Source organism: Uloborus diversus, chromosome 5, assembly GCF_026930045.1.
Source record: "Uloborus diversus isolate 005 chromosome 5, Udiv.v.3.1, whole genome shotgun sequence".
NCBI classification, from domain to species: Eukaryota; Metazoa; Arthropoda; class Arachnida; order Araneae; family Uloboridae; genus Uloborus; species Uloborus diversus.
Genome location: NC_072735.1, coordinates 116,855,049 through 116,927,137, shown reverse-complemented (window position 1 = coordinate 116,927,137; position 72,089 = coordinate 116,855,049).

Here is a 72,089-nt window from a genome sequence, read left to right as displayed (position 1 = left end):
TTTTGAAATATTTGGAGAGAAAGAAATTTTGTTTCTTTTTCCAACAGTAAGCAATAATACAATACACAATATCGTTGTTTCATGAAAATCACTTTGACGACCCGTTTTCTGCAAAAGACGAACGTAAAACTTTCTCGCAGCCAAGTGTTATACTTGTTGCAACTTAATCGGTTAACAAGTATGCAAATATTTTTTCTGGTTTTCAGATTCACATAGAAGGAATTAATTATTCTAAATTTTTGAACCATATATCAACTCAGCACTTTTTAAAAATATACTAACGATTCTTAAATTGCAAAAATAAAGTCCTAAGAGTTGTTGAAAATTGTTTTGTCATGTTTTAAATATCGTGGGTCATTTTTTAATTTGCAAGCATTTTTTTTTTTTACAAGACGCTGTTTTGCCTAGAAAGTTCTGTAATCATAATATTTTGAATTTAGGTTGTATTAAAAGGATGTGCAAGCGCAGAATCAGCATAATGGTATTTTTTTTATCGAGGATGGAAGCCTTATTGAAGCCTAATGATGAATCTCGAGAATTTTAGAACACAATATTTATTACAGAAATGGAGAAAAAATTTTCATAAAGCAAAACTGATTTTTTCTGATAGTGAAAGGAAAACGATGTGGTGCTTATCAAAAGAAGTGCTGAAAATATCAGTCACCATCTCTTATAAGCAAAAAAATAAATAAATAAAATAAAATAAAATCAATGTCTTTGATTGCTCTAACAATTACTTGAGAACAGAAATAAGGAAGTAGTCTATATTTATAGAGCATCCAAATACAATTTAAGAAAAAAAAATTAAAAAAAATGAAAAAAAGTTTCTGTTTTACATAGGATTTGTGTTATGTTTCTCTATTTGTAGTCTGAGAATTTCTAAAAAAGTATCCGGGGTTTTTTAATTATACTGGATTTCACTTTAGCAATTAAAGTGCTTTATATTGAATCGGGTGCATATTTATACCTATACTACATTTCTTACTATCGTGACGAAATTGTATCAAGAAATTTAACATTAATACTTTACAACATTTATAAAGCAGTGTGACAATACGTATCTTATACCATTTGAGAATTTCTAGCTTGATGTTAAAGGTAGCCTAGCAACCTTTTTCATTTATAATATCAACAGTTTTAGCATTGTTTCCTAAACCATAAAATATGTAGTAAACACCCTGTTTAAATTTATACTTTAAACAAAAATATTATTTCAAGATTAGTCTTAGTTTTATTCTTTGTTTTAGTATATAACGCCTTTTAAAAGGTGCTGTTTTAATTAAACTGTGTATAATTAAAATTTTGTTTCATGCTGTTATAATGCTTCCAATATGTGGTTGACGAGAGTTTGCTTTAATTAAAATTTTATTTACGCTTCTTAAGAACTGTATTTAATTTAAAATGAAAACGACGCATTGTAACATACTTTAAACAAAGTATAAGAAAGTTTAAATACTATTAAATTACGTTGCAAACGTCTGTTGTGATGTACACACATTCAATTATAATTAAAAAAAGTTCTAAGATGGTTTTGAATTGGACGTGAGAAGTAAAAGGTTAAGATTTGTTTTATAATAATGAAACTTCATTGTCGTACTGACGGTTTTGTAGAATTAAAATTAAATCTTTAATCCTTTTCAAAGAAATTCTTACACACTATCAAAATCACATTTTTTTTTGAACAATCACGATTGCTTATTGTTCTCACTTCACCGTCCTTGGCGTTTGGTTCCTTTTTCAGCTTGAACCAGAGGCCTCTGCTGCACCACCGCCTACCGGCCTCTGGTCCTGAGCACCGTCCCCCGGAATCCGCTGCTACTGGTCGGTGGTGTCCATGTCCTACACACACGCACGCTCATACACATGCACACTCTCACACACACGACTACGTGCATACACACAGTCTACGCACACACACAAGCATACGCACAAGCGCCTTCACACACCACTATACACACGAAACAGCCCAGGAGGAGGGGCAGGTTTAGGGGACAGGAGCCGTTTCTAGAAACAATAACTCCAATGAGTAGGGTCGTGTCGCAACTCATGGTAGCAAAAAACATAATTTGAATTCAAAGTTTCAAAATTCAAATTATTATTATTTTTTTTTTGAGCAAGGATTGAAAGGAAGTCATGTGTTTGTGAACCTTCCTGATGACACTTTTATAAGTTTTACGGGTGCTTTTTTTGCATAAGATCTCTAAGAATATCGATATATATATATATATATATATATATATATATATATATATATATATATATATATATATATATATATATATATATATATATATATATATATATATATATATATATATATATCGATATATATATATATATATATATATATATATATATATATATATATATATATATATATATATATATATATATAGGATGCTACTCAGCTGAAAAGTTTACTTTCCTTTCGGTTTGGTTTCCTCTCGGTACAAGAGGTAAAAGAATATTTTATTTTCCTTCAATTTCTCTTGTAGAGATTACTGTACTATCTTGCCATAAGTTTAGAAATTAAAAGACTGCCCATCATTAGACTACTTTCCTCGGAAAAGTCAAAGAAAGAAATAAAAAAAGGTAAAAGGAGGCATGATGCATCGTAAAAATATTGCAATAAACTAAAAAAATCTATAATTATCTATATTTTAATGAACATTATTTTGTTTCTTTTTTTTTTTTTTTTTTTTGAAAGCGGTAAAAGATTTTTTTCAGAGGAAAATATATATTATCTGCTTTGTTTAAAAGGTGTTACTACTTTTTGTCCGTTTATTTATTCTTTACGTATCTATTTCATCAGGTAAACGAGGCATATTTTGTTTCTATAAATCAGCTTAAAATATTAAAAAAGGATATTTGACATAATTTGCAATATTAGTTAATTAAGAGAATACTGATTAGCTAGAAAGTCGATGTTGGTACATAGGAAAGTAGGCACGTTCAGTTCTGGACGGAACTTCTTGTTCCTTCCTTCTTTGACTTTTACTAAGAAACTTGGCTAACAAGCAGAGATCATGAGGAAATTTTCGTTAATAAGGTACTAGTTTTTTTTTCTTTTGAAAAATGAAATCGGAAACCAGAATAAAATTTCGAGAACTACCTTTACAGACAAATTTTCTCTAAAAAAACTTTATATCAAAGAACAAATCTTCAATGGAAAACCCCTTCAAAGGCCTGAATTTTGAAATATTTACTGAAAGAAAGCAAAACGTGAACTTTGTCTTGGAAATAACATTTTTTGCACTTTGCGTACTTCGAAAACTTAGAAAGATAATTTTTTTGGGGGGGAAAACGAATTATCTTTGAATTCTTGAGGTATGCAAGTTTTCTGCACTTTTGTGTTTGAAGGTCTGCAAAGAGAAATAGGATTTTGGGGAGAGTTGTAATGAGACATTAAGTGAATACAAAATGTTTCAGACTTTTAAATTCAGGTCACGGGACATAATTTTATTTTCCATTTTCGGAACACATGATGTCGTGTTGAACATAATAAAGCTTGTTTAATTTTTCAAAACGTATTTGCTTGAATTTATCATGAACAAACTTTTGTTTGGCTATTTATTTTAGGAGTTATTTCGTGCTAAATTTTTCTACTTGATGAATCGCGGTGTCACTCGTCAAAGTTTTTGAAACGTTTTGAGCACTAACCCACATATTCTAAAGCAAAAATGAAAGGTTTTGAAGATAAAGAAAAGTATTATCTTACTAATATTATATATGCGAAAGTTTGTCTGTATGGATGTATGGATGTTTGTTACTCTTTCACGCAAAAACTACTGAACGGATTTTGATGAAACTTTACAATAATATATTGGGTGAGTGTAAAAGTTCGTGCGGAGTTGCAATAGACGCCGTTAGAACGGGCGTAACGTGTTGTCATTAATACCACTATCTACGTAAGTCAGATCGTTGGAAAGGTGATATGTGCAGCTTTCATTCCAATCAAAATAATTTGTGCAGATACAAACTGCTTCGAGAATTATTACTTTTAAAATGAGTGTTGATAAAGTGTATTTACGGCATGTTATGCATTACGAGTTTCGGAAGGGAATAAACGTTGCAGCAGCCGTAAAAAACATTCAAGACGTTTATCAAGATCAAGCACCAGCTAAACGAACTGTGGAAAAATGGTTCGCAAAATTTCGTTGCGGAGATTTTAAGCTGGAAGACGAGCCACGCTCGGGTCGACCTTCCGACATTGATGACGACGTTTTGCGTTCTTTAGTTCAGAATACTCCGCGAGTTTCAACAGAGGAAGTTGCTACAGCACTTAACGTTGACCGATCAACCGCTTTTCGGCGTTTAAAAAAAATTGGATTTGATTTAAAGCTCGATATATGGGTGCCTCATTTGTTGACCGAGAGCAACAAAATTCAGCGAATTTCTGCTGCCGTATCTTTACTCGAGCGGCTCAAAAACGAGCCGTTTTTGGATCGATTAGTGACGGGCGATGAAAAATGGGTCCTGTACAACAACGTTCAGCGCAAACGCACATGGAAACAGGCAGGTGAACATGGTGACTCAATGGCAAAGGCCAGTTTGCACCCGATGAAGGTTATGCTCTGTGTTTGGTGGGATTGCAAGGGTATAATTTATTTTGAGTTTCTCACCACCGGCCAAACGATTGATTCGGACAAGTACTGTCGTCAATTAACTAATCTGAACCGAGAAATCAAACAGAAACGTCCGAGTTTGTCAAATCGCAAAGGCGTAGTCTTTCATCAAGATAACGCTAGACCACACGTTTCAAGACAGACGCTACGCAAACTGAACAGCCTGAAATGGGATGTCCTAACTCATCCACCATATTCTTCTGATATCGCACCATCGGATTATCACTTATTCCGGTCATTACAAAATCATTTAAATGGAAAAAAAACTTGACTCTTTGAATGCCTTACAAAACGTCGTGTCTTCGTTCTTTGAATCTAAACCACGCAGTTTTTATGATCGGGGCATCCATATGCTGCCAGAACGTTGGAAGAAGATTATAGACAACGATGGAGAATATATCATTGATTGAATAAAGAGTTTTGCTTGCCTAATCACTGTATGACTTTCGTTCACAAACTCCGCACGAACTTTTGCACTCACCCAATAGCTTATGCATCAGAATAACACATAGGGTAATTTTCGTTCCGTTATGGGGGGCAAAACCCCCTTAGGGGGGGGAAATAAAACACAATTTTCATATGAATGCTCTAATATTGGGATGAAAAAATACTTGCATATATTTACATTATATGTCCATCGAAAGCTCTGATTTTTCTGCTGAAGATGGCACCTGTTCGAAATTTCTAAGTAGAATAAAAAACGAGTTATGAGCTTTTTAGATCCATGTTCGAAGGCTTTCCTCAACTCAATACAGTATTTAGTGTGTCATCTCAACTCCCTGTCGATAGCGACAATTGTTGTATTGTTGACTTTCTTTGCTTTTCGTGATTGTTCAAGGCTTTTCTCAAGTCAAATCTTGAAGTAAGATTTTTGCACAAAATTGGCAAATAATACATGATTTGGCTGGTGATTTTCCAATTAAACGGAACTTTAATGTAATTAATGGTTTTTTATTATTATTTTTGCTGATTGAACACTTACTCATTACCCAAACAACCAGCAGATCGCCAAAATTTTTGCAGAAAGATTTCCGTAGCTGATGCATTTGGCAGTTTTTTCAACGTTGCTGTTTTTGAAGCCGAAAGACTACGTCATAATGTTTCTCTGCTTTCACCATGTAAACAAAATATCGCCAATCAAAGAATTTTCAAAAGACTTTTTTTACTGTATTAAATAATCCAGCAAGTAAATTAGGCACATCCATAAACAGCACAAAAACTTCCATTAATTTTCCTTTTTGCACAATTTTAAACAATCACCAAATTTTATTACTTATTTTGGTAACATTTCGGATGAAACTGTTTAGCGCCATTTTATGGTGACCAAAAATATCTCAGCATCTGGCGACGATATCTCTGTAACGAAAATTAATATCATATCGTTTTACAAAGTAAGGAAAGAATGGGGGGAGCATCATCGAAGGTACCCCGAAACGACTTTCGCAAATTCGGTAAAATCGCACCAAGAGCCACAATGATTGAAATTTCCCGAAAACAACTAAAGCAAGTATAAGGGGATTACGAGCGCAGCTACTTTTTTTTAATCACTTCGTACTTCATTAGCCATACAGAGAAGGTTTTAGACTCCATGTTAAAAAAAAAGTATCAACAGAATAATCTTTTTAAACATGAGAAGACTAATTTCATGTTTTTTAAATTTGTATATGCTTAAATATAGTGCTTTCGTTTCTAAATCAATACTACTTCGTTCTTTATACTTATTGCTATTTTAGTTTTATGAGTAAGGGTTTTTAACCACGTCAAAAAGATGTGTTTTAAATTCTTTCACTTAAAACAGAAAACAAAAGCAAGTAACGATTTTTTCTAATAATTATTACTGACCCAGGCAACGCCGGGGTATTTTTGCTAGTAATTAATAAAACCTTGTATGTGATGAATCGTGGTGTCAATCGTAACAGTTTATAAAAAGGTTTGAGTGTTTATTCACCTTATCTAAAACAATAACGAAATTTTTTAACAGTAATAAAAGTACTGTAGCTAATTATAACTTCTATTTGATGAATCGGAGTATAACCCTCTAAAGTTTATAAAAGGTTTTGAGCATTCACTTATATATTTGAAAACAAAAATGAAACATCTAAAACTGAACTAAAAGTATAGCAAATATAAAAGTAATTATATTAGCAAATATAAAAGCTTATGTTTGATGGAACGCGGTGTCACTACTCAAAGTTTATGAAAAGTTTTGAGCATTCACCCAGCTATTCTAAAGCAAAAATGGAGCGTCTTAAAGAGAAATAAGAGTATTACAGCTAATAAAAACTTTTGCTTCGATTTTTCGCGGCATTATTCGTCAGTTAAATATGCATTCAACGATATATTCTAAAGCAAAAAAAAAAAAAAAGAAAGAAACATTTTAAACAGAAATGAAAGAATTGTATCTTACTCAATCAATTTTTTTTTTTAAATTTGTACATTTTATCATAAGGTTTGTTCATAAACGTTTTAAACTTAGCTATTTAATTATTGAAACACTGGGTTCAAGTTTTTAACAAACATAAAAGCAAAACAAACACAAAATGTGTAGCAAAAAATGAATTAAAAAAATATATTTTCTAAGGGTTATTGATTCCTTGAAAATAGTGAACTTCGCGTCTTCCACTTAATAACTAACCGAGTAAATGATACTGCTGTTTTTCCCGTAATTAATAATCTCGAGAAGTTTAAATTAATTTATTTTTCATTCAATACTCAGTTGGAAATTATTCAAAAAGCAGTTCCTCCAATAGAAATATTTCGTGTCTCTCTTTTAATCGGATATTGATACTACCCTTCACATACAAAATAACAGGGGAGTTAAACTTTATTCAGATCTGGCTCATGCAACTAAATAGTAAAGAAAGAAGAAGTAATCATGAAAACTTATTTATATTACTTGATTAAAATAATCAAATGATAAACAAAAAAAAATCACTTCGAAATTTTCATGAATTTCTCTCGCCTTTCACATATACTGCAAAAAAATTCCGAAACGTTTCTGATTATTTCCATGGAACGTTGTGGGATTTCACGAGTTGTCACCTATTTTCCCGTAAAATAAAGTATCTTTGCAAAAAAAGTTTCTGAATTGCTTCAAGTTCATATGTTTTTATTATTTTTAGCTACCAGGTTAAAGATTAACTGAGCGTATTTTTACAGTGTAGATTACTAATAAAATAAAAGAAAAAAGAAAAAAAAAGGTTTCTAATGTGACGGTCGTTTTGTAGAGAACTTTAGCAACATTTTCACAATATTTATTTAAATTGTAATTATGTACAGTAGATACTTTTGCTTCATCTCATTAAGTAAAAACAAAAAAAGGTATTAAAAAACATTAATGCAGTACAAGTGGTAAATAGAGTTTTACTGTTTGACCATGGATTGTATGCAATTTGGCAATCTGCCAAGTAAAGACGATTCCATCTGAATGAGTCTAGCAGGGGAGAAGGGAAAATAACGACGGAGTTTTGATGCACGCGTTTTAAAATGTTACTAGTGCCTTATTCATTCATTGCATTCTCAAAAGTAAAATAAGAGAAACAAAAATAGTTACCATGGAAACAACAAAAAGAAAATAAAATAATTTCATTTCGTTCAGGAACGTAAAAGCAAAATGGTAAGCTGAAAATTTTGTTGTGAAAAAATAAATGAATTAATTTTTGCCGTGAGAATACAGATCGAATATACTTTGGATTTAAAAAATGTTGCTGTGAGCTAATTTTCATTTTTACAAACCTAAGGCTACATAATAGATAGTCAAAAGTGCACATCTGAAACAAACCAACTAACATCCTTATAAACTAATAGATACGTCCATTTCCGCCTATAAACCGGATATTAGCCTTTCCATGTAATCGATGGTCATACACTATGCGCAAAAACGTAGAAAATGTGACATTTTGAGGTGGATCTTTGTAAATTTAAATGCAGAGTCAACTGCTTCCCAACACGCGAAAATTTACGTGTGAAATAGGTGCTGTTTATTAATTCGAGATAAAAATGACAATCATTTGAACTGCCAAAGTTAGTACATTTATCTGTGAAGAAAAGCCCTTTATAAAAATGTATAAAAGGCATTGAATACAGCATATTATTCCTGAAGAGCTTAGCTAAGGTTTCAATTGAAAATAATGTTTTGTTTTTCAGTTCTACACTAATTATTACTCCTTAAGCTTCGAATAAATTAAAGGTAAAACTAACTAAATACATGAATGCAACTGTAGCATTTATGCGCAATATTTTAATTCTTATATTATGACTTAAGTTTGCAATTGCAAGTAGTATCAAATAAGAAAATAAGAAAATTTCAAACTTTAATGCCAAAAATAAATAAGTAAATAAATAAGAATAAAAGATACATTAATAACTAAAAAAAATAAATAAAAAAAAACGAAAGAAGCATCGTTTTTTATTCTTAGTTGTTTAAAGAAAACCAAACTCTTATCTTATTTCAAATCTTACGCCTAAAAAAAAATATATCTTGAATTCATCACTTTTTTTTCCCGCAATCATGTCTTAAAGAGCAAAGAAAAAAAATTTTTTTCTTTAATTTAATTTAAAAAGAGTATTATAATTGATTTCTTCTCTGCATTACTTTTAATTACTACTCTTCCTTTTTATTTAATTATTACAAAGCTTTCATATTTCTTGGAAATAATTGTAAGTAAAAGAAGAATAATCCGGTTAATGAATGCTGAAGATGAAATAAATGTTTTGTTAGCGTATGAATCTAATCAAATCTTATTTTGCTTTAAAAAAAATAACGAAATTCGAAATCAGCTTTTAATGACTCTGAATGTTCGTATTTTTTATGCAATCGTATGCAATTCAGGAACTAAAGGAGATATGACAATATTTTTCATTTTTTAATTCATAATTAATACGCATCTACATATTCGTTATAAAATTTTGTCAGAGTTTTCCAAATAATTTTTTTCGTTTAATTTATATTATCATGGTTTTAATCAAATTCAGCGACTGTTCACTGCATCTTACCTTCACTGCCTTACCATCTCTCAGTAGGAAGCCTTAGACTTCACAACACAGTTTTTCGATTAATACAAGCTAAAAAGTCAAGTTCGGAATTCATCATTTCTTCACACAAAAGTAAAGTGTTCCTAAATTCACATGATTTAATTGTTCAAAATGGATATTATTTATACTGGTAATAGCTTTTTTTTGCACTTTAATTACTCTATATGATAATTGAACAACTTAATTTTTTTTTAGGATAAACGAAGGAATTTTTGCTTTTTTAAAACCTTTCAAGTGATGGTAATGATTTTACCCGTTTTTACCCGAGCTAAATTAGCACACTTTAGTACAACATTGTTTTTTCTCTAGAATGCTTTCTTTCGAATTGGAATTTCTTTGAAGAATGATTGAAGCACACAAAGTTTTGGGTAAAAAAATATATGTTGTACTCGAGTGTGCTGATTATAATACATCTCATTAATAATGCGAAAGCTGCAGCTACTACATACAGAAAGTTTATCCCTGGCGCAAATGAGTACAAGTCATTACCATCACTTGAAAGTTTTGAAACGGGCAAAAAAATACTTCGTTCATCTTTAAAAAATTTTTAAAGATTCTTCAACTGTCAGCTATATTAACTAAATTATGAAAACAAAGTACTTACTAGTACAAATAATATCCATCTTGAACAATAAAACCATATGAAATTAACAACACTTTAATTTTGTGTGATGAAATGTTGTCTGGAACTCAACTGATTTATTCTATTACAAACGAATTACTTACCATTGAACCTTGTTACTCACATGACGGAATGGAGTTAGACATAAACAAATAACTTAAGTATCATGTTTCGGTTTATTGTTTGCATTATCCCCAATACCAAAGTTTACAATTTTGAACATGACTTTTGTCTACCTATCTAGCACTAATCGAAACACTGTGAGATTTGGTCGGTGTCTTCCTATGCCCATGCCAGAGATTGAGCCCGGGTTGTCTTTATGAATGACAGTGGCCTTAGTCACTAAACCACATGTGGCTCTGGTTACAGTTGTTTATTAGAGTTCCGATATTGATTTTAAATTTAACTTGGTTTAAATCAATTAAAAAGTGAAAGGCAAACAAACTTGCCTATGATGCTTTCACTGGTCTTTATTTAAAATCTATCATCGTAAAAATTAGTATTTTTTTTTGTTTCGACATGACGATAAATGAGTATGATATTTAAAATGGTTGATTAGATCTCATTTCCTTAATAAACCAGGAATTAATTTTATGATAGGGAGAAATTTCGTAATGTTGGTACATTTTTTTTTCCAAATAAAGGTTTGCTTCTGAGGACATACCAAGAGCTAGGTTACACTATATTATTCAAAATACAGTTTTTGAACTCGTGTCTTATCTTTTATGCAATTTCAAAACTGTGAGTGACGAGCATGGGGGGGGGGGGGGGCACTTCCATCAAGACGTATCATCGGTATAATCGGGCAGATAGTATTAGGAAAAATGGAACTCGTTTATGCTTGCAGACTATTCTGAAATGTTAAGAGATGTTCGCCAGAAGTACACTACAGACTGACCCTCCTTCTCCCCCCCCCCAAAAAAAAGTTCAGAGTGAACATTTACATGCCTTATAGGACTAAAGGGTTTGATCTAAGCATATCTCAGAACTAAGAACTAACAAGAAAAATGCAGTACGATATTCTTGTTCTTTGACCTTAAATTGGTTTTAATTGACTTTTTTTTGTTCATCATGGAGACACATTTAATCTTTTTGCAGGCCAGTGTTTTCTGCAATCAAATGCTCAGAAATTCATGCGCACACATTTCTCATTAACAATACTTTCAATAATTAAATTACAGGCATACAGTATTCTTTTAATTCTTTTAGGCTATTCAAAGCCAACAAGCTCAAACCACACCCATGCACCTCCCATTTACTGTATGCAGTAACAAACAATAGTTTTCGGATAAAATCTTTTCCCAAAATATGCTGATGTCGCATTTTTCAGCCATTCAGGATAACAGAGCCATCAGCATTATTATAAAAACTGTATTAAATATATATTTTCCTCCACAACTAAAAGTTGTTAGAGTTTGGAAGTTGCAATCCCACTTTCAGCCGAGAAATAGCCTTTGTGAATTTTCACTCTGCAGTGTTGTCGCAATTTTCCTTGAAATGTCTGACCTGTTTCTGACAGCTATCAAATAGCTTAGGGTTGCAGATCAGAACACACTTAGAATTTTCTATACTTATCATAATGCATTCAATCGCTTTTTTATATTAAAGGAAGTCTCAATTGAATTGAAATATAAATATTTATTCCCTCTTTAATAGATTTGCAAAATTAATTCCCTTACTTATCATTTGTTCCGTGAAAAATGAGTAAAATCTTCTCTGCTAAATATTACTTAATTAATAAAAATATTACAGCTTCAGGTTTGACTGTATAATTCCGATTGTATTTGAAGCTAACTATGCCCTTTGTCTTATGCATTTCAGATGACGGGAATTTCATTATGGAGCTCATTTCAACTGCTGCTTTTGTGTCATGTTTTCCTAGCAGAAACATTATTCAATCTTTCTCTTAAATAGCAGCAATTGTTGTAAGCAAGAGGGAAGAACTACTCATTTATATGCTTCCAAAATCTGGAGTAGACTCTATTGTGTGGAAGAACATGACAGAAAATGAAATAATTTGCACTTTACTCGCATGATGTAATTACGAATGTTAATGAGGTTTGTATTTCGTACTTAAAAGAAGGGACATATATCCAAAATGCATTCTAAACGAAGCAGGTGTTCCAGATAAGATGAAAAATGTAAATGTTTTTTTTTCGGTCTATAATACATTTTTCGATATTTCTTTGTAAATGAAGTATAATGCAATAATATGTTTTTTTTATATACATATTTGGAGGAAATATTTATGTATTGTTTAAATATAAGAGCATCAGAGACATTTAATTCTAAATAAGAATGGTGATTTGACTAAATGTTCATCAATTTTTACTTTGTGTAAAGAATGAAACGATAATATTTTTATCGCATCACTGCTATGAAAGTTAACATTAGCTTGTATTCATATTACAAAGGGATGGAGCTTGTTCTTAATTTTTTTTTATCACAGCACAATTAGATATCTTATTAACAAGTTACATATTGTAACCGTGGACTTTTGGGTATAGGATGGAACAAACTTTGAAGAAACCAGCAATACGTACATAGGACAAATATAATTTCTACACTGGAGTTTGAGAGCGTTTATGATTATAACGGGTTATGAAGAGACTGAACACAGAATTTAACCAAATAGCGCGATAATATTGTTGACAATTTTTTTATGGCTCTTTCAGGAGAAATGCTGCCTTTCTATTTTAATGGAAACTGGCTGCCCTTTTTGATTGTCTTTGTTTATTATTAAAAGGGTGCGTAGAATAATGAAACAGTTTATTTGTTGAAACATTTAAAATTCATCGCTCTCCATAATTATTAAAAACAGTATTGGTCACAATAGTTCTACTACAACTTATGTGACCTGAGGAATTAATGTCTGTGATATTTGAATGAAAAAAAGCAATGAAATAATATTCATGGTGAAAAATTAAATAATGGCATTGCATTCACGTACTATTAATCCTGCAAAACACAATAACGACTGAAGTGTCAAGAGTTTGAAAAGGACATAATTGCTGGAATACGGTGCGTTAGTTGCTCTGTGGAGGAAACAGCCATTTATTTACAGTATACAGAGAATAGTGTGTCATCCTTGACAGAGTTCACAAATTTCAGTTATGTGTCATCTGAAACATACATCAGTGAGCGGATAAGAAGGACTTAGGAAGGAGAAAATATAGTTAACCCGCATAGTGTTCCGAAAGTACAAGCTACATTTATCCCAACTAAGGTCAGATACACATATTTATCTAAAAAATCCCATTTAATCAAAAACTGACCGAAGGGGTCTTCATGCTTTGAAAATGTATGCATGAGCTGCATTTCGTAAGCCTAGAGGCATGACGTTATGATTTTCATCGGCACGAATTAAGGCCCCTATATATACGAGCCGACGCATCAGCTTAAGATTAGCCATTTTGGATCGGAGCGCATGTTTGAGTGGTTGTCTTTTCTGGCGAGTTGTCGCGTCTGGTGATTGTTCACTGTGAGCAATTATGAGCGACACGTGAATTGTTTATTAAATAAATATTATTTTCGGCAAATTTGGCGAAATCTGAAACTTTGCTGTTGTAACCCTAGCAGTGCAACAATGAAAAATCTGATCCAAAATGGCTAAACTCAAGCTGATGCGTCGGCCTATCTATATAGCGGCTCTAGCACAAATTAGAGCCGCTATATAGATAGGTCGACGCATTAGCTTACGTTTAGTCATTTTGGATCGGATTTTCCATTGTTGCGCTGCTAGGGTTACCAGAGCAAAGTTTCGGGTTTCGCCAAATTTGCTGAAAGTAATTTCTTATTGAATAAAGAATTCACGAGCCGCTAATAATCGCTCGCAGAGAACAATCACCAAACGCGATTACTCGCCAGATTACCAACCATTCAAACACGCGCTCCAATTTAAAAAGGCTAATCTTATTAAGCTGATGCGCCGGCTCGTATATATAGGGGCCTTAGCACGAATGGCTGCAGAAACCGGACTTCTCAGCACTAGCAACAAGTCATCTGGTTAATGCTAGATCACCCATAGACTAATAATAAGAGTAGACCGAGCTTTCCCAGACTTGCTGATGAAAAAATTGGTTCATGGATACATCATGTGACTAGTGGAAGGCTTGGCGAAACCTTTGGCGGCATGGTTGCTAGATGGCAACATTATCTATAGTTTGGCACTCGACATGTATCTTAAGACGTAATGTGTTTTCATTATAATTTTTTTTTCCAGATGCAGATATTGAACTGTTTTTCGTTTAGTTATGCATTATTTTGACATTAGTAATTAGTTTTTATCACAGTTTTCAGTAACTTTAATTTCATTCGGAACTGCTACGTCAGCGTTGGCGTGAACGTATAATGGCGTAAACGTTTTGCGTTAACGCAAAAATGTACTAATTGGTATCTTAAATTGAAATTGTAGGTAAAAATCTTACCGTTTGCCGATTCTTTTGGGGCACTTGCATCTTTAATTTCTTAGAGAGTTATTGAAATTAAATAAAGAAAATGCACAATACTATCTAAACGAAAAACTCACTATATTAACAAAATATTTACAACTTAGAATAACTAATTTGCAAATCGGACTCCATAAAAGATACCGTGTTCCATCAATTCCATTTATTTTATTTCTCGCCGGCGTTGATCGTCTGCTACGATCAACGCCCGCTGTTGCTAGGATATCCACCAGTCACATGGTTTGGTTTATGAGCAGCAAAAGGGTTGTCATAGCTCGGTCTACTCTTATTATTAGTCTATGAGATCACCGTCTCATCGTGAATCAATCTTCACCTTATTTCAGGCAACTGATCACGTTTATGTGTGTAGAAAGCCTACAGAAGTAAACTCTCTTGACTCGACAGTGAAACATAGAGGTGTAATTTTTATGGTATGTGGTCCAACTAGATTTTCCAATCCATAATAAAGTTTCAGTTCAATATCTTAAAAATTCAAAACGTTATCAGCGTTATAATAAGCTGAATTTGAATAGTGCTTAGGCTGACTACGAATCGTGAGGAATCGTTCGCAAATAAACTGTTTTGTCATGAATCACACTGAGCGATTGCAAGCAAATGTTGCAAATTCTTGAACAACCCCTAGCGAGTCGTCGCCTGTCCAAGATCAATTCAAATTCGGCTCATTATATCGCTGATAAATTTCGGAATTTTTAAGATAATGCACTGGAATTTTTTAATGAGATGAAAAATCTAGTTGGAGCTTGGATTATGAAAGTTATAAATTGCTATCTTTCGCGCATGTGCAGAGAAAAATTAACTGCTTTTAATATCCATATTTTATCAAATCTTCAACATTTGAATTAGAAATTTTAATTCTGTACTTCCCTTGTGTGCTGTCAAGTTTTCTGAAAGTTTGGTAAGCTTTGATGAAAAACTTTACGCGTTATAAGTCAAAAAGCTTAAAACAAAATTCGTAGTTCTGAAAGAAATGCTTATATCTTCATGAATATCCGCGCTATTTTCTCGAAAGTACGTAAAATAATTATACATAGTAAGGTAACTAATTTGTAAAAAAATTACAGCTCATTCTCAGCTACTTACGATGATCAAAAAACATTTTTGTTCTCCTCAATTTGTTGCTGGTCCCCTAAATGCATGGGTGATATCACTTTTAATGGAAAATGACAGCTAAAACATACATTTTATGCGACAAAGGTTACAAAGCTATTGGTAATTTATTTCTGGAGAAATCCTTAAAAATGTGAATACTTGAAAGTGTCCCAATACTTTTGGTCATATAGTGTATTTGTAATCCAGTGTAAAAAAAAGTTAGTATTTTGAAATTTTATTTTTTTAGAATAAGATTTCTCCCTCATTCCCATGGGCTAAGACCGTCATTTCGAAAAGGTTGTACAAAAATGTATTAATCAAAAATATGTGTAGCTCAGATTATTGCCTTTCAAAAAAATATACATAAGGAAGCATGCCGACTAGTGTTTATAGCAGAAATTCATCTGAATATCTTTCAATTTCATTTCAAAGTTTAAAAGCGGCAACACTTTCCCCTACTATATTGAATAATAAATTCAAAACTTATTAATAGCAGATTATTTTTTAAAAAATGTTTTTTTTTTCTTCTGCGTAAAACCCTGTGATTAATCAATTGACCTTACATTTCCTCAACTATCAAACAATTCTTGAGAACACAAAAGGGCTTTGCTACATAGGTGTTTAGTTTATGCGTTTACAAGAAACTGTTCCTTATTCATAGCTCTATCTGCAAAGTAATAAACGCGTCATCATAAGATCACACAGTTTGAAGTACAGACGAAAGCAAATTACATTCAGCCTTAGGGTTCTGTAACTGCACTCTGAATAATTACAAGCGCTCCATCAAGTAACGACTCTTCTTAATTGGAAAGCTTGGTAGTTGACGCAATCGATGCTATTCATGTTTGTGTCTTAAATTTGGACTCAGTTTCACGAATCGCATGCCAATGTAAAATACTTTTCTTTAATAGAAATGTCTTTCGTTTAGCAATACTGAATTAAAATAATGATATTACATAAGAGAGATATAGTATTGAGAAAAAAAAAAAAAACTAAAATGTCTCGAACTCGGTTCAACGACACCGCTTTCAGCGATTCATTGTGATCAAGTCGATATTCATGCTAGTGTCAGTCAATTCATCCATACTGAAAATGAAGTTAATCCATGTCGTATTTGAATCGACCATTGCAGAAAGGGCATACGTCACATTTTTTTTTCAAAATTGAGTTAGCTGTGGCTTTCCTATACTTGTATGTAGAGACATCGACTAGTGTAGCAGGGAAGTCAGTTCTTGTACAACAAAGCACTTTATTTAGAGGTCACATTTTTCGTTTAGTGCAGAAAGGACGTAAGCCCGATCTTATGCCCTTTGTGCACTAAACGCAAAGGAAGAAAAAGTAAGACGCAATGGCAAGATCATATAAGAACTAGGTTTTTTTGGCGTTTTGAAGTAAAAACAAATAACTTCTTTGTTCAACAAAATTTCAGTAAGGGTAGGTTTGTCAGTTCGGGGGTTGGGGGGGGGGGGGGGGTGATTCGAAATCACGGAATCCGAAAGAAATTCGCTAATTTCTCAGGGGTTTTAATAACATCACTCTATTAACTGCGAAAAAAATGTTTGCTTTTAGTGAGATGTACTCTGGTCAAAATAAGAACAACACTGCAGGAAACTTTTTTTAAAAATAACACTGAAGAAATTTAATAAGATTGCTGATGACTTTCCACTGAAAGGACATTTCTTTGTCCTTTGCTACCGGGATCTTGGGACAGTAAAGCGAATGTTCAACAGACATGACATATTACAACCATGTGAAATCTAATCTCTTGTAAGTGATATCTTGAAATTACGTCAAGAATCACTGTCAAATCTGTTGGAAACAATGAAATCTGTAGCTGATTAAACAGGTACCCTTCATTTTTTAAGAGGACTTTTCTCCCAAATTGAGATTTTTGAAAGAGATTCTACTGGGCGACAAATGTTTTAATTATCAACATTCATGATGCTTAAATATTCGATAGAACATCAAAGGAACGGTTTCAAGCTAGCTATTTTATAGACGGTTTTCAAGAGAATATTACAAAGTAACGCTTGTCGGCTGAACTATCTTTGCCAATATTGAGTGCTAGCTTTTACCCGCAGCTTCGGTCACATTGATGTAGTTTTTTTTGATCAATTCATGTTAATGGTCAACACAGGCAGAGGTCAAATAGTTACAAAAAAAATGTTTATCAACAGTTTCGCCGACATTTTAAATTGCCTCCCCCCTGTAATGTATCGATAGGTATGATTAAACTGAAAATCAGGAAGGGGAAGGGTAAATGAAATGTCGGCGAAACTGGGAAGACACCCAAAAAATCTCCCAACATAAATCAGGCAAACGTTCAGGAGTTGTAAAGAAGTTAGTTTGGGTAATTTTCAAAAATTCCAATTCGAGTTAGGTCAACAATTCTTAAATAAAGTTAAACATTTCCGTTATAATTCCTAACCCCGTCAAATAATGTCCAGCGCTACACCAGCTATCTAAATTATTGTATAGCTCCTTACCGGAGAAATCGTCCCGAAACAGGATCAACAGTCACTACAAATCCTGATTCTAATAATGTCCTTTTAGACTGAGAATATTAGGCCTCTAAAACCCCATCAGAAGGAAATCAATGTTTCTAAATACCGTAAACGTTCCTGATTAAAAGATCAAAAAGTTCAGAGTAAAAATACCATTAAAATCAGAGTAAGCGCAACACTTTTTTTTTAAGTTCCCATTTAAATGAGGACAAAAGTCAAAAAAAAAAACTTCTCATTTCGGAAAGAGAAACATGCCCTAAAGTCTCTAGTAGAATGGTGATACCAGCGTTTTTAAATAACATCTCCCTCTGAAGTTCTCCGTCATGATTATTTCCAAAAATCTTCATCTGTACAGGTCCGATAGCATAAAAAACAAATTTAAAAAAAAAGAATGAACAATATTCTCCATTGTCGCCATTAAAGTAGGGACATTAATTTTCCAACATCCTAATTAGCATCGTCAATTTTAAAAAATACACACAAAAAAGAAAAAAGAAAATTAAAAGTTTTATAAAAATTTAAAATAATTCGCCAATTCGCTAACGTAGTCACCTAGTGAGACTAGAGATAAAAAATGAAATGGGCGGATTAATTTACATTTTTATAGCAGTTTTAATGTTATTCGAGCGTGCTGTTTCACTAATTTGGTGGTTGAATTTTAACTTCAATACCTTATACGTAATATTTAATAATCTTTTACCAAAAATAATTTGGCGAAATTTTTACACTTTAATGCAACTTTTGCAATGGCTGTAGCTCCAAGATTTTTGAAAACTCGTCTCTACAACCTTATCGAATAAATTTTTAAAATGTTGTTTTGTTTAATTTCATTTTCTATTTTTGCAATTAAAAGAGCGTAAAAATGTATAAGAATAAATCCAAATCCATTATTTATTGCCACACGAACAATCGCTACTTTTATTCGTGTTTTTCTGTATCTGAAATAATTCAAAACGCACTGCTTTGACGCAATTAAAAAATCGAGCTTCTTCCTTACCCATAAAAGTAAAATGGCAATAAGAATGAAGAACAAAATAGTACTCTTTTAGAAACGAAAAAACGGCATTTAAGCATATACAATTTTGAGGAATTTCCAAAATATGAAATTAAACTTCATTTGTTTAAAAAGATTTATCCTTTTTTAAACATATTCTAAAATTTTTTCTTTATATTGCTATTGAAGTACAAACTTTTCAAAAATGTCGCCTCCCGTAATCCCTTACTGCGATTTAAAATGTTACCAAAATAGCGGTGATCGTTTTGGGATACCTTGGATAAGGCTCCCCCTCCCTACTTTGTAAAACTGTGTAATACTAGTTTTCATCGAAGAGATAGTGTCGCCAAATACTGAGATACTTCTGGTGACCATAAAATGATGCGACCCGAAATGTTCCCAAAATAAGTAGTAAAATTTGGCAATTATTTGAAATTGTGCACAAATTTCTGCTGTTTATGGATTTGCTTAATTTATTTGGCGGATTATTTTACATGTTAACAAATGATTTAAAGAAAAAAAATTAAACAAATGGCGATATTTTGGTTACATGGTGAAAACCGCGAAACAGTATTCGCATAGTCTTTAGCTTCAAAAACAGCGACAATTGAAAAAATTGCCAAATGACTTAGCTATTGAAATGATTCCGCAAAAAAAGTTAGGCGAGATTCCTATTGGTCGATTAAACAGACAGTCAACACAAATAAATAATAAAACCATATTACTTGCCTCAAAGTTGGGTTAAACTGGAAAATAATCATTCAAATCCATGTATTATTTGCCGATCTTGTGCAAAAATCTTACTTTAAGATTTGACTTTAGAAAAATCTTGAACTGACAGACAAAAAAGCAAAAATAGTCAACAATACAACAATTTTCGCTATCGACAGGGAGTTGAGATGATACACTAAATACTGTATTGGGTTAAGGGAAGCCTTTGAACATGAAACTAAAAAGCTCATAACTTGTTTTTTATTCTACTGAGAAATTTCGAAAAGGTGCCATCTTCAGCAGAAAAATCAGAGCTTTCGATGGACATATATAATTTTTAATATGTGCAAGTATGTTTTCATCCCCACATTAGAGAACTCATACAAAAATTGTGTTTTATCGTTAGCCTATGGGGGGGTTTTGCCCCCCATAACGGGATGATAACTACCCTATGTGTTATTTTGATGCATAAGGTATATTATTGTAAAGTTTCATCAAAACCCATTTAGTAGTTTTTGCGTGAAAAAGAAACGAACATCCATCCTTCCGTATATACATACAGACAAACTTTTGCATATTAAATAGTAGTAAGATTAAGGGAAAGTTTTCTTATTGTTGAAAGAAATAATAAATATCAAGATAACTATTCAGTGCAACTTTTGAACATAGTCATACTAATATCAAGGCTTCACTCGATGCTTGTCTTATCAGGCTCAGTCATTTCTCAAAAGATCAAAGGCGCCGCCTTGCCCGTAAGATGGCGCTGTAGTATAATCGGGGGAAATCATTTGTTTACATTAGTTAACGTATTATTTCTGCTTTTTTGAGACATTTAATGTGAGTTGATATCGAGAAGGGTTCGAACATTACTCTTCCTCTAAATTTAAAAATAAAAAAAGTCTGAGAAGGAAACCTTGTTGTTTATAAATTATATAGTTTTTTATTGCATATTTAAAGGAGGTATTTAATGGCGCAATCGTCAAGATTTCGACAATAATTGTTTTATTTTCACAATATCGGTAAGACTGTAATACATATTTGCTCTTTTGATATTATTTAGTTACAGGTACGTCGCTCAGCTTGGTGAATTTTCTCTTTACCTTTACTAGGCGAAAACTGAAAAATTGCACTTACATCATCGTCGGCGAAAATTAAAAAATAAGGCTTACATTGTCGTATGTTTGCTTCTTTTTCTAATTTTACAAAATTTACACACTTTCAATTTTTACTTATGACAAGGTTAATTTATTTTGCTGATTATGTCACATAATAATGGAGAATTGATATTGATTTAGCGAAATATTTTAACGAGATTTTTCATATTATTTTAATATCTCGTTTTTATTTGGCGAATTATTTTACTTTGTTTTGATTAAAAATCCGCGAAAAAAACAAAATAACATACTACTTCGAAAAATAAATAAATTCGATGATCGAAAGCATTTAAAGTTTTATTACACATAAATTTATTACCATTTATTTATTAAAAGTTTCAAAAATCCTCTCAGTAAATGAACTACCCACGAAACGACACTAAAAGTTTCAGTAAAATATAAAAAAAATATGCTGAGTAAACTATATTTGACAACTATAAAAGCTTCATTTTATTGAAACCAAAAAACCGAATACGGGGACAACAAATAAAATAAAAAATAATCGCCAAGATTTGAAATGCATCGTGACGCACATATATGAATTTCCTTTGGCGTCACGAAATTTGACAGCATTATATTTCTTGCCATTTAATATTCACATTAAAATCATGGGGAATTATCGAGTCGCGGAACATGTGAAATTGGCGAAAACTTTTTCTGTTGCTAAAATATTGCTGTCGCCAATGTTTGTTCTTTTGATACTTTGATGGAACTTTTATTGTTTTTTAATTAATTAATACATTTATCTGGCGAATTATTTTACACTTTAATGGGTCCTTGGCTGAATACAGTAACATGGTTGCTTCTTAATACTGTCTAGTTTTGATTTGGCGGATTACGAAATAGCTTAATTTAATTTTCCATTTTTTTTTCATTTTAATGTAACTTTTTATGCTACTTAATGGCTTTTTTTAAAAATTTGATCTTTAATAAATATTTTAAAAATTTGTGGAACTTTTCATGTTTTTTTGTGCAATAATGTATTTATGTGGCGAAGTTTCTCCCCTTTAAATTTCCTCACAATGCGTAAACATTGGAATACGGTTTACCTTTTTTACAGGTTTTTTTAATTTTTTTAACTGTTATTATTATTTTTATTTATTTATTTTTTCAACAAGCAAAAGTTTTGTTCAAAAAAAAAAAAAAAAAAAAAAAAAAAAGAAGGAATTTTTATTATTATTTTTTTTTAAAGGCTGAAATGTATAGGTTTATAAAAATCTTTAAATGAAAAGTTGCCATGTTTTCCTTTTTTGAAATTTTTATTGGCATGTTTTTCCGGATAAATTCGTTATTGTTTCAATTTACTTTTAAATGATTTAAATTTCTTGTTTTTTAACGTACAACGTACTCGTTTATGATATAAATTGTAATTTATAATGATCGATACTAACGATCAGTTTTATGGCGAAATTATTATTTGATATCTTTTCTACTTATTTTTCTTTAGAAAAATTGTATCTGTATGCATTTTAATAATTCTTATTGTAAAAAAACTGAAGATATCAAATTGAGCTATTCACCATTTTCAGAATATGTTTTTGAAAAATAAATAATTTTGAATTAAACTTTAAAGTATAAGAAAAAAATACTAAAAACTCTCTGAATGTTTCCATAAATATATTTATCAACTAACAAAAATATCCGGCGTTGCCTGGGTTAGTAATAATTATGAGAAACAATCGCTACTTTCATTTGTTTTCTGTTTTAATTGATAAATATATTTATCAGTTGTGCTTGATGAAGCATATGTAATTAATTTTTGCATAATAAAACCAAAAAAAAAAAAAAATACTTTTTCTTGATACAAATTACTAAGCATAGTTCATACGTTTAATAGACAGTACGGTTTCGCCCATAAGATGTAATATTTAATTATATAATATTACGCATTATTTCATTCAGAGCCAAATTTCCAGTGTTTGTTTGTTATTAATTGGAAGCAAAAATTACCCCCCCCTCCCCCCCCCCCAAAAAAAAGAAAAAATAACAGTATTTCCAAAATATTTATTCACATACGTTTTCGAACAGAAAACTTTTTAAGCTCATTTGAAATTGTTATTCAATGTATAAATTGCAATAAATGCTCACTCCTATTTATATTTATTGAAGGTTTGCAGTTACATTACTCAAATAATTTTGAAAATGCTTATTGCGAAAAGTTGGAATTACTAATCACAACATGTTTTCATACACGGAATTTACATTGATTTGTCTTCCTCAGCTTAAACTCATCTGATTTTGTTTCCAAACTTAATTTTTCTTGAAAACAAAGTTTCATATTTTTTCACTTTTTGCCTAAAATATCTTTTCAAACAATTTTCCTCAGGAAGAAAAAAAACCGCTTTTAAATTAACTCTAATTCTTTTGAACTCAATTTTGAATAACTATTCTCTTTAAGAATAATCTTATCTGCTGTTTATATAGTTAAAAGTTGCCACAAAACCCACCAGATGTCACTGGAGTCTGACCAGGATTTTTGTTTGATTGATTGGTTTCATACTACAACTTTTATTGAAATGACTGAGCCTGATGAGACGCGTATCAAGTGGAGCCTTGCTAATATGTACATCGCACTTGGTACACAAAACTAGACAAGAGAAGGATAGAAAAAAAGATTTTCATGGAGGATGTATATGAATAGAATTTTATACACATGTAAAACTTTTGCTTTTTTATCTCAGTTTGGTAGTTTTTGAATTTTTTTTAAATTTTTTTTTTCGCCAGACTTTATTTCACTAAAGCAAGACGAGATAAATAGGAAAATACACGATGTATTTTCTTAAGATAATGAATTTATGAATGTGGACATCTATAATTATTTTTGTCACTCTGTAATAATATTTTTTAGTATCATAAATCAAGTTTGAAACAAATCTGTGTCACTTGATTTACATTTTCATCACTGTAAACTTGTCTTTCAGGATATTTGTTGCAGAAAGTTCAAATTAAAAAAAAAATTAAAATTAATTTCAGTGTTGAAATGAAACGTAATTTAGGGTGAGGTAATGATCCTACTTGTTACTAGATTAGTCATAGAAATTTTCGTAGAATTTAGCTCATTTATGAATGAAATAATCACTTTTTATCGATTCCTGAAAAGTTGCATTAATTGGACTAATGCCTTTTCTGAAATAATAATGCCCTTTCTAAATCATTCTGATTCATTTGACGTCGAAATTAAAATGACTACCTCTGTTTTAACGTAATTTTTCGAGGTTTTGTTGTTTTTTAAGTGAAATTCTAAGTACTTAAGTTGAAAGAAGGTCTTGAATAACTTTAGATCTAAAAATGACGCGAAATGGTACTTTCTACACGAAGTAATTGTATCATTTCCAATTTTATACAGTTAGAAAGTCCATAAAAAACTTAATTGAAAACTTTCCATACGTTTTAAAACTCGAATGGTCTAAATTAACATGAAAGAAGTTATAAGCATTTTTAAGTTAGGAAAATATAATAATAGGTCGGCATTGATTCCTCTTTGAGCAAAGTAATTATGGTGAACAAAGAGCTAAATGAGTATTATACCTGTGAACTATCATTTTTGATTGAGTGCTTACAAATAGGAGTGTTACTACGGTGTTTTAAGCTCCTCGGTAGCGGGGGAAGCAAACATTTTCCCTTTTGTTCCCTTTTTTGTGGCTTCATATTCTTTTACTTATCTTTTGGACAGCCTAGAAACTATCAATACAGATTTTGTTTTAAATTTATAATAACAGATTTTATTGATGTTGTATTTATTCTAATCGGAACTTTTAAATTGACTGTTAACATTAGTCAAGAAGTGTCTGTGTCAATGTGAATCTCAGATAACTGAATTGTCTCTTCTTATAGGAACTTTTAGGGAATATTACCTTTTTTCAATAAGAGACTTTATTTTTGGTATCGTTGTTTAAATGGTGATAAAGTTTTGAGAGAGACTGTTGATGCTACATCAATTTTTTTCCGTACACTGAAAAGGACGACTATTTTTCTTATCCGGTCAGAGATTTTTTGAAAGGACGGCTGAAGTTCCTTACTTTATCAAGGATATATAGAGGCTGATTTCCTTATTACAATAGGCATTTTCAGGGATTCTTTTCTTTTAAAAATGAAATTTTGGGGAAATAGCTTATCTATTCCAGTGGGAATTTTTAGGGTCTGTTCTAATTTTTAGCAGTTAGTTACCGCCCTTAAGCTAGGGCTAAGGCAGAACTACGTGCAATATACCAAGAGCCTGGTTATCAAACCTGAGATTCTTTTCTTTTTCCAGTGAAATTTTGGGAACTAGTTTAGCAATTCCTTTGGGAATTTTCAGAGTCTGTTCTAATTTTTTAGCAGTATTTTACCGCCCCTTAAGCTATGGTTAATGTCGGAACTACATGCAATATACCAGACAGCCTGGTTATCAAACCTGAAATCCTTTTCTTTTTCCAATGAAATTTTGGTAACTACTTTAACCTTTCCATTGGGAATTTTCAGGATCTGTTCTAATTTTTAGCAGTAAGTTACCGCCCTAAAGCTAGGGCTAAGGCAGAAAAACATGCAATGTACCAAACAGCCCGGTTATCAAACCTGAGATTCTTTTCTTTTCCCAATGAAATTTTGGGGAACTAGTTTAACCTTTCCATTGGTAATTTTAAGGGGTCTCTTCTAATTTTTTAACAGAAAGTTACCGCCCTTAAGCTAGGGCTAAGGCGGAACTACATGCAATATACCAGACAGCCTGGTTATCAAACCTGAGTTTTTTTTCCAATAAAATTTTGGGTACTAGTTTAACTTTTTCATTGGGAATTTTCAGGGTTTATTCTAATTTTTGGCATTAAGTTTACCGCCCATTAGCTAAGGGCTAAGGCGGAACTATATGCAATATACCACACAGCCCTGTTATCAAATCCTGACACTGCAGTTTCGTTCGTATTAGAACTCTTCAGTCAGGAATAGTGAATAACCTAGCCTGAGGCAGATGTCATCGCATTGAAGTTGAGAGAGCCAAAAAACTGGTAGCTAAAGTGAATTTATCTCGCCAGCGAGTGTCCGTAGCATGACGCCGTTCGACTCGTGAATTAAAGGCAAAGCTTCCCTTCAATTTCCGGGATTTTCCCGGAAGTTTGACGATAGTCAGGAACAATACAATTTGGAAATTTAAAAACCGTTCCCTTTTGCTAAAGACAGATTTTTGCGACTAATTTCATAATTTTTGAGAAGTTAAGTTTTCTTTTTTTTGATATATAGAGATTCTTACAAAATAAAATTTTCATTACCCATTGAAATTGAATTCCCTACATTGTAACATAAATTACAGTATTGAAAAATACAATTGTATCTTCTGATTTAATTTAATTTCAAAATTAATTGAATAAATTTAAGTTGAAAAGTTTTATGATTAAGTACTAGGATCTCATTTTAATTCTATTAAAAATAATTAGGTTGTTTTCAAATATCGAACTTTAGGGAAACACAAGCAGTTTTAAAACATCTTTCAATATCGCAATTGTTCTTCAGAAATTCGAGTCATAATTGTTTTTCTTCACTAGCTTTTATTAGAGCATGGAACATGAAGCTCGGCCATTGTCTTTGAAACAAAGATGACAAAAGAAACTTCATCATTGCAGGCTATTCTATTAAGCATTCTATCACAATCCATTTTTTTAAAGAACCACAAAATGAGATTGAATTTTCTATTAATAATGAATAAAGTAATTCGCGAAAAACTATTTTTTCCCCTCATCAACTGATGCTTTACTTATTTCAAATTAAATATCATGAAAAATTTTTAATGTAAAATTATTAGATATTATAGTAATCTACATTTTGTATACAAGTTGCATTTTTAAGCACTTTAATTATACTTGGCCTGATTGTCCACAGAAATATCTGAGGCCTGCTTCTGCTTATATCTCAGCATCTAGACCACTTAGAGATTTTGGGATTTCACTAAATGATTTGCTTAAATCATCAGGTGCAAATTAAAAAGCTAAAAAATTAAAATTCTAAAATAAAATTATTGTTTCGGGTAGGATGGAAAACAGCAAATTTCACGTAATTTCCCCATTAAATGATTAAATATAAAACCCATTGTTACAAATATTCGTTGTCTTACAACAGTAATACTAATAGTTATCATAATAAAAATTTTTAATGATGGCTTCTTGGAGTAAGCATGAAATGATGAGAGCCCATTCATTGCTCTCATCGATGCCACAAATCGATAATGGGGGTAAGTAAAGAGACATATTAGGATCTTAATCACGAGTAACTTGTATGTTTAGAAACATAAATTAGTTTTGGAAGCCTTTAATATTTAAATGGTTTTAATTAAATTAGCAAACAAATAAATCTTAAAGAGAAACAAGGATTCGCAACTCCAACGAACTATAGGGGGGCACTGCAGTCACTGTCTAATGGCGGAATTAAAAACTAAAACAAACGCATGTGGTAACGAAGAAAATGCCTAAAAGTGTTGTGATTTTTGTTGTTATGTATGATTTTTTCGCTTTATTCATTTGAAAAGATTTTTCAAAGTCTTTTGGTTATTCTGACCCATATAGAAAGAGATTAGAAACCAAAAAGTATTACGAAAGTAAACAATTAATGCTGAACACACAGTAAGTTGTTCTGAAGCAGCCATTTTCACGATGTTGAATTCGGAATTCATAAATTTTTGGTTCGCTTCGAACGGCATTTTCATTTTATACCGTTTTTTTCTATACATTAGTACATATTAAGTTCAGTTTCGTGACATTTCCGGCATTTGTTAACATTTTTTTCACATAGTGCACATACGTGGCAGACTGTCAAGAGTAACGTTTAACACTAGATAATTTATTTCTATGACTATATGATTGGATATCTAAAGAAATCATGCATTTAATTCATTCGTCATGGAAATGATTTACCTGATATGCGAAATCTTGTCAAGATACATTATTCTTTCACACAATTTTAAAACCATAACCTTATAAACAGATTTTTGGCGAACTTTTATTTTTTATTGTTCAAATTCTTAACGTTCTTTCTGGATTTTTCAATCTGTTCTGCAATAAATATTTTCAAGAAAATTTATTTGCATACTTTCTATTTCAGTAGGATACTGTAGTAACAAAGGTTATTTAAATCATTTATGTGGAATTAGGTTAAGGAAAAGTGTCCAGTCAATGTTGTTAAGTTCGTTTTTTTTTTCTTCATCGAATTGAAAAACTGATATTTATTCAAATTCACTCAGAACAAAATAAATAAAATGTGTACTCACAGTTTATATATGGTGGTAGTTTTCTTTTCAGTTGATTGACCATTATTTCTTTTTACTTATCGAATTCTGTAATCTTACTATCATTTTATTCCACTCATGATAAAAATTAAAAATGGTTTAACTAAAAACGCGAAATCTCGCCAAGGCTACTTTGCTCGCACAATTCCAAAACTATAACCCTAAACAAATTTGGCGAAACCTTTCAGCTGAGAATAAAAGGAATAAAGTAAATTCTTTCTCGGTTAAACATTTTTCATTTTGTTCTACGATAATAAATTCAAGAAAATATTTTGCATACTGTCCATTCCAACTAAATGCTGCTGTAAAATATGATTAGTTAAATTAATTTAAGATTAAAAAAAACTCATATTCTTACAAATTCATACAAAACAATAAAAAATTTTACCTGGTATAACGTTATCCAATTTTGTTAATCCAGAATTTTCTTGTTTACGCTTCCACCATTTAATACTTTTTTGAAAGAAATAAGGAAAACTAACATTATTTTGAGAAGCTCGAGAATACTACTAAGGGACGAATTAATTTCTGTTGTTGAAGGCGTTCTTAGACATGTTGAATGCGTTACTCAGAACAAACTGACCGCGTTTACGTCAACAGATACACGTGGAGCGCAACGTGGCAATGTTTTAGTTGCAGTCGCAGTTTTATAAATCACCGCAAGGTAGCGTATTCGAGCGCTGGAGTTCCGAATTAAATTTTAGTGTCAACTGCTTTTAGTTTGAGACACGTATAATAGGTTTTTTCTTCCTTTTAGTACGGAACATTTATATGAAAAAATAAGGTGAAGTTTTTTGATGGTAACATTATTCTATTTCTGAAATACATTTACACTAAAAAGTATAAAATAACAGAATTAAAAAAATATATACTAAGCACTTTTCATATTGCACTCCAAAGGAAAAAAATTACTTTTCTGGGTCAGAAAGGACAATTTAAATATTTCTGTAGTATTCAAAAATTCGAAGAAAATGGCACCACAAATGAAGAAAAGTGAGGTTCTAGTCATTTCAAACCAAACCTTCCCAATAAGAAAAATAGTTTCAAGTTATCAGAGCTGCAGTTTTCAAAGTTCAACATTTACAGCCATTAATACGAAGGCACAGCATTCTACGAATCTTGCTTATATGAAAATGCCCCATTGCCTGACAATAATTTTACCACCAAATAAACTCCAAGTACCTTAACAGTATTATGTGGTTCCTTTCCTTTGGTGAACGAACAGGTGGATAATTGTAGTTGAGGAATATTAAAAAATATTAAGTAGACCAATTCGCTGAGTGAACAAAGCTACAGAAAAAAATTAAATCGCCTTTTCTGTACCTGCACTTATACTTTTTCGTACTGTAAGCGTACTTTTATGCAGTAGTGCTCAACGTTTTATTGCTCGCAAACTGCAACTCATATTAAGAGGAATCTCGCAGGACAAAACAAATAAAAAATTGAATTATATTATTTAAAGATTTTCCACACAGCATGGGAAAACAAGGAAAATAAAAGACAATTACTACTCAGAAATTGCTGTCACTACTACTACCTTCTTATTTTATTGATACGAACTTTGCGACAGCTCTTTAGAACCCAATTTATGACAACTTGACGTTAATTTTGCAACAATTGTTCATAACACCGAACAATGACGATCAGTAGTTTTGGCATACTTCAGAATTTTTTTTTCGTTTCATAATATTAAACACAACGACGCCGACGTGCCACACAGATCAGCTTTGCAAACCACATATGGCTCACGGGCCGTAGGTTGGGCACAACTGCTTTAATGTATTGTTTTAACTATACATTTGTGCTTCTGTACTTATTCAATTGCACTCGTTTGCACTCTTTCAATTATATTCTATTACTTTAATACACTGCACTTGTACTGTTAATTTTCTGTACCGGCTTGTACTTTTATGTACTGTTGCAACAATTTTAATACTTTAGTGCTACGTCAGCTTCATCTTATAAAGTCAGATATTTTACGGCCATTGTTGCAAAGGCAAAACATTCTGTAAATCAGGCTTACCTAAAAATGTTCAGTAGCCAGACAATAATTTTAAAACAAAGTAAGCTCCAATTACCGTAACAATAATATTTGGTTCATTTCTGTTGATGAACGAACAAGTATGTCATTGAAACTTGGAGGGATACCAACAATGATTAGCTAGACTATTTCGTTTAGTGAATCAAACTGAAGAAAAGAAATCAGTGTCTTTTCTGTACCTGCACGTTCACTTTTCTGTACTCTGCTTGTGTCTAATTGTATGTTTTAACCGCATTTTGCTTTTCTCTATTTACTCAACTGTACTTACGCTTGCTTATGCTGTTTCGATTAGTCTAATATTTTAATATACTGCCCCCGTACTATTGCCCTTGTACTTTTCCGTACGGTGCTTGCATTTTCGTGGACTGTATTTGTACTTTTACGCATTATTATAATTACATTTTGCTTTTCTGTATATATTTAACTGTACTTGTTTGTACTGTTTCAGTAATTCTACTACTTTAATGTACTGCACTTGTAATAATACTCTTCTGTACCGCTCTTGTATGTTTCTGTACAGTAGTAATAATTCTAATATTTTAGTACTACGTCTACTTCAACTCATAAAGCCAAATACTTACAGTCATTACTACAAAGGCTAAAGCATTATACGAATCAGGCTTACATGAAATTGTCCAACAGCCAGACAATAATTTTACCACCAAATAAACTCCAATTACCGTAACAATATTCTTTGGTTCATTTCGTTGATGAACGAACAAGTGGATCATTGAAGCTGAGGAATACCAAAAATGATTAGGTAGACCCTTCCGCTCGAGTAAATCGAACTGCAGAGAACTTTCGGCAAACGAAACATTCTCTCGGAGAAATTGCTGCAATAGAAACTGATTTCTTCACTGCTTATATCTTCGAGTTTTCTTCTAGAGTGATATCACGTAAGGAAACGAAGAAATGAATTAGCTATTTCGGAAAGCGATATGTCACTATCAAGTAATCTTTCAAAGAGAGTTTGAGAGAAGTGAATATCTTTATCACGTTTTAGACTTAAAACGGTGGAGGTAGAGAAAATGTTTAGTAAAATCTTCATAAAAATCGAATGCTCATCTTTATTTTAAAGCATTTTATGCGTAGTAAAAACTTTGAAAATAATTATAATGAAAATCTAAATCTGTTTCTAATGGCAAATTCAAGCTTCGCGATCACTAATTGCTTCCAGGAGGATCCACCGAACACATAAACTTTATTATTTTGGGTTCATTTTAGTTTACCACTTCAAATTTTAAACTCATTTTCCGACTGCACTGTCACCAATTCATGGATGGACATACCTTGGCTTTTCTATATTTTTCACAGCAGTATATAGCGAATGACTTAGGTTTACTGTTCACGTGATACGTATTTTTGAAAAACTATGGAGACTATATTATGGAACATTTGTAATAAATGAGTGATTTTATTTAAAAAAAACTGCAGAATGAATTGGTAAATTTTAAACTTGAACGCACTATAAAGCCTGTGCTAAGAATTTAAAAGAAGTCCGTTGACTAAAAAAAATTCACGCCCCCCCCCTTTAGTTTTTACGCCAAGTTCGCCGTCTACGGCGGCTGTTTAAGTAAATTTGGGAAAGGTATTAATTAATCTATATCTATCATTTTCACATTTTCTATATCTATTTCCAGTTGCGTTTTGTGTCATACACCCATTTACGCCAAAATTGCCGCCTTCGACGGCTATCTACCTTTACAATCTTTCTCTATTTTTTTTATCCTTCTCCATTTGTTTAAACCTCCCCGTCAAATGGTGCAAAAAGTAGCGTTTGCAAAAAAAAAAAAAAAAAAAACTCACTATTTTAATTAAATTAAGTGCGCACAAATATGTAACGTAATATAGATACAGCGAAACGTCCGGCGGGGGAAGATGAAATTCCTTAACAAAAAAAAGTAAAGAAAAAGCAAGTGCTACAATTAGCAATAGCAAAAAAAAAAAAAAAAAGAAGAAGAAGCATTGTAGCGAATAAGATTCGATCCAAGTTGTGTCGTCAGTAGCATGAATAGCTAAACCGTGACGTCAGTAGTGACGGGACAGCAGATTTGAAACTATTTTTTTTCCTCGATAGGCCAATGCTGGAAGATACGATGCGTTGATCTGAGTTTAAAAAATTGTAAAAAAAAAAAGCTATTGCATATTTTTGAAGAAAAAAAATCTGAAGAGGGTGAAATGTTCTGGCTGCTACATACCTAATTTTCAAAAAGAAATCTCTCACACTTTTTGCGGGATAGGTTTAGAAAAAAGTAAACCCGAGGAAAAAACTCAAAATAAAAGTTTTTCAAAAATCCATAAAAAAATACAAAAATTGGTCAATCTTCAAAATTTTTTCGATCATTCATATTTAAAACTAAAATTCCTACACTATAATAAAAGGGCTAAAAATCACAAAAAAAAAAACATTTAATTAAGGAAAAAAAATTAAATTTAGAATTTTGGCTTCGAGGTGCAGACTTCCGAATTTTGTGCCAAGTTTCAGGGCTGTAGGTGCTATGAGGTCTCCTGGCCATTGGGTACAAACAAAGAAAGAAACAACGAAAGAAACAAAGAAACACCGTCACTCTTGTATATATAAATTCTTGGATAGTTGAATGGTCAAAAGATATTGAAAACCAAATTTTACCCTTTTTTCGTCATTTGCGTAGTAGTTATAGCTATTTTCATTTGTAAAAACAATCAGCTAATTTTTCAAAACCGTCGACGTCCTTGACAAATTCAATTTTTTGCTACGTGAAAAAGCAGGGCTGAATTTCCAGTGAATTTTGACGTTAAAATTAAATTTACTTGTTGTGTTCAGGAAATAGGGTCAAGTGACTGATCGGACCAATAAAAAAGACGATGGAGATCGCCTACAAATGCAAAAGCAAAATTGCTAATATTCTATGTATACATGAAAACATTAAATTCGCACAATTTTTAGAAACAACTACATTTGTGTTTTAACGAAATTTTAAATGGACTAATGTACAAAATTGAAATAAAAGTTTTGAACGCTTTTTATATAAATTTCCCTTGATGCAGACCGTCGAGAGGTCAAAAAAGAAAAGCGATGTATGAAATTGGTGGTCCCAGGAATTTTTTAAACGTATCCTAAACACAGGGAAAAATAATGGAGCTCAGTTTTTTTTTTTTTTTTGGTATAAGAAAAAGTCACTACTAGATCTAAGTATTGATAATATGAACCTAAGCTTGGGTACAATATTCACTCTATGATGTTTTATGAGAAAGAGGGAGGTTGGGGGTTTTCCCCTCGGAAATTTTACAAATTCATAGTCTTAAAAATACATTTTAGCTTTATATTTTTCAAAAACTTGCAATTCCACTTTCGAGGTCCTCCCCAGACGGTTGACACTCGGTGAAGTCGCCCCCCCCCCGTAGCGATGTCATTGTATGTACTTACAAGTATGAAACTTTAACACAGACATAAAATAACATCAAGCATAGAAAAAGACATCATGGGCTCAGTTATAAAAATATATCCATTTACCAAAGTAATTTTTGAAGGCCAAAATCACACTGAGTCAATATGAGCTAAATCTGTTTTTTGAAGTTGCACAGTATTTTAGGACTGATCAAATATTGACTCGGTATTCTTATCAAACAGGTATTGAAAGGTTCCTGAAATAAAATACGCTCACAGACCTGGATAAATGTAAAATTCATTGATTTCAACCATGGACTAGTTTTTATTCAATTTGGAGCTGCTCACAAAATGCCCTTTTATCAAAACCATCCCAGTTGTGCCTAAATGACATTTATTTAACTCTTAGAGTTTTGAAATGTCTTACTGCTTGAAAAGAAAACCTGTGTTAAAGTTGATTAGCTTTTTTAAATGCTAAGAGCAAATGTTAACATATATATTTTTAACCTAACAATGTTAATATGAGAACAATATGGTGTTAAATATGTAGGTAAATAATAGTAGATCAAAAAATAAACATTAAGAATATGTGTCATTCTTGCACTTGTAAAATGATATCAATCCAAAATCATATAAAAATTAGTCTATTAAATCTTAATATAAGCAAATAGCATTTTTATTTCTATCGTTATAGTTGAAAATACTTAAATTATATGAAGAAAAAACTTTAAATATAAATTTTAACTTCTGCATCTAAATTGTTCTTAAGATCAGAAGGCAGTAAATAAAACGCAAGAGTAAAAGCTACAAGCTTTAAGGTTTTGCTTTGTTGTCAGGTAATAAAAATGGATATTTTATAGCCTAATCATAAAAACGAATTGAGGGGAAACAATCGCAAAGAATTGGACCCAATAAGAGCAGAAAGAAGAGTTCAACTCTCAAAGCCGTTTCTTTGGAATGAAATGAGTTTTTTTTTTTACTTTTTTATCCTCACAAAAGCAATTTTATTCTTGCGTATGCCTGAATCAGATCGGTGGTGTTCACGAGTGAAAAGCTTGAAATAAAGTTATAGCTTTCAAGATTACTGGAATTCATACCTAAAACACAAAATTAATGTAATTACAATGCGTAATATATAAGGAATTGCTTTTCGAAATGTTTTTAAGTGAAACATATATTTGAATTCTTTCTGTAAAGTTTTATTATTTCCTACTTAGTCCCTCCGCTTGAAATTAGTCGTTAGATTTAGGTCAAAAGTTTTTTTTTTCCCAAAACGGCAGCTACATTTAAATACTTTCGTACTAAATGTTGAAACTGAAGCATGATGTTGTCTTGACACAGCTAAGCTAACAATATGGTGTGCACCGCTCCACTTTTCCAAATGTACCGTAATTTGGTGAAGTCCGACTTCCACTGTACACTAGGTGGCGCTTAGCTACAGGGCATTTTTTAAAAGTTAAAATTTCATTGCTCCCACCCTTTAATCTTGTTCAATTAACAAAAAAACAGGCTGTACAAAATTTCCCTTCATTTGGAGAGTTTCGAGGGGGCCTCAAACGCCTTGAAGTTCAACCAGTCCTAGAAATTTAGTAAAATTTTTTACAAGAATACATTTTTCTTCAATAACGCAGCAATTTCTAGAGAATAAATATATATTATTATGCCAAATAATTTCGATAGAATCAAAACAAAATGTGAACAAGCGAATGTTGAACAATATTTTTTCATAAGTGAAGATTTAGTAGCAGTAGGATAGTTTTGACGGTCTTTAGCAACAATGTACAAAACAAATTTTTTCTCACTCGCATCTTTTGTGAGAATATTATTGTGTTCCTCAATTAATTTTGCACCCCCTTTATGCAGTATCAATCACAACAATTATTTTGCCAGGTTTTTCAATTCCGCTTCTATTACCAGAATCGTTTGTCCAAATTGAAGGATCTTTGTCATCTATGTTTCTTGCTGTTGCATCTAGCCAAAATGCTCGAATTTCATAGATTAAGCACTGTTTTTCTAACGCTCGATAAACCACCATGACTTTTCTTCTCCTGATGATGTTGGGATTTTAGTAACTCCCAACTGTTCCATATCTTGAAAAATTATTATAATTTCCAAGCTATTGATCCTCTCAACTTCTGTGAATGATGGGAGCAATTTTCCTTTGCAATGTAACATTGATTTTGGATATCGTGAAGGTTAAATTTTTACAGAACTTTTTCACACCTCTTTTCTCTAAATATTTTTCGAAGGCACTGAAGACGAGTTCGATTTGTGATTAGATCCTCAGTATCATTCCCAAACGCTTCTGCAGCAGCGTCTCAATATGTAAATGTCATCACTATCAGTGATACTTCAGAAAAACGAGGAGTAAAAACTGCAATGTTCCTCATATTTCTGTTCAAGTTTTAATTCTCGTATTTGTAATGTCACTGCTGTGTTAGTTGCTGGTGTTTGCTTATCAATGACAAAAGGACTCACTGTTGTCAAAACAATTGTTTGTAAAATAATATATATTACCTTTCATATTACTAAAGGGAAATATCAAGTGTTTTCACCCATTCAGTTAACAAAAGCAAATGCCATGTTATAGAAAACACTGCATGCTAACAAAGTTCAAAAAACTTAAATTAAATTGTATGTATCATTAATTTAAAAAATCACTCAGAAATTTATGTGTTCTTACAAAAATGACTGAACTGAAATCTAACAGAGAAACTTTCGTGAGATGGTTTCAGAAATTATTGCAGTAGCATAAAACGTCTTGAGAAGCGGACGTCGTATTGGCGAAAAAGCATCGTCGCCAGAAAAGAAGCCTGTTCAGGAATCGGAATGGAATACTAGGTACCAAGAAGACAGTTTGAATAAAATACCACTTGTAACAGGAAAAAGGACCATCAAAAATGCAAATCTGATAGAGTTTTTTTTTAATTTGAAAAATGATGAAAAAATATTTTTTCCGGCGAAAATTCGATAATTTAATGCTATTTGAGGCATCCCTTAAACTTTTCCGATTGATCTAATATTTTACACATATCATTTTTTCGTCCATTGGAACAAAATTGGGGGTTGGGAGCTAACTTTTTACAAAGTTGAAAAATAAGGGCCACCTTACTGCACACGAGCAATGAGGACCCGTTTAAGCAGGCAGTCATTCACAGCACAACAATACTATATATATACTTACTATATAGTATAAACTAACTGACTCGGCAGACCTTGTTCTGCCGCATAAATTGTTTCTAGGATTCAAAAACTCTGTCGGATAATTTATATCTTCGTCAGAGTCGCAAACTGTAGTGATCAATTTGTATGCTACCAAGTCGCCAGGTCGTATATCGAAGTTTATAAATCGTCAACCTCCACATATTTTGCTGCCAAATATGGCTCTTTCTGCCAGCCACGCATGATGCATGTATTGTGTGCGTACATCGCGGTCAATGAGAACATTTTCTCGAATCAACGATGCTGCTGAAATTAGTGAGTAATTTTATGCATTCAAAATTTTCATAGACAGCAAATTTTCATTCATAGATACCTGACAATGGGTCCGAGAATTTGACAGCAAATGGATCTTGTAGCATTTGAACGTGTATGTTTTAGCTGGACCTTTTCAACATTACGATACAGTGGAGAGGATTTCAAGTAAACTTTAATCTCATCAGCGACTTTTAAATGTACAAAGGCGGAAATGTTTGTCTGAGTTCACTTGAAGAGAGTAACAGAGTGCGCCGTTACCTTTTGATGGACACTGCGTCTGGGTTATTTTGAATATTCAGTGGTAGCTTAAATGCTGTCACTATCCAGAATTTTTTTTTTGGACACTTTTTTTTTTTCAAAATTAGAAATCAAAAAATACCTATTACCCCAAGTTTTACCCTTCCAATCTTTACCCTTCCAATTATCAATATACCCCAGCAAAAGAACCAAAGAACGAAATTGAAAATTATTGCAAAAGCCTTGCTTAAATTATTCAAACATTTTATTTGTTAACAAATATCAGATGGCAACAAATAAAAATTTTAAATCTTTGAACTAGATGTTAAATCCCGGTTATCCCAAATTTGCCATTTCAACTGCGCTTGCGCGCGGACTTAGCTTTTTGGGCTTTCTGTTTTAAGATTTCGTGTTGCTTGTTTATATTTAGACTGAGCTAGAGTCCCAACAAATTAATGAATGCGATTAGAATATTTTCTCAGCGATTTCGTGATATATTATGTGAAACTACGGATATGAATAACTGATAATCTTTATAATGTAAAGAGAAAAATAACACTTCAGTATTTATTGGTTTGGAAATATTTATTTAACATAAACGTAAAATACGTTGTGTTCTTAAAAAATGATTGGAATATGAGTACAAATATCCTTCTTTTTCGGATATTTTACGTTAGACGTAAACAGCTTAGTATTATACATTTTTATTTAGGTTGAGGGTTCGGCTTTGTAATAGAAGTGCTGCTGCAATTCCAGTACGCTCTTATGAGGTTAAAAATTTGGCCCTGAAAAAGGACAGAAAATCAGACATAGAATCCATTAATAATTAAGACGCAAAACTCAATCTTTACCGAGGACTAAAAACTAAATCAGAGAAAGCTTTGTGATTTTTAATTTTTAGGTTTCCATCTCATATTTATTAACAAATTTAAAATGTTTGTAATTAATTTTAGCAAGATTTTTGAAATAAGCGAAGTCCGCGCGCAAGCGCAGTTGAAATGGCAAATTTGTGATACCGGGATTTAACGTCGAGTAATCTTTAAGAGTTTTTCGATATTTTGTCAAAGCGTCGCGTCATTTTGACACTTGGTAGCCAAAATAATTCTAGATAGATACACACTAATTACCTATCGGTATGATATATATACATTACAAAGTATTCTCATACCACATAAAAAATTTCATAAAAAACGGTAAGCCGTTTCGGACTGGTTCAAACACAAACACCGTGACATGACAGCTTTATGTATTAGATTTTTTGACTTTTTTTGTATTTCTTTTATTTAGTGTATAAAATACCTATATTCCCAAAATTTACTCCTCCTACCCCCCCTTTCCATTTTTTAATCGCAAATATCTCAATTATCAAAATATTTCCGCAAAAGAATCAAAGAGCGAAATTGAAAAATATTGCAAAAAGCCTTGCTTAAATTAGTTTCAAACATTTTATTTGTTATAAATAGAAAATGGCAATAAATAAAATTTTAAATCATTGAGAGTTTCCGAAGCACCATCTAGTGGGGCAATGTTCCGATATTTTGTCTGAGCGTCGCGAAAAATAATTCTGAAAAGGGAATTCCTAATTACATAGCGATATGAAATATACTTTATGTCCTGTTCTCGTACCTAACAAATCACATAAAAAATTTCATGAAAATTGATCGAGCCGTTGCGGAAACTAACACCGTGACAGGAGATTTTTATTTATTAGAAAATACAGGGTGTCCGAAAAGTCCTTGACACATTTAAAAAAATCATAGAAAACCAACAAATTGTCGTATGAATTTGCGGTTTGCACACAGGTTCAAAAGTTTTTATGACATCGAAAAAAAAAATGAAATGGGGAAAAAAAAGAAAAAAATAGCATTTCGCAGCCACGGTATCAGTATATGCTATGCTTGTAATTCTTTGCTTGATCTGGGAAAACGCAAAAAGGAATGAAACTTACTAAACGAAGAGTTACAAGCATAGCATATACTGACACACTGGTTGCGAAAAACCTTTTTTCTTCTCCTCCCCCCCCTTTTTTTTCCGATGTCATAAAAACTCTAGAACCTGTGAAGTATTATGGTACAAACCGCAAATTCATACGACAATTTGTTGGTTTTCTATGAATTTTTAAAATGTGTCAAGGACTTTTCGGACACCCTGTATATATACCATAGCAACCAGTAACAACAGTATTCATACAAATGTACACCGAATGCTGTAAACGCGGCTGAGTTTCACACACTGGGGCTTTGGTTAAGGGTGCGCAAACACTGGATTTATGGAACTGATGTTGTTCTAATTTCAGATAAAGGAGGGAGTGCTTGGTATAAGAAGATCTTGTTAATTGATAGCATTGCACCTAAGTTGCAATGCTATCAATTAACAAGATATTCATCTATTATCATCTTTGAAGTGGTGTTTGTGAACCACTTCAAAAAGGTTTAAGTGGTGAAGTTTGTAGCGAATTTTTATGCGGACCTTATCAACCGCATAAAAAACAAGTTTGAGTGTATATTCAATTAGTACGAAATGATACATCAATTTCAATTAGCGCATTGACTTATTAAAATCGATAATTCATGACATTAAAAAATTTAGCATTTATAAAAAATAATTTAATCACCCTTACCTTATTTTAAAGACGATTTCAATTTTCGCCTTTGAATTCCCAATTATTGGAAGCTATTTCTTAACGCTTTATCGAATTAAAAGATATTTGTTTGGAATTGATTAGGTTTATCCTAATTTGATACAGCAACTAAATAAGTAAGTAAATAAATTCCTAAAAATGAATAACAAAAAAAAGTGAAACACTTATTTTTTTTATCAGTTTATTAGAGCATTTGAAAAAAGAAACAATATAAAAAAACGAGTACAGTTTTTGTGTCCTAAGTAGCTATTTATGTGAGTGCTCTTAAAGAAAGGCATAAAAAAAGTCAACATTTTTACTTTTCTTAAGAAGTTAATGTGCCTTTAAACTGATTTATTATTCTAGTCACTTAAAATCCCTAAGGCTGAGGTTTTTTTTTTGTTTTTTTTAAAACTTATGTTTGCTTTTAATCACAAACTTGTCCAATTTCTAAAAATCAACTACATTTGGCAGCAGTTGCACGAAAACTGCTAAAAATGTTTTTCGATTTGTTCATGCAAAGAATACAAATTTAATATTAAGAAAATGGGAAACACTTTATTTCTAGATGTTTTTTCAAAGAGAATATATGCTTTTAGTTTAATGATTTAGCGGAATCTCAGAAAAAAGACTGATTAAACAAAACTAATAAACTGAAAAAGTGCTTTTTTAAATTGTGTGTCATTTATAAAAACAACATCTCAGAGTGAAATATGAAATTGACATTTGGAAAACATACATAAAAAAAATAAATTTCCGCAATTTAACAAATTAGAATTTAAGTTGGTGTCAAAATTCTTTTTGCATGAAGGGTTTTTGTAAAACTCAGCAGCCTACCCTACAGTTATGTGCAATCTTTTTTGAGTCATATCTTTTCTTCACTAATAATAAAGCTGAAAGTCTGTATGTCTGGATATCTGGATCTCTGTATGTCTAAATGTCTATCTCATCAAAAACAACCCTGTTGTAAAAATTTCCCCGCCAAGAAAACCTTTAACTTTTCCGCACAAAAAAGAAAACCTGCATCCTAAACCCAAAAACCCTCAGCCATAAAAAGTTATGATATCTAGTTTGCCCGCCAAGTATCAGCCAAACTATCATCCTCCCTCCTCTCCTTTTTCATCACAGCTACTTCTATTAGAACCTCCTCCCACCTTCAACTCCACAGAAATATGGATAGATCTTTTAAATTGTTTATCTTGTTTGGCGGGAAGTTTTTGCTGACCAAGCAACTTTTCACTTTGAAAAGCTTCCCGTCAAACAAGATAAGCAATTTAAAAGCTCTATCCATATTTCTGAGGAGTTGAAGGTGGGAGGAGGCTCTAATGGAAGTAGCTCTGATGAAAAAGGAGAAGAGGGAGGATGATAGTTTGGCAGATACTTGGCGGGCAAACTAGATATCATAACTTTTTATGGCTGAGGGTTTTTGTGTTTAGGATGCAGGTTTTCTTTTTTGTGCGGAAAAGTTAAAGGTTTTCTTGGCGGGGAAATTTTTACAACAGGGTTGTTTTTGATGAGATATCACATCTTTTTGCATTGATATTATTACTTTTTCTGTATTTTTAGAATTGAGAACATCAAGTCAAAAAATTTTCAATTGAAACAACGCTGTTTTGTGTTTTTAAGGAACAATAATGGCTAGCCTAATTTTACGTCAAGTTATTTTCTGACTATTAAGATTCTATTCATTTTGCGAGAATTGGGCGGTTTAAATTTTATTACAATGTTTGTATCCTCTCTCTGTTGCAAAGAAAATTTCTTGGATAATAAAATACTATATTTTAAATTATATTGCTTTCGAGTATTTTACAACTTCGCAATAAATTCTATTAGTTTCTTTATTTGACAGATTATTCAACATTTTCATGAAGGTTTCTTTAAATGTTTTACAGCTTGAGGGCTATTTTAATCTAGCTTTTCACTTTTTTTTAATTACATTTTTTTCTTAAATCGTGGATTATTTTACGTTTTATGGGATAATTTTAATTGTTTGGTGATTTATCTTTTTCTTGATAGAAGTCTTTGTCTTGTTTAATACCTAGTTTTATTTAAAAATTCATTTAAAAAACGAAATAACGCATGTTATCACCAAGCAAAAAAATAAGCCATTAAATATTTTAAATTTGAATGTGTCAGAAGATCTATACAACTTCACTCTATGTCAAATCGCGGATATCCCAAATTTGCCATAGCGAATGCGCATGTTGCGCGCGGACTAAGCTCATTAAAAGTCTTGCTTAAATTAATTGCAAAAATTTTTTCAGCTAACAAATTACTGCAAAGCAAGGAATATCCACACACGTATTTCATATATTTTCAATTCATTATGTATTGTTTGTGAAAAATCCATTAATTTAGAAAATAAGCAAACCAATAAAAAAGTGCTTTTTTTCGCTTTCAATTAAAAAGTTATATGTGCCGTATTCATATGCGTACAGTTTCATATAATTTGCCACGTAAAATATTGTAATGGTTTAACCCCGGACTCGCGCCGACATTAAAAATTTCTTCCCCCCCATAAATATAAATATATCAAAACTGAAACACAGGAAGAAAAGAAATTTTTTATCGGCAAAACTGGGGGGGGGGGGGGGGGGGGGGGGGACAGCATTCTAATCTCATTCATTAATTTGTTTCTCGGCTTAAGTATAAACAAACAACATAGAATCTGAAAACAGAAAGTCCAATGAGTTAAGTGTGCGCGCATGCGCAGTCGCTGTGGCAAATTTGTGATATCCGCGATTTAACGTCTAGTTGCGACTGTTGGATATGTTTTAGTCTCGATTGAATTTCATTTCCTAAGACAAATTTGGAATATCTGTTAGATCTGTTCTAACCTTGCAATTGCAGTCTGAGATAAACAAACCCTATGAGCTGAGAGTAAGTACATAAGAATTTAGGGAAAATTAGTGATCTTCAAACTTTAATTACTCCGGCCCATGATGTCCCTGGGGGTTGAATTTTTGTATATGTACTCAATGGCCCCCAAAAATATGTATACAAAAAATCATTACCATAGTCCCCCGGGGGGCTGTGATAGAACCCCGAAAAGGTACAATTTGGGGGGTAAAAACGAGGGGGGAAGGGGAGGGGGGCAAAAGGCACATCAGTAGGGCACAAGGAATGTGTGTGCGAAATTTCAGCTTGATTCCTTTTTTCGTCTGGGCTGTAGCCCTGTCAAAGAAAGCGAAAACGTTTTGGAACAGCGATTTTATAACTTTAATACCTCCTCCCCCTGATGGTCTAGGGGATTGTATTTTGTTTTTTATTTGTACCAAAAATTAACTCCGGGGGTCTTCATGGGGCTGAGATACAGAGGGGTGAAAACCCCAAAAAACCCCAATTCGTTCTGTCGCGTAATCTTGTTCTTGGTCGCTTTATTTTCTTTCGTCTTTGGCGGTGGATTTGCTTCTGTTGGCTGCTGACGTGTGGTTTCCTTGGCGGGGCGGTACGCTCCCGCGTCCCGTGATTACGTGCATAGTGCCTAGATCGTTCGGCCGATTTTCATGACATTTGGCACAAAATTAGTTCGCAGCATAGCGGGAAGCACCTTGAAGCGATTTTTCGAAAATTCGATTTCGTTCTTTTTCTATTCCAATTTTAAGAACATTTTACCGAACAAATTATCACAACGTGGACGAACAAATTATCATTACGTGGACTAGCAAATTACTATATGCGACCATGGACGAGCAAATTAAGAAAGCAAACTGGCGAGAAATTCATCATCCATTATTTGTAAATACAGGCGAAAGTACAGGCGAACCAAATGACCTTTTAATTTTCTACTATAGGCAAAGCCGTGTGGGTACCGCTAGTAAGAAATATTTCCAACTGGAGAAATATTATTTTTTTTATGGGCATGCGACGAAACGATTTCAAAATCTTTTCTTGGATAAACTGAAAAGGAATCATTATTTCTTTTATAAAAAAATATATATTAAAATATAAAAAATATATATAAAAAGATATATTATTGTGTCAGATATATTAAATGTGCGGCAGCAGAATTGTTTCATCAATCTGTGACGTTTATTAAAAATCAAAAAATATTTTTGCAAGATAACCCAACATTCGATTAAGAATAAAATTGAAATTGGCATCGAGAAAGGTTTAAAAATAAGATACTAATATGCAGGGGGGGGGGGGGTGAGGGGGCCGTGGTAACCCGATCGGCAGAGTGTCGGATTCGGGGCCGGAGGGTCCTGAGTTCGAGCTTCGATGATCGAAGATCCACCGTCGTCATTAAAGGGGGACTGGGCGACGTTAAATATGCTCGTGGTCTCAATGTCCTCCAAGTGAAACGATACCTCTGGGGGTGCTAGCACCAGGTAGCTATTAGCTCCTGGTCTAGTTCTAAATTCTCCTTAACTGTTCGATCCGGTGATGGTGCTGCCATCTATCGGTATAAAAAGTAATGGAGGCAAGGCACTTAGTATGCAGTCCTCGACATAAATACATTTGTAGTCAGTTGTGACTCGGAATCGAAATCGAAAGTAATATGCACGGTAAAAACTATTCAGAAACGTTCCTGGGAAAATAGTAGGCAACTGATGTGCCAAATTTTTATCAGCAAGACATCTTACAAAAACCTGGAACGTTTTCCGCTAAAAACCAGTAACCTTTCTGAAATTTTTCTTGACACTTTCTGAAGAATTGTTAAATCTCCCCTGTTAAAGTCAGTCATATCTCGAAAACCTTCAAGAATATTTATGTAGGTTTAATGTAATTTATTACAAACTTCTTGGTCTACTAAAAAAGCTTAAGCACCAGAGCAAGTATGGCCAGCATCAAGAAGAATTGCAAGTAAGAACACCTTGCTTGCAATTCTTGCCTCTCAAAGCTGTTGTTATTCAGTGACTAATTCGCTCGTATTGGGTAGAGCCGTTATCTAGACAGGCCGACGCATCAGCTTAAGTTTAGCCTTTTTGGATCGGATTTTTCATTGTTGCACTGCCAGGGTTACCATAACAAAGTTTCGGATTTTGCCAATTTTGCCGAAAATAATACTTTATATAATAAACAATTCACGTGCCGTTAATAATCGCTCGCAGTGAACAATCACCAAACGCGATTACTCGCCAGAAAAGACAACCACTGGAGCACGCGCTCCGATCCAAAAAGGCTGATCTTAAGCTGATGCGCCGGCTCGTATATATAGGGGCCATAGTATTGCGAGCTTAAGCAACATTCAGACTGCGTCCGTACAGCACGTGAGCTCCGCTTCTTTCTCCCTAAAACCAGTTTTCGATCGGCGTTGCCACAACAGCAAGTCGTATTGTACGAGACCCGTCAACGGGACAGAAGCTAGATATCTGACGTCTCTGACGTCCTTAGAGTTGGGAGTCGCATTTCATTGATCTCCAGGAGATGAGCGAGCTCTCTCTATTGGGTGAGAGTACTGACATGTGACATGTGCTTTACTCGTATTCGCAAAGTAAGAATACTTCTCCCATTTCGGAAAACGTACGTCTGTCCGCTTCACGTGGCGAACGTGACGTGTGGACGATGTCTGAATTATGCTTTAGTCAATCTGGACGGGCCGTATTTGAGATGTAGCCGATACACTTAATAAACACGATCAGTCCATCTTTAAACTGGTAGATAAAAATATGTTACGCAACAGAGAAAAGTCTGCATTCGCGAAACTTATAACAATTCAGGAAACTTTTTTGCTCGAATACTTGATTTTACGGGGAAATAGATGAAAACCCATAAAATCCAGAATTTCAATGGAAATAACCAGTAACATTTCAGAACTTTTTTACAGTGATAAGTACCCTCTATTTGTGGATTCTTTCACAGAAAATACGGATCTAATCTCTATTGGCTAGAGTTTTAAACCTTTTTTGTTTCTCAAACTTTATTGGTTTTTTTTCCCCTTCCCAACTAAAAAATAGACTGCAGACTTTCACAAGAATCTGTGACGCACGTCGTAACGTCGTGCTGTTTCTGCGACCGGAATTAAATGTATTTAGGGTATTTTGCTAAATATATGTTTATGGTTAGAAAATTGCTTTTGAAAATAAAGACTCCTTTTTAGTCATATAAGGCAAACAGGTAGCTTTTAGAAGTGTAGTAGAACCTAGATTATCCGAAACTCTTTAAACCGAAACCACGTTCAATCGAAGTGGATTCACTGAATTTTTAACCATTGAGCAATCACAAAGTGCTTATTATCCTCTCCTGACTAAAGTTGCTCTGATTTTTCATATTCCATGAATGCGGTTCTTTTTAATATTTATTTGGAGAACAAAGTTTTTGCCTCCATAGTTACAAATCGACTGCAGTTTCATTTTATTCATATTTTTTTCAGAGATTAACTAAAGCATGCTTTACATTTAAAAAGTTTTTTTTTTTTTTTTTAATACGAAAGTTATACTTTCTCATGAAAAGAATACCTCTATAGATAGACTAAAACAGCAAAACTTCATTTGAAGACAAATTTTTCCGATTACTGATTAAAAACATTTAAGATTGATAAGAAATAAAAGTACAAGGCCCTATACACTGTAAATAATCTTTATGATGAGCGTACATGTGGAAATTGGCCTTAATTCCTTACCTTTTTTACCACATCGTATTCAACATTTCTTTTTTTTTGTATATATGTGCCTCATATTACCTATTCTAAAAAATCACCAGTCATAATATGACAGATGCAAATTTCTTCGTCATTTCCATTCCATTTTGTTTGTAGAAATAAGAAACCCAATGAGTAGTGTACTATCGCAATTCATGATTGTGAGAAACATAATTTATATTCGAAATATTAAAAGTACAAGTTTAACTTTTACGTTAACTTTTCAATCAGATTTTTTTTTTTATTTATTTACTAGCTTCGTAGTCCGGCATTGTAAGGTCTAACTCGAGAATCAAAGTTATGTCAAGTGACTCATATTCAACTATCAGGCTTGAATTTCAGAAAAAAATGCGATAATAATAATCCAAAGGAGAAATATTTACCTCAAAACAAAAATAAAATTTTATTTAGTCTCAGCCGAAAAAAAAAAGTGCCAACGTTCTGAACGGTTTTATTCGCATCTCCAACAAATTACAGGGGGCACTTTTGCCCCCTATAGTTTGTTGGCCACTGTCTAATGGTGGATGAAAAAGGTAAAACAAACACATGCTGTAGCGTAAAAAACGCTTATAAGCCTAGTAATTTTTGTTTGCATGCATGACTTTTTTGCTTTATTCTCTTTAAATTAGTTTTTAAAGTCTTGTAGATATTCCTGGCTCACGTAGAAAAAAATGAGAATTTAAGAAGCATTCTTAAACGTCAGAAATTGATGCAAATTACGTAGTTCGTAGTTCAAAGCAGCCATTTCCGCTATGTTGAATTCGATATTTTTCAATGGGGTTGTTTCCTTCAGCCAAAAGTACTACTTTTAGTCATTGAAATGGATAGAATGGCCAAAAAAATTACATGGAACCAGAAAATAATTTGATTTTTCCAACAGTTTTTCTTAATTTTTTAAAATATCCGATTTTTCAAACAAGGAGTGGTCTTTATGACGTCACAAATGATGCAATTTGGCGCATCTTTCTAGTACGTTTCCCCGTTATGATATAGTTGTCAGATCCAATGTTTTAAGCAGGCTTTTTCAGAAAAAAATACTTTTAAAATTTTGGAAACGACCCCATTCTTGATTGAACTACATTTTCATTGTGGCCATAAAACTGACAAGAATAACATTAAATGCTAAATAATTTAATTATGTGACATTACGAATTATTACCGAAAGAGGAAGATGATACTTCTTTGTCTTGTATGGCTAGCGCTCCTTGTTTTGCATTTGTAGCTGAGTTTGAGTCAAATTGCCGAATCGGTTAATTAAAAAAAATTTCTGTTTCGTTTGTTTCTAATTTCTGAATTATGATTTAATTCTGTCATACTATGCAAATCATCAACAAAATTCTCACGGATATATGATGGTTGTTTTCTTTTTTATTGATCTTCCATTATTTCTTTAAACTTATCGAGTTCTGTAATTTTTCTACCATTTTAATCCAATAATGATAAAAAATAAAAATGGCTTAACTGACATCCGAAATCTCGCCAAGTATTTTTTGCTCGCACAATACGAAAATTATAACCCTATACAAATTTTTAGCGGAACTCTTCAGCTCATTACGTAAACAATAAAGTAAAGTTGGCGATGAAAATTCTCAGCTTTTGTTTTTGACATTCGAAACGTTCTTTCTTGGTTAAACATTTTTCATTTCGTTCTACGATAATACATTCAAGAAAATATTTTGCATACAGTCCATTCTAACCGTATGCTGCTTGCTGCAGTAAAGTAAGGTTAGTTAAATTAATTATTCTTAAACTAGGTGGAGATGTAAGCCCTAATTCTTCTACTAATGTTATTAAATCCTTCTTTCGAGCTTAAGATTAAAAAAATAAAAAATAATTAAAAAAACCCATATTCCTACAAATTCACACAAAACAATAAAAAAAAAAAAAATCACCCGGTATAACGTTATCCTCTTTGAAAAAAAAAATGCTTCGAACACAGACGAGATTTTTTTTTTTTTTTTTTTTTGCATGCCAATGCGATGTTTGTTAATCCAGTTTTTCTTGTGTTTACGCTTTCGCCATTTAAGACAATCAACTTACTTTTTAGAAGAAAATAATAAAAACTAACATTATTTTGAGAAGCTCGAGAATGTCATTAAGGGACGAAACAATTTCTGTTGCTGAATGCAATCTAAGACGCATCGAATGCGTTAATAAATACTCATAAACATAATGGCTGTGTTTACAAACAGACACACGTGGAATGCAGTGTTTTACCTTTTTCTTTAATTTTGTAAATCACTGCAAGGTAGCGTATTCGAGCGCTGGAGTTGCGAATTCTCGCTAATTTAAAATGAGATTGCGCAAACGATAATTTTCCGATATGAAAATGATGTTTCATTGGTCACAAAATGCTTATAACTGTTCTTCTGATGATTTTAAAGCCTTTTTGAAATTTGAAGGAAGTAACTGTACGCTTGGGGTACTTTTTGCGGACTTTCGAATGGCGCTAAAATCTAAGTGATCGGATAATTATTTCGGGTAGAAAGATCCATTTAGTGCCTTATTTGGGCCCTAAAATTAAAATTCGAATGGTATAGTACTTTTTTTGGCATTCGTAAACTCACCTGCGTTAATGTTCAGGTGCCCAACTATTTCCATTCCAAATTTGGTTCAGATCCGACGTAAATTGTGGATTTTTATAGGGAACCTAAAATACATACATGCACATATATTCTTTGTATTATGTATACAGATTTTGGGTAAGCTGCCGTCACTTCAAGGTTACCGGAGGCAGCCGGTGACCTTGAATTTCTACTGCAGACACAAATAATAAATTTTAAATTCGTTGCCATCACTCTCCGCCCCTCAAAGCCACTGAAACGTTTTAGAAATCTCATTGAATCGAAAACTGTCAAATATAAAAGTTAACGTTTGTTTCGTTAAGTACCATAACAGGGGGGGGGGAGGACTAGATATATGAATTCAAGATTTGAAAATTCAAATTCAAACTATTTTTTTTTCTTTTATTAAGAAGTTTAAGGAACTTAATTGGCAACAAGCAAGCAACAAAACATTTTGTATGTTATTCATGTTCCAAAACAAGAAACATTTAAAAAGGTTTCACCATGGGATATTTTTTAATTATAATGAAATTAAAATGCGCTAAAAAATTAAATACAACCTTAATACTAAAAACAAACTATTTTATTGCCTTAAATTTCTAAGATTTATTTAAATCAAGTCAAAATATTAAGCAGAATCAAGCTATTTTTAAAACAAAATACTTCTATTTATAGTATATAATACATCGAAACCATTTTAATCTATTTTTCTTATTTTATTATTATTTGATATCAAATTATTAAGTAACATAATTGTAAATTCTTGATACAAAACATTTCTCGTTAAAAAGAATAAAGTTTCTCCTCTTAATGAGTTTCTTGTAACACTTGCTTGAACTTCAGTTTAACAAATATAATTGCGTCTTTAAGAGGAAAAAAAGTATTAAGTAGATAAGATAAATAAAAAAATTTTGAAAAAAAAATAGAACCGACTTCAAAATTGCTCTAAAAAGTGAAAAATAATTTTATTCTTCAAACACCATCGATAATACTTTTAAACATAATTTTTGAAGTTGGCGCAAAACAAAAAGTAAAATCCATTGTAACCATGCTTCGTTCATATTTTTATCAAAAAATCATCCAAAGTTAGGAACGAAACATTTATATCGTTACTCAAATATGCTGTCATCAATGCGTAATGCACGTGGTAGTGAAGAAACTGGACCTGATTAAATTTATACTTGTAGTTGAGTTATGGCTGTGAATGATTTTATCTATCGTTTTTGCGCCAACTTCAAAAATTATGTTTAAAAGTATTATCGATGGTGTTTGAAGAATAAAATTATTTTTCACTTTTTAGAGCAATTTTGAAGTCGGTTCTATTTTTTTTTCAAAATTTTTTTATTTCATTCTTTTTAGTGTAAATGTAGATATTTCAGTAAAAGTAAGAAGTTTCCTAGTAAGAAGTGCGGCTCTATATCACTGTATTGCTTTAGAAAAGCCTTTATTCAAAATTATCATTACAATTACTATTAATGTTACAGTTATATGGCACCAAACTTTTATAACAATGAGTTTCATATTGTCGCGTAGATGAAGATGGTGAAGACAATGTGAAAGCTAAATGAAGCGAATACTCGTTAGTCTCAACTCGAGATCTTAATTCAGAACCACGAATGAACGTTACATCTCCTTGTATACAACTTGAAAAAGTGCTGGAACTTTCCAGACTTGAAAAGATACAGAAATTAATAGAACATTCGAGAAAATAAGGAAAACAGTAGAAACGAAATTTTAGTAAAATTCACTTTGTCCTAGTCGGGATTTGAACCCAGGTAGCTCGTGTGGGAGACGAGAATTCTACCACTGAGCCACCGTTATCCACGGATGACAAGTGCGAACTTTGCTACAATATCATTTTAATCATTTAATAGGGAAATTTACTGTTTTTTGCCCATAACTTTTTTTCTAAAGAACAAATATGGTCAAACAAAGTAATGGGACCTAAGTTGAGCCATCCTCTATCCATTAAAAAAAGAATCATCAAAATCGGTTCACTAGGTGAGACGCTATGAGTGGACAAACAAAAAAAAAAAAACATACATACGGTATGAACTGATAACCGCCTCCTTTTTGAAGTCGGTTAAAAATGATAACCAAGGAAAAATTAATGAGCGAAAATACTTCATAATTTAACTTTCCTTTAAAGTTTGGGAAGTTGAATATCTCATTTCCAAACTTAATTGAAATGATTTTTAAATTATGATTTTTTGAGTTATATTTACGCTGCAATCATTGCTTAAAAAATAAAAACATATGATTAGAAAATTGAAATTCTCTTTTTTCATTTTGTGTTCAGACAGGTTCGTTTCTTAATTCGCTGAAATGCTGCAGATGACGTGTATATGAATACGAGACTAAATTTAAGTTCTTCCAGTTTAGAGTGAAAATTTATTTTTTAATAAAAAAGCCTTTCTTAAAAAATAGGCATACTTGATATGTATTCTTAAATTTCAAGTTTCAAAATAAAATGTACAAAAGATATAAAAATGTATCTTGTTCGTATTATAGTGATTTTCCTTGAAATTTCTTAAATTCTCCTTGTTAAATTGAACCATCATTAATTAAACTTTTGTTTTTCCTATTTTTGAAATCTAAAATTATAAATACAATGACAGCAAAGATGAAAGTTTTGAAGCTTTGAATTTCTTTTTTATTTACATGTTTAAAATTTGAGACTGAAAACTGATAACTGACAGTGCAATACTGGTAACTTGTTGTGGGAAAAAAGTGAAATTCTTGTCAATCCGGTGGTTTAGTGATAGATTGAGATTATCACGACTCGAAGAAAACTTAACATCTTTATTGAAGACTGAACATATTTACATAATGGTGTTAAAACCAAATCATTTATTCTAAACAGCGAATTACTCGCTTCCACGGAGCTTGCGCTCGTGTCTCGAATTCTATTCCATCTCTAAAACTCTCTCAGTGTTGCCACTAAATTTTTCCATAATCTACTTACTTAATTCAACCTGTGTTTGATATTAGGACAACTTGACTACCTTAAATATTTATTTTTTCATTGAGTAAAAAGGATAAATTTCGATAAACGTTACATCAAAAGCTGAAATTAGCCACAATTATGGTTCATTTAAACTAAAATCAAAGAATCCATAACAAACAAATGGAATGTATCCAACTGCGCCCTTTTCTCTTTTCTAAAAGGTGTCCCCTTTGATCTCCTACCCAAGCCAGTACAAGAGACGGCATTCTGAAAATATTGAGCTGTGTAATTTTCTGTAAATGATAAGTTACCTTATTTTCAGCTCAGTTCTAGAGATTCATCCCTATCACGACGAAATTTTTCGGTATAAAATATGAGCAAATATAAACTAGATTTCTACAACAAATACATATTAAACGCTCATATTGTCGGAATTTTGATTAGTTTTCTGACTGAAAACTCCTTTCCATAATTGTATCAGGAGAGGGCACAAGTCGAGATCTCATATGAACTTTCAAGTTTTCTTTATTTAAATTTGAGCAGCAAGTACATTGCACTTGAAAAAAAAAGTTTTTTTTTCATTAATTTGAAGTTTTGCTCGTTAAAAGCTTCTAAAACTCTTTTAAAATATAATTGCAAGCTTATAAAATAATCTACATAACTATGTATCTATACGGTTCCAATCACTTTTCAACCTGCACTCCGTTCCAAACATACGTACCAGAATAGTTTGCATTTAATTAATTTTTGTTGGCTTCAATTATTGAAAACTAAATTCTTTTGAAATAACAGAAGGCAAACTTTTGAAAAAGCTGTTGAAAGTCATATTTTTAAAGAAATTTTAACTAAAGCCGAAAAATGTGTGTAGGGTAAAGTAAGCGAATTCCGAGTACTTTAATTCACAAAGCTGTAATACCTGAAATATAACCACGACCTGTCTGATTTCTTCAAACGTGAAACATAAGAAATTCAAATTTTTCTACGCAAAGAATCTAATTGATTACGTTCTTTTAAGTAAATTTAGAAGATAAAAAGTGAAAATTTGCATTGCGTAAAATTACTCTGTCCAATCGCGCAATTCTTCGTACCTATTCTGCCTGTGAAAAAAGGATACGAAACTGAATTGCATTTGCAAATTGTTTACTAAAAACTGTTAGGCTTCACTTTGTAAATTCATTTTCTTATTCAGAAAAAACATATTTTAACATATTACAAAATATAAGGCTTGTTTTTATTGATTGATTCTATTTTCTTCACTTCAGGAAAAGGACTTTAGTTGACCAAACTAATTCAAATCTTTTGTTTGAGTCTATGGCTTGTATGAGGAGTAGAGAGAACAGGGTTATTCCATTTACTAAGCATTGGTGGGTTTACATAGAAATTTGGTTTTAGTGATTGCCCAAGATTAGTAAAATAAAATTTGCTTACTTTAACTTAGTATTGTTTCCAAAGTGTTTAAGCAAATTAAAGATAATTTCGTTTATACATCCAATATTAGAATTCTTTATGAACTACTCTTATTGGATCTTCACGTTGAAGCTGAAAAGACACTCTTAAGCTCAGAGATTTAAGATTTGGACGAACGATCTTTTGTGGGGCTAAATTAATGTTGAGATGGACGCCTTGGACGATTTTTGATAATATAAGGTAAACGCACCAGTAGTGTCCGCTGCTTCAGTAGTGGCCACTTTAAGGCTTATATTTAAAAAATAAGGATTCCAAGTCGCCTATTGGATTCAAACGTGCAGGAGGAAGAGCTCAGGATATATTGCAGTGCGCAGTTCAAGGAGGAGTAGGTAGAGCATCATGGAAAATTGTTATTAACTATTCAGTATGGTCGTCTGGATTGTCCATGTTTTTTCAGCTGTCTTCTAACGCTTTCCGATAACGAGGTATAAAAACACTGTATTGTATTATGAATAGAACAATGCTCAAAAATAATATTTTTAGAGCTGTAACCATGCTATGAAATGTGAAAGATCATGTTTGGAACTTTTTCAACTCGAAATAGTTGCTTTCTTGGCTGACAGTTTATCAGGCCACTACTAGTACCAAAAAAGTTGGGTAATTCAAAAGTGGTCACCGAGTGGCCACTACTGAAACAGAAAGGTTTCTGTTAAATCAACTCGATTTTTCTTTGAATAGGTTGTAATGTCTGTACATAATAACCTGTCTCATTTCTGATATAATATTATTATGTGATCTAGTAGTGGCCACAAGGTGGCCACTTCTAAACAACAATATGCCACTACTGACACAAGTACAATGGCCACTGATGGATCAAATTTGAGGTTTGGGGGAAAAATGGAACAAATTGACATTCTGGCATTTTTAAAAATCCCATTTTTAAAATAATACTAAATAACTAGGCAGAATTATCCGCAAAGACAGACTTTTTTCTGCGCTGCCATGCAGCTCGAAACGTGTTTGATTCAAATACATTTGCTAGGAGTGCACAAACCAATCACACTACGTCAATAATTAACGACAATAAAAGAAATAAGTGTTAAAATTTTTGTAGTTAGGTTTTATTTTAATGTGAGGGTTGTAAAAAAAAAGACAGGTAGAAATATTATCTTACACCCACTATTATTTTGGGTTTCAATTACTTTTAAGTTTTTCAAGCACATACATGGCATCTTTAATGAGTATTTCACTTCTGTGTTAAGAAATATGTAATATCTTTGAGTCTGTCATATTGTATTTGTTAGGAGTTATCGATACGTTCAGTAGCATGTGCAATTTTCATTGCTCTAAAAGTATTTGAGAGGGGCAAACAGGTAATCTGTTATGAGACTTTCACCTTAGGAAAGTGTGCCTTGCATATGTATATTTGTAAAAAACAATAAATGTAATGTATGTGTCAAATTACGAATAAAATGTTAAGTGTCTTACTTCCCCCCTCCCCCCAGCGCATTTTCTCTTGACAGCTTTCAGGTATTCTTCAAGAACTTGCAATCACCCCTGAAACCTGTATAGTGCTTTTCTATAAATATACGACAGCTAAAAATCCTTTTATATAATCTTTCTCAATAAAAAAAAACACAAGAAGGTCTTTTTTACAAAAATAAAGAAAATTGACAAAAATATTTTGCTTTTTCACAAAAATAAAGAAAATTCACAAAAATATTTTGTTTTTTCACAAAATGGGGACACAAAAAATAAAACCTGGATCGACCCCCGCCCACACAAAACAAATAAGTGAAATAGCGTCTTCCTTTTCACAGTAAATTTTTAAGCTTTTAATAATACAGTTATTTTAACCTGTCCTACCACTAAACAGGATGTTCTTTTACATTAAATCACAACAGGAATCGAAAAAGTAAAGAGTTTTCCTCGATCTGCATAACCCCAAATAGATAATGACAATATAAATGTGCTAGGAGGAAGCTAATCAACGTCGATACATAAAAGTTACAAAAATATACTGTTTGTGGGCAACTTGGCTTCGTGTATTTTAATGGATTTGTACAGAATATCTTCCTCTTATATTTTGAGAAAGTGTACATATTAAATTGGCTTTAACATTAGTCATACGTATACTGACAACTCTCGATAAATAGAGGTCTTGAAACTCAAATTTCTCTTTGCCTCAAAGTTCTAATTTGGATCCAAACCCTTGAGGAACTCTGAGGTAATTTCTAATAACTCGAACTATCAACAGCTCGAATGTTTTAGCTAGTCCCTTGGGACTTCGTGTAATTGAGATCTGACTCGATAAGTCCATTTTGGTAGGTTAAGTTTTAATTGCGTCCCAAACTTTTTAGGAACTTCTCATTACTCGAACTACCAATAACTCAAATGTTTTAGCTGGTCCCTGGGACTTCGTGCTATCGAGATTTGTATCTATAAATCAATTTTGGTAAGTAAAATGTCACTAGTAATACTTTTCATTGGTTAAAAAGAAAATAATTACTCATTGAAAATTTTGTTTACCTATATCAATCGTTTTGTTATTTTAACACATTAAAATATTTTTTAACCATCTAACTAATTAGAAAGAATGAGACATTAGCATAAACAAAATGTTGAGTATGGCAGAAAATAAAGCAAAAATATCTAACAGGGATATATGTTCTCTTTCTAACTGAGCTAAATCAAGGGAGCAATATGTATACATTTAACAGATATGCATAGACTTTCGAAAGATGAGTTAATAAAATGGGTCCTCTGCTCAGAAGGTAACTGCAACTTTGACACACGATATTTTTCTTTTCATTGATAAGAAATGTTTTTAAAAAAATGAAAAAAAGGTAAACTAAATATCAAAGGAAAAATTTATATTTTTCAAAATCTCCAACAATGCTAAACTTAGAGGGGTGGAGAAAACAAAACCTTTTTTTTTTCTCTAGGGAAAATCAATTCCTTGGGTGGGATGGAATACCTAAATAAATCTTTTTTTCTTACAACGTCAGGAGCAATATTTTTCGCTTCCAAATTGCTTTTTCGGAAGAACATGAAATTAGGTTACATAAAAATTTAAAAAGAAATAAGATAAAACTGGCACAATGGTGTTTCAGTTCTTTTTCTTTTTTGGTATAGCTTTTAGTACAAAAGAGTTGATACTATTTCATCCCCTCCTTATTTCCTTTTGAGGCATGGAAATATATTTGTGATCGTTGAAAATACACTTTGTCATACATTATGAATGTTTTGCATATAAAAACGTATTATTTATTCTTCTTGAATGCTTGAAAGGTAAATTTGCAGATCTTACTTTCACGTGTCTCGCATTTTTTTCTTTACTTTGATTTGATTTATTCGTTTGGAGACTCTAACAGCTTATCAATGTCAAGTAACTAGAAAGAGTAAATTAAAACTAGGATTTTGCTTGTAATATAAGTTCATTTTTTACCCGCATTACGCTAGAACTTTTTTTTACTATAGGCTTTAACTAATCTTCGGCAAAACAAGTTCTGGACATAACAAATTATGGCTAAATTTACGGCTTTGAAGAGATTCAAACATTAATTTGGGATAAAAATGATTAGAAATAATAATGCTCCAGTTGTGTAAGGTCAGCTGTGTTGAAATTATATTAATCTTCAATAGGGTGGATCGAAAAAAAAGAAATTTCGAATCTATATTTGGAATACCCACCAAAAGCTGTGCATGTGTAAGAACAATACACATGCACAATATTATCAAGTTTGAACAACTCCTTGAGGGTCCTACCAAGGCTTGAATTTCTCCAAAAATAGGAAAAAAGGTCAATTTTCCAAAATTTCAATGAAAATAATAAGGTTAAAAATTTTTGTTCTAATACCATTAAAATGTTTCCTTTTAACGCGCTTTTCATGTATCTTCAAAATTATTTACATTCTTTGCAGTATTAGGTTCGCACACATGTTCGTAAAATTTCCAAAAACTGTCTTTTTTTGAAGCCTTTTTGCACATTGCAATATTTTTTCTTTTAAAGTCCTTTTTTTTTTTTTTTTTGCAATGACTGTGCAGAATGCAGTTTTAAATGGAAATGAAATTATACTTTATTATATTAACAGCCCAGCACCTACGACAAGGAGCGTAATTGCTTCAAACTGGACTAGTGGTAAATTGTCGCACCTGTGTAGCAATTTACCTACTGGTCCTGCGAAAATTCACATGGACCAGCAGTTTTACCACCAAGTAATGTGAACAGGTGACGCAAATCCTGCTCGTATGCAGTTCGCAGATTAACCATGGGACAGGATGTTCAATTTTATTCTCTACGGCCGCAATTGCACCGTTCCTTTTTCTGGTATTCGTGGCCGTGCCATCCCAGGCTAAAAGGTCCTTAAAGCTTAAACAATTTTCAGTTCAAAAATTACATTGCTGTCGCGACATGTTTTCCCGTTCCAGAAGTTGGCGTCACCTGACCGAAATAAAAAGAATTGGATTTTTCAACCATGGATTCCTCGCTTATGGTTCTTCTACAGTATCTGTGTCCAACCATTTCTTTTTGTCATAGGTTTGTCTTTTCGGCTATCGAAAAATGTATTTTTCAAGCCCTTTCAGTTCTAGTTTGCAGGTTTTGAAGAGAAGCACGTACTTCGTCTATGACACCTGTGATACTTCTGTCGCTGTTTCGAATTTTATCCCTATCAACGACTTTAGAGCGATAATTATTTGACACAATAACAAAATCTTGTAATGTTTCTGAAGCACATGACACATCTGTCAGAAATGCCATACTGATAGCACACTCTTGAATGCGTTGGCAGAGAAAGCCTCATTTGTTCCACATTTGAAATGACATCAACACCAAAAAAGATTGATGACTCTGTTGGCAGGAGTATAGCCGTTGCAAATTTTTCTTCTTCTGGAATTGAAACAAAACTTTGCGGTTCCTCATCAGTGTTATTACAGCATCTCGTTACGTAAGTGAAAATCTGAAAAAATTATTGATCCTGTCATCTAACGAAATGCCTATTTTTGCCAATCAGAAAATATTCTCTTAACAGCAAAGCCAGTTCTCTGATGAACGAAATACATCAGAGAACTGGCTTTGCGAAGATTTTGAAGGCCAGACAAGTGGCTTCTGTTCATGAAAAAATAAGAGAATTCTATAATTCAAGGATTAACTTTAACGCATCAGACTACTCTGATGTTATCAACCGGTAAGAATGTGTAATAACTACCACCCCTCTCCTATTTTAGCTGGAATATCTAATGAAAGTCTTCAACAATAAATTGAAAACATCAACACCAATTTTGTGTTCGTTTTATTCTCCTGTCACACTCAGGTGGTGGAACGCTGTGCTAATATGGTGACAGAAACTTCTTTGTTTGTGATTAGTCAATCGACAAGAGATGGCTTCATAAGAGCAAAAATCAAATCTTGAAGTATCATGTCATCGTTTGAATCAAAAAATGATTTCAAAGACGTTTCATGAATAGATGTGACGAACTGACTATTTTTATGGCTTTAACTAACTGATACTTTTTCAAGTCCCTCATTTTGTGAAATATTGATGCTTATATGTCAGCGGGTGAGTAAAGATACATTCTTTGTAACTAATGCACTTCTCCCTATGTTTTTTTAGTTAATACAACTAAATCATTTTGATAGTTAACTTCTAATGTAAAATGAGTAATAAATTTATACTTAATACATGTGGCTCGGCAGATGGAAAAGGTAGAATGGAACTCGAAATGCAGCAACCTGTTTTTAGTGGATGCTGGGCTGTTAATGTATTAACATTTAACTTCACTTCCGTTTAAACCTGCATTCTGCACAGGCGTTGTAAAAAAGAAAACTGAAGTTTAAAAGAAGTAATATTGCAATGTGCAAAAAAGCTTAAAAACAGTCAGTTTTTGGTTAATTTCGCGAAACTTAACGGCTTATGTGCGAACTTAATAGTGCAAAGATTGTAAATAATTGTGAAAATACATGAAAAGAGTGTTCAAAGGACGCATTTTAACCGTATTATAACAAAAATTTTAAACACTAGTATTTTCATTAAAATTTTGGAAAATTGACCATTTTTTCTATTTTTGGAGAAATTCAAGCCTTGGTAGGACCCTCAAAGAGTTGTTCAAACTTGATAATATTTTACATATGTGTTGTACTTACAGATGCACAGCTTTTGGCAGGTATTCCAAATTAAGATTCAAAATTTCGTTTTTTTCGATTCACCCTAATCTTCAACCGTCCAAACTGCCAATTTAGTCCAGTCAATGAGTGCTCAAAACAGGGGTGTAACGTGCATGGAATATACGATTATTTTTGACTTAAGAATACTGTTAGGGGTAGTTAGTAAGTAAACATACTAAAAGTCCTCGACCCTAGGGGGTGAGCTAAAGGTGGGAGGGAGGAGGGAAGAAAATTTTAGGTTTTTCGAGAAAATGTCGGAAACGGTGGAGAAAATGCGTTCAAAGTAAAAATTCAAGCTAAATAAATTTACTATGAAACTTTTTCTACACATATGTGTCAAATTTCTAATAATTTTCCGGGTATACGTTATGAAAAATCGATGATTTTCAAAAAAACTCTCTCTTTTTGTCAAACATCTGCTTTTAGTGCCTCCCAGGATCTTTATTCATGAAAATTGTCCATGACAAAGTAGTAGAGCTATAAATTTTCTTCAATTTGATATGTTATTTTTTTATATTTTACTAGCATTCCCGTACCCGACATTGCTCGGGTAATGGAATTAGCAGGGGTTAACAGTGCTTGGTGCACCTAGTTTCGAAAATCCCCCATAATAATTACATATTACCTATAACTTTTTCTAATTTGGGGAGGATCCCGGGGCCCCTGGACTCTCTCTCTCTCTCTCTCTCTATATATATATATATATATATATATATATATATATATATATATATATATATATATATATATATATATATATATATATATGCCCTTGTCCTTAACCGATCTTTAACTGTTATTAACGATCCTTTTAAAGTATTGATTATCATTGCAAACACAGGTCATCCACATTTTATTGTTATACCTATGTTTAAACTGGAACTTCTTTGTATGCAACATTTTTAGTTTTTTTTCTGGTGCTAAAATTATTAAACTGCTTGATGAACTGGCTTTGGAGCAAGCTACATAACATTGGTCGTGTGAAAAAAAGTCTTCTCTTAAATCGATCCCTGCTACTTTTAATGTCTGTCCTTGTGACTTATTAATGGTTATTGCAAGGCAAACTTTAACAGGAAACTGCACTCTTCTAAATTCAAAAAAATAGTCCGCCTGGGATGATGTTCTTAAAAACTTCGTTTCTAGTTTTGAAAAAATAAAAGCAAAAGACAGAAACATTATGATTTGACTTGAGAAAAGCCTCGAAGAATCACGTGAGAAACAAAAACAATATCAAATGTATAGTTCGCTATCGACCAAAAGTTGAGATGAAGTACTGAATAATGATTTGAATGGAGGAAAGCCTTCGAAAATGAGGGATTTGAATTTCAATGACAGGTTTTTAATTTCGCAGAAGTTAAGGGGTTTTAATTAATTTCTCCCGAACCAATGGAGATTTCGAAAAATCCTTTCTTAGTGGTTACTTTTGTAATCATGCGGACATGCCTGCCAAATTTCAAGTCTGAAGCTTCAGCGGTTTCGGCTGTGCGTTGTATACATATTTTATATATATATATATATATATATATATATATATATATATATATATATATATATATATATATATATATATATAAATGTGTTATCTCAGGACATTGATTTTTATATATTAAGATTCAACCATCAAAAGTTACAAAATTTCAAGCACAAACTTTCACGGCAAAAAATGGAATACATTCACAAATTTCAAACTGACTCGAAAGGATCGCGCACTTCCTCTTTCCTCAAAGAATTCGAGAATCCTGACGGACAATACAGAAGTATTTGTGGATTAATGCAACATAAATGATGTTTAAGGGGGGGGGGGTTGTGAAATTGTGACTTTGTGACAAGGGGAAGGAAAGAGTAAGAAGTGTGACATCAAACATTTTTTAATACGAATATGTTTATGAAAAGTAGCTTGCAAAACGAACTTTGCGACAAAAGGGGTAGGAGTCAAAAATGTTGAAAAAAATGTAACATCATTTACGGACCGCCCCTTACCAAGAAATCGGACGAAGATTTGCAGAACTACGTATATGCAGTTTGAATTAGCTCCATACACATGGCATTGTTTAACGAAAGTAAAATGAGAACGCGCAGAAAGCCAGCACTTCCTCAGTAAGAAATTTGTTAGAAGTAAATAATAAGTAAACATACTGAACGTCCCCGATCCTAGGGGGGTAGTTAAAGGAGGGAAGGGGGAACCAAATTTTGTGGTTTCCGATTATATCTCGGAAACGGCAGGAAAAATGTGTTTCTTAATAAAAGTGAAAGTTAACTAAATGTATTGTGAAATTGTTTGCATGCTTTTATGTCACATTCTCAGTAATTTTTAGGTATGCGTTCTTGAAAGCAAATACTTTTCGGGGGGAAGAAAGAATTATCTCATTCTTATTGTCTCAGAGTGCCTGTACGAGGCAGGCGCTCAAGGCATCCTGTGCAGCAATCATGTGACAAGGACCCTGACGGTTTTCTGTGTCTTGAAAATCCACCGGCTGAACACTTGAGCAGCAAATTCAAACCTGATACCAAAGAAATACGAAGCCTATGCCCAATCATCGCGACATCCAGCTGACAAGCAATCAAAAATTAGAAAGTTCTAGCATGTACTCAATTTTGTTATTCTTACTGAAATGAATATGTGACTCTATGGCAGGATCATGAAAATTTTAATTATAGAAATAAGGTAAATGTAGCTTATTTTCAGCACCTTTTCGTAATTTTAGTTTTTATTACATTAGTACTAACCATATTTTGTAAGTGCTTATATGGAATATGGACTGACAGTAATTAAAAAATGAAAATATCATCTTTAAGGTGACGTCTTGGTTTTATTCTGAGGCGGAAGGATCATGTCACCAGCAGTGGAAAAGTTGTTCTAAGAAATTGGTAGTGTATTGTTGTCATCGTCGTCCCTTTCGTCCTGGATAAATATTTTGAGTCCGTTGTTGCAACTGCCCTTGCATAGCAAGCTTGCGACGGATTAGTTTAACGATGATTTTCTACAAGTGACCGGAAGGTCACTTGTAGAAAAGCAATTGGTCAAAATCATCTTCAAGATTCCGCCAGGAGCAACATCTGATTCCGAAAGTTTCGTCACGAGTTGATCATTCCTCCCTACCAAACCTCGAATCCGGTAATTCACCATTAAGTTCCAAGCTACAGGTGTACCTGGTGGGACGGCAGAGTTAGAGATCAGTGTTGATGTATGCAGCTACTTTGATAAATCATCTGTATCAGAACTCGTTGAGGCACTTTTCTGTGGCTAGAACACCATACCATGAGAGTTTATATGACCCCAGCAGACTCGATGGATTCAGGGGAAGAAGAACTGTGGATATATACCTTAGATACATGTTGTATGATTTTAGATTTCTGGTACATTTTGGCAGCAGAATGTGGTGATCAGTTGGGAATTTGGCTATCAAGAGAACGACCGGGAGGACTTCCTCTCAAATGATTATCGCATATTCCATGCACGCTACAATGTGTTCATTGACTGGACTAATTTTTATCAGAATTAGATTTAAGAAATGTTGTTGTTTCCTTCCGTCAACAGTACTACTGTTAGTCAGTAAAATTGAGTGAATAAGCCAAAAAAAAAAAAAAAAAAAACATGGAGCTATGAAATGTTTTCATTTTCCCCAATAGTTATTTTTTGCTTGGCTTTGTTGCCACGTCGGCTTAAAGTTTACCCCTGCACGTGGTGACCACTATATAAATAGGATTATAACCAATCGAAAAAAAAATGAAAGGCGATGGGGAGTTTCTGGTGTTGACTTTTGAAATAAACGGTTCAATTGCTGTGTATCAAACGTCAAAGTTTACTTATTACAAGGGGAAAAACAACTGAATTTAATTTTCCGTGCATCTTAAAATACGTCAAGTATTTTTTCAATGCGTTGCCGGTAAAACAGTAAAATTAACTTTAATTCCCACCTCCAGAAGATAACGAAAACCATTGGTTAAATTACAAATAAGAATTTTACCCTACAGCTTTCTTTTTCAAAACCATATCTAAAAAAGAGATATAAAAGAATACGAAGTTTTTATTTAAAGTAGTCAAATATGCTCCAGATATTGATCGTTAACATGATTTACGTTACTGCATTTGTCAAAAGTTTGCAGATATGACGTTTCTTTAACACATATTAGGTAATAAATCAGTTTTTGCTAGAAAATAGGCGCTCATGCAAATGTTGAAATGCTTTATTGAAAGATATTTTCCGTAATAATATTTTGTCGTTATAAGAGACAAACTTCTTTTTCAGATGAATTAAATGTGTTGGACATTTTTTTAAAATGAATGCGTTCACATTGCAAAAGAAAAAAAAAAGAGAAAAAAAACTACTCATGTACGTAAAGAAACGCTTCGTATGAAAGTTTTACTTTTAGATGTGAGGTGCATTAGAAATATTTTAAAATGTTAATTTTTGCTGTATTTTCATCTGTCATTAAAGATAATTTTTTTCTGAAAATACTGTTGTATTTATCGATGTATTCAGCCGGTAATGCAGAGGCAAATTGATACATTTTCGCAAAATAGCCGATTGTAAGTACATTTTATGTCTGGTGTTGTATAAAGATTTTTTTTTTTTTTGAACGTAGGACATTTTCAGAGCTCCCCCTACTCCATAGTTTGGCGATATTTGGCGTCGTTTTGAATTTATTGTAACGTGGCCATGATCAAGCTCACGTGACACCCAACAACCAATCTTTAGCTGGTCACACATACATATATATGATCAGATTTCAATAGTGTAGATGAACTGCCGAGCTAGGACTAACTGTGTACCAACCTTAGAGCAGGAATTCGTAAATGGAGGGAACTAGTCCAATCATTGGTTTAGCAAAAGCTTAGGCAAAGAGTTCAAGTCACGTGACTTAACAAACGACGAATGGTTGCCACGTTTTACGTGAAACTGGCGGAAGAATTCTGTCTTCTTCCAATGCTTCGCTTTAAAATAAATCACGTGACTTGTTGTCTTTGCTTTACGAATAAAAGTCTTCACTCCCTCCATTTTATCCCCTTTCGGTGGTTCAAACCGAGGCAGGGAAATGTGAGAGGAACTGGTACCTCGTCTCTGCGCCACTGTTGTATGGAGTCCTTTTTTGGAAGAGAAAGAGATAAAGCATGTAGCGAGTTTAAGTCTGATATGATGGAAACACCGAGTAAGGAAATCGAAAATTATATGACACACCTATGGTAAAAAGGAGATGAAATAGAAGTCGCATTTATGGGATACATTGGGTAATGGGCGGGCCTATATCGTAGTCAATTAGCGAAATTGGTGTTAACAATTTCTCGAAACGACAGAATAAAGGAACTGGTGAATGGTTTTCATTTTTAATTCCCATTTTATTGTAATTTCATAAACAAGCTTCTTAAACTTGCAACAATACCTAATTTTAAAGTAACTACCAATTGAGATTTAATAATGAAATGTTTTGAATCAATGTGACGCAGGAGTTTTTGTTCAAACTAAGGATCTTTGGATACATAGGTTTAACTTCCGACCAGTCTATGCTTACGGCTTCAACTTCTTAGTACAGCAGTGTCATATCCATGTTAATTTCCTTACTGTGTGGATGGAAATGAAGATTTTTTTTTTTTATACTACGCACTCCGCGAATTTTATCATGACGTTATAGTATCAAGACAATGTTGATCGTTTCATTTAATTGATAAATATTATCATAACTTGGTCTGACTTTGAAGTATACTAAATAGGGTTTCCAATCCCACAATTCCGATCCAGAATTCCGCGAGGTCCCACATGATACTTAACGGGATTAATCCCGCGGGATTGAGAGAAAAATCCCGCAAAGATCCTACAAATGTCTGATCCCACAAAGATTTTCCATGCAAACGTTTCCCAATTTTTGCCGTCCATAAAACGAATAGTTTTCACAGATATCATCTGAAGTTTTAATCACCTTTCTGTATATCTGCAAGAAGAGCAAGAAAAACCTTTGTCTCACATGATGAACGGTTGATTTACCAATCAAGAAAACAATAAAAATAGAGTATGTTTTTGTGAGAATGAATTGGTATTCTCATTCGAGGTTTCAGTGTTCATACGTTTAGCATTGGAAAATGCGTAAAAATTATAAGCCTTTTCGAAAATTATTACTAAATATTGCATCTCTGAAAGTTGGGCTTTAAAAGAAATTGAAGAAGTGTATTACATAGTGCAAAATACGCTGGAGTAGCCTGAATGCATTGTTGGAACGCTTCTGTGAACTTAAGGAATGCGCTCGAAACTTAAACTCTATTAAATGTGCACAATATTTTTTTCCGAAGAAGAAAGCAATGAAAAACCTAATATTTTATTTATGCTCTTTAACCTGTTGAAGTGTATGTCGATGTCTTTGTTAACCTAAAGATAATAATATGTTTAAATGCGGGTGGTACTTTGAAAATTATGTTGGATGAATTAGCTGAGCACTCTTCAATATTCAGCACGATTCTAAAAGAGGTGATAGAAAAGGGGAAAATAAAAGAAAATCTTCTTTAGAAGTTTATGGAGATTTTTTGGTAATTGTCCACAACTATTTAATGTCAGTAAAACGAACTGCAGTAGAGCCACTTCATGCGGTTTTATTAAACCCATTATTTTTTTTGCGTAAAAAATATTTTCTAATCCCATAAGAGCGATGCTTTTTTTTAAAGACGCTATGGACTTTTTTAAAGTACACTTTTGAGTACCAAACGATAATCGCCAATGGGGTTGAATGTTTCCTTCAGTCAAAAGTAGTACTTTTTGTCACTAAAATTGATAGAGTGAGCAAAAAAAAAAAAAAAAAAAAAAAAAAAAAAAAAAAAAAAAAAAACTTGGACTCAGAAAATACTTTTATTTTCCCAACAGTTATTTAATTAATTTTTTAAAATGTCCGATTTTTCAAACAAGGCGTGGTCTTGATGACGTCACAAATGATGCTCCTTGGCGCATCTTTATATCGCGTTTCCACGTTATGATAATCAAGAAGCGAATTAAAATTGCGGTCTACGCTTCAACACTGAATGGCATTTCATCATTTGTGATGTCATCGGCAGAAGCGTAAATAATGAAAGCGCGCCGATTTAAGTTTTTTTTTTTAAATATTAAACTTAAACAACCTATTTAAAAAATGGTCAGATCCTATGATTTTAAGCATGCTCTTTCAGAAAAAAAAAACATTTTTAAAACTTTGGAAACGACCCCATTGAGATGTGACTTTGTAGTACTCTACAAATGGTGCACGGAATTCGAGATAATAACTAATTCATGTAACAAAAGCAGTCCTCTCTAAAAAGCACAACTTTTTCTATTTAACGTAAGAATTTAACTTTCAGAAAAATAAAGTGATTCCCGCGGGATCCCGCTGAATTAGCTCCATACGATCCCGAAATCTCGGGGATACTGAGATTGGCGCAGGATTGGAAACCCTAATACTAAACAAACACTATCCATTATATAACCATTGTTAAAAGCCATGTTTAAACCTTTCTAACAGTGGAAGAATTTTTCATACAGGTATAGTGGGTTCCGGAGATTACCCTCCACATATAAAAAAACATACTAAATTGGTTTCGTGCACATTTTCGAATTTGGAATTTTGACGGATTCGACCGTTTTAAAGTGTGCTGAGTCCTATAAACGAATGAATACAGTGACTCCTAAAAGTGTTCGTACACGTACGACTTTCAATGAAATAGGACCCTAGCCATTGGTTAGAATTAATATTTCTTAATAGGTATAGTTATAAAATCTATAATCAATTAATCAATTTTCAACAAAACCTAATGATTTTTTTTACATTAAAACTTAATTTTTTAAAAATCAAGAACCAAAAAAGTGCCAGAAATTTTATCTCACAAAAGTCTTTGTACACTTTAAAAAATGTCTATATGTTATCGAATAATCTAACTTTTTATTAAGTTATTATTTAGTAGAATATCATGCAGTATCAACAACACCTTTTAAACGTCTGGGAATAGATTTCAGTCTCTTTTCTTTCTTTTTTTTTTGCGTAATTTCTGAGTAAGTGTTCAACAGCACTTCGAGTCTTATTGTTTTTAGCTCTATTTTCGTTTCAAAGCCGTATTTTAGTAATCTAGCCTCCAGATATCTCTGAATATGTTACATTGAGTTCAAAACTGGAAATTGAAGGAGTATTTTATAAATTTTACGACAATTTTTGTGGCACTAGACGCAAACGTTGAAAACCGTGTGCTTCTTATCGTTATCTTGATAAAAAACAAAGTTTTTTCCGATAACCAAATTTTGGGCTAAGAGTTTAAAATTGGTTTTTAAAAGATTTAAATGAACAGCATGATTCATTATTTCTTCAAAAAATTCCAAATAACCAAGTCCTGATGCTGATATGCGCCCTCACACAAGAACACCTTCACCGTCTTGATTAACTGGTCCAACTAATTTCCTAAGATTAAGTTCCTAACTTTTTCTTTCATTTACACTTATACAACAATTGAATCAAAAATGTTGAATTCATTTTTATCTGTAAGTAAGACGTAATTGCAAAATGTTTTGTGCTTATTTATCATTCATTTTGAGACGAAAAGCGTAAGCTTTCTGTTTTTCGCAGGGCCAAGAAAATTTCTGCGGGAAAAGGTCCCATTTAATCCAGCTAATCAGAGAACATGGCGAACAATTTTGAGGTGGAAACTAAATGTAAAAATTTCATTTTACTCTGCAGAAACTTTTACAGCACTCAAATGAGTCTTTTTCATAATTTTTTTAACTGTAAATCTCCGATCATGCTTTGTCAACTTTGCCGGTTGACTTTTTCTTACCTTGTTTTTAGGTCTGGTTCTTTTCTGTAAAAAGCATTTCATCAAGCACTTTACTATAGAATTGAATAAATTAACTAATTTAGAGACATTTCAAACCAATTTACCTCTACTGTGAGGAAAAAATTCAAATTTCGAATGATGTTTGTGGTTTTTTACGAATACCAGCCATTTTAAAGTAATAAGCCCAATATTAAGGAATAAATAAACAAAAAATTAAAGCCAAATGACTTTTAAGGGTCAACACAAAGTAAGAATAATAAAAAACGACATATGATAATTTTAATCATGAATTTATTCGAAAATATTTGAGTGTACGATGACTTTTGTGGCGTTTTATTTTTCTGTCTCTTCGTTTTTTGACTCATTTCAAAAAGATCCGTCAATATTTTGAAAAAACTACAGGGTTTTATTTAGAATGACATAGGAATGATGTAAAAAAATATTGGACTTCATATTTGAGTTCAGTTTCGCGTTATTTTGGTTTTACTAAAAAATTTCAGTGTACGAACACTTTTGGGAGCCATTGTATGTGTTTGGATACTGCAGCAAAAGTTGTTTGCTCGCACGCGGTTTTCGGATGCTTGCCCGTTTAATAAATGACCTCGGTTGCACATGGAAACAATGTCTCGTAGTGAACCTAGTTAAAACTAAATCTATGAAATAGACCCAAAAGAAAAGTGTTGCTCTGAAATGTTACCCTTGCCAATGCTTATCTCTTTTTAGGGAGTTCAGTGAATAGAAGATGCCCAATGGTTTTTGGCGCGAGTTTCTCCAAGGGGGATGGAGCAACAGAACATTTTTTAAGTTATGAGTCTGCTGTTCCCCAGGAAGTAGAGACGGATTAAGAAAACAATGTGCATATAATGCTCGTAACAGGTACAGCAGCTGAATCAATTTCAGTGTCAATAACTCAAATGGGGGCTGAGCTATTGAACAATTTTTATCGTCGCTTGTGACTGATAAATCTCAAAAAATAATGAAGAGAATAATGAAAAAAAAATATTGACAAGTAACCCTTAGAGGGTACAGGAGCTTATTCTATTTTGGCGTCAATAGCTGAAAAGGGCGTGGTACAATCGAACGTTCTTTCTTTTTCATTGCGTGCTACATTCTGGATGAAATTTGAGGTAAATGCGAACCTATATGTAAATGAGCGTTCATTTAATTTTGAAGTCCATAGCTCCAGGGGGAGCAGGGGCAGATTTTTGTGCGGATAAAATAGGGTATAACTTTGATATACACCCCCAAAAATTACGCGCCAAATCTGGCATTTCCTACGGACTTTTTAGGGTTGCTGTTTCTTATTTTGGTGTTGCCAATTTAGGTTTTTTCAGCTTTTAGGTTTTTGCTGTTGCCAAATTTAGTATTTTCTTGTATTTTGAACCATTTTTTGAGTTTCTTTTAAAGTTTTGTGGCAACAACTTTTGTGGCAACAAAGTTTTGTGTCAACAAAAACAAAAAAAGTCGCCAAATTTTCGATTTGGGGGGGTATATCAAAGTAGTTCCTAAAATAGCTTTATTAATGCAAAAATAAGGAAGATAAAAATCGTCTACGTATTTCGCGTGATTTTAGTTGTTGGTAAATGATCACAAAAATCATCTCAAAGATTCAAAATGTTAAATTGTTGCCATGTTATGTTTTTCAAGAAATAAACTGTTTGTAAATATTTCACTCAAGGCTTTTAAAACAGCTTTCAATTTTCGTTCTTTGCTTTGCTTTTGCGATAATTCGGAAATTGGAACGGTCGTCAAGTTTATGTGTGCGTAATTTTATTTTTGCTGGGAATATTGCTTCCTCGTCAAGCATGAGGAGGAATTAGAATTCATAAGAAAGACACAGAACAAAGTTCCGTGATATCTACAACATACTAGTTTTTACTTTGAAAACATAAACATCTCAACTTATAGGATAGTAATTTTTCATATTTTTAGGTTTCTACATTAAATGTTGTCAGCCTTCTTAAACAAATTATTTCACTTAAAGGTGTTTTTTTCAATTAGAAATGTTACATTATTTTATGGGCAGGTATGATCAATATATTTATATTAAGCTTCCTCAGGGAAGATTTCAATAACTTGGAGTTTTGGTAATTATTTTAGTTGTGATCAAGCTGTTTCAATGATGAAGAAGCATAATACTTCGGCCCTGATGATTACACTAGAATAAAACCTGGGAGCCTTATCATTACCGTCAATCGTTATCGTCGTCAGCTCAGGTAAGTCCAAATAAATGGAGTAATATTTCATGTTATCTTTTTTTTTTGAAGTATGTATATACTAGCAAAAATACCCGGCGTTGCCTGGGTCAGTAATAATTATTAGAAAAAATCGTTACTTGCTTTTGTTTTCTGTTTTAAGTGAAAGAATTTAAAACACATCTTTTTGACGTGATTAAAAATCGAGTTTCTTCCTTACCCATAAAACTAAAATAGCAATAAGTATAAATAACAAAGTAGTATTGATTTAGAAACGAAAGCACTATATTTAAGCATATACAAATTTAAAAAACATGAAATTAATCTTCTCATATTTAAAAAGATTAATCTGTTGATACTTTTTTTTAACATGGAGTCTAAAACCTTCTCTGTATGGCTAATGAAGTACGAAGTGATTAAAAAAAAGTAGCTGCGCTTGTAATCCCCTTATACTTGCTTTAGTTATTTCGGGAAATTTCAATCATTGTGGCTCTTGGTGCGATTTTACCGAATTTGCGAAAGTCGTTTCGGGGTACCTTCGATAATGCTCCCCCATTCTTTCCTTACTTTGTAAAACGATATGATATTAATTTTCGTTACAGAGATATCGTCGCCAGATGCTGAGATATTTTTGGTAACCATAAAATGGCGCTAAACAGTTTCATCCGAAATGTTACCAAAATAAGTAATACAATTTGGTGATTGTTTGAAATTGTGCAAAATGGAAAAATAATGGAAGTTTTTGTGCTGTTTATGGATTTGCCTAATTTAGTTGCTGGATTGTTTAACACAGTAAAAAAAGTCTTTTGAAAATTCTTTGATTGGCGATATTTTGTTTACATGGTGAAAGCTGAGAAACATTATGACGTAGTCTTCGGCTTCAAAAACAGCAACGTTGAAAAAACTGCCAAATGCATCAGCTACGGAAATCTTTCTGCAAAAATTTTGGCGATCTGCTGGTTGTTTGGATAATGAGTAAGTGTTCAATCAGCATAAATAATAATAAAAACCATTAATTACATTAAAGTTCCGTTTAAATGGAAAATCATCAGCCAAATCATGTATTATTTGCCAATCTTGTGCAAAAATCTTACTTCAAGATTTGACTTGAGAAAAGCCTTGAACAATCACGAAAAGCAAAGAAAGTCAACAATACAACAATTGTCGCTATCGACAGGGAGTTGAGATGATACACTAAATACTGTATTGAGTTGAGGAAAGCCTTCGAACATGGATCTAAAAAGCTCATAACTCGTTT